This window comes from Monodelphis domestica, chromosome 3 (genome assembly GCF_027887165.1).
Source record: "Monodelphis domestica isolate mMonDom1 chromosome 3, mMonDom1.pri, whole genome shotgun sequence".
Taxonomy (NCBI): domain Eukaryota; kingdom Metazoa; phylum Chordata; class Mammalia; order Didelphimorphia; family Didelphidae; genus Monodelphis; species Monodelphis domestica.
In genome coordinates, this window is record NC_077229.1 from 15,709,711 (window position 1) to 15,770,658 (window position 60,948).

At 43.7% G+C, this 60,948-nt stretch overlaps 1 protein-coding gene and 1 non-coding gene across 3 annotated transcripts; both read right to left on the minus strand.

Annotated features, from left to right (window-relative positions):
* Nucleotides 1-19,535: 19,535 nt before the first annotated feature.
* Nucleotides 19,536-58,785, minus strand: DGCR8 (DGCR8 microprocessor complex subunit). Of its 2 annotated transcripts, XM_007490378.2 has the most exons (14): nt 58,495-58,785; nt 47,354-48,365; nt 46,673-46,832; nt 44,473-44,615; nt 43,959-44,241; nt 35,217-35,414; nt 34,611-34,712; nt 33,778-33,876; nt 31,636-31,718; nt 25,978-26,078; nt 25,763-25,869; nt 25,503-25,630; nt 23,382-23,495; nt 19,536-21,955 (listed from the first exon to the last, which is right to left on the minus strand). In XM_007490378.2, exons 2-14 carry the CDS (start codon nt 48,074-48,076, stop codon nt 21,872-21,874), a joined length of 2,325 nt encoding a protein of 774 aa, XP_007490440.1. In that variant the 5' UTR covers nt 48,077-48,365; nt 58,495-58,785; the 3' UTR covers nt 19,536-21,871. The 2 variants fall into 2 exon arrangements, with proteins under 2 accessions (XP_007490440.1, XP_007490441.1); XM_007490379.2 differs by lacking the exon at nt 33,778-33,876 and having other exon boundaries at nt 58,495-58,708.
* Nucleotides 47,908-47,968, minus strand: MIR1306 (microRNA mir-1306). The gene has a single exon (NR_162895.1). It is a non-coding gene; the product is annotated as a microRNA mir-1306 (primary transcript).
* Nucleotides 58,786-60,948: the final 2,163 nt, after the last annotated feature.

Here is a 60,948-nt window from a genome sequence, read left to right on the forward strand (position 1 = left end):
TGTTAAAGTAGAATGGAATTTATGATAGTTTGTTTACAATAGAGGGAATATTTTAAGGAAGAGAGAAAAGGGGAAGAGAGGTCTTCGGTACAAGCTCCTCCAGGCGTCCAATTCCACAGCCAAGTGTCTTCACTCCAAGTCTGAGTGTCTGTCTTCCTGTCCAACTCCGAGTGACTGATTCTTCTTCCAGTCTCTCCTCCAAGTGACTCTAAGCCCGAGTGACTTCTATCCAGTCCATCTCCGAGTAACTGAAGACCTATCTCCTCTTTTTGTGCCTCTGTTTCTTCTATTTAGAGATCGTTTTCTCTTGTGTCACCTCCCCTAAATTTCACATCTACCAATCACAGTAGAAGCTCCTCTCTAGGGCTCAATGTATGAAATGGGTGTTCACACCTTTTGTGGTTAGATCACATCTTTTGTAGTTAGTTTGTACCTTTAATAGTTTGCACCTTTTTGTAGTTAAAATGGGTAGAGCTGCTTTAAATACTGAGTTAACACTTTGGGGGATTAGACTGGGGATTACAATTCAATCTTCCCAATAAAGGAAGAGTAAAGTACCTTCATTGTTACAATCTGGAGATAGCCAAGTCCAATCTTCACAAAATTTTCCCCATGCATTAAGTTTAGAACAGAAGTTTAGAACTTTATGGCTTGAAGGAGATCTTCCCTGCATTTCCTCAAATAAGCCATGCTAGCAGGATTAGCAAAATCAAAATCTTCTCTCTGCTCTTCAGTGGGCCAACTCTGTCAGGGTGCTGTCATTTCTAGTCTTTTCAATAAATTGCCTATGCTCATGGGGGCTAAATAAATAGTTCCAGAGGAACTCTGCATCCTGAAAATCAAGCTCAGAATTTTTAAACACCTTTTTAAATTCCTTAAGCGCATGGTAAGGATCACAGAGAAATTTTGGAAATCTGTGCCGGATAGAATCGAGTTTCTGGGTGGAAAACTGGACTTTGGAATGAATCACCCCCTGCAGTATCTGATATCTTTGCAATGTCCTTGAGTGGTAGTATTTTCTCAGCATCATTTTTTTATTTTCTTGCCATTTTCCTGGGCCCCTTTCTTGTTCTTTCCCTTTGCTTTCTTATCCTTCTCCTTATTATCTTTATCCTTAAGCCCAGTATTTTCTTGCCCACTTCCATCCTTAGCCTGATCTGATCCTTGTCTTTGCAGAAACTCCTCACACATTTTCGTAACTAGCTGTTCCAGATTTGTGTCTACAACCAGGATTTGTGCTGCTTTACTTAACAATGTTCTTAAGATAGGAAAAGGTCTGTATGGCAGCCATGGTAAACACATACAGTTGGATGAGGATTTGCCATAGTATAGTGTCAGTAGTGAAGTGTATAGCCATTAGAAAAGCAGTCGAATTAGAAATCAGGCCTATAGTGTCCATCAGAATATTAGTCACTGCACTATTACATTAAATTATAAATCCAATAGCATGCAAAGACTGAGAGTACCACCAGTCCACGGATTATCTGGAGAAACATCTTCATTTTCCCTATTATTTTTCACCATTTAGGGAAGGGCAAGACCTTTTCTGGGGTGCCAAGTTGTGTTTGAGGCTCAGTTACTAAGGTATTTAAGGGAAAGGGAAAGGCTGGAACAATGAATCTAAGAAATAAGGTTAAAGGAGAGACTGAATTCTCTTCTCCCATCCACTTCCTGCTTCCTTCTGTTGGTTTCAACAGTGATTTAGAGTTGGTAAGTTGACTACAGCTTTTAACAGACTATGCTACTGAAAACGGATTTATTTTAAAGGAAGGAGGGTAAAGGAGTTGGGATAGGAGAGAGGGAATTTATGATTTCCCTAATCTATTATAAATTCAATATAAGTAAATAAGGTTGAACAGTCCTTAAGGGATATTGTTAGTAACTTGAAGAGATCTTCAAAGCTGTGCCACAAATCTTTCAAGGAGAAGCCAATAGCCAGAAAGGTAGAGTAAATCTCTCTGATATCTCCTTCCTCAGAGTCCAAGGAAGAAGAAGTGAGTAAAACAGTTTGTGCCAGCTTATTCAAACTGCCTTCCTCCTGGCCACGTTCTCCTTTGGAATCTTCCTGGTTTATAGATCTTCAAGCTTCCATTTCTTGTACTTGCTTGCAAGTCTTTCTGTAGTTGTAATCAGTTCTTCACACTAGCATGATGCCTGGTATCTCATAAGCATATATAAATGTTATTATGATGATGATCATTGTACCCTATAGGGTTAACAGAAGGAAAGAATATTCTATTTCATCTCTACTTAAAAAAGCAGAGGTGGTAGGCACCATCACAACATTAGGATATATGTGATGGAGAGAGATCAGCCATGAAAGCTCATCACAAAAAAACCAACACCATAAATGATAAAAAAGAAAAAGTATAATATTTAAAATACTGAATAACTTCGTGCTTAAAGCAGAACTGAAAGAACAGTGATTTTGGGGTCAGAGATTCTGGTTTCAAATCCTACCTTGGAAGTCATTTAATTTTCTTGAGACCCAGTTTTATCAGAATAAGGGGTTAGACTAGATGGTTTCTAAGATCTCTTTCAGATCTAAATAAATCCAAAAGAAATATAGAAGAGAGTAGCTAAGTGTCCCTGTGGATTAAGAGCCAGACCTAGAGACAAGAGAATCTGGGTTCAAATCTATCCTCAGACACTTCCTAGTTGTGTGTGCCTGGGCAAGTCATTTAATACACACCCCTCCCCTTGCCTAGCCCTTATTGTTCTTCTGCCTTGGAACCAATATTTAGTATCAATTCTAAAATTGAAGTTGAGGTTTTTTTTAAAAAAAGAAATATATGCCTGCAAGAAGGATCCAAATGGAATAAAAAATTAGGATAGACTTTCCACAGTTACTCATTGGGAATTTCAATTTGCAAACATACTTTTCATTTTCCTTTGGCACATTTTTCTTATGCTTGGGCAATGTGAAGATTGGATTTGGCTATCTCCTGATCGTAAAAATGAAGGTACTTAGCTCTTCCTTTATTGGGAAGATTGAATTGTGATCCCCAGTCTATTTTTAGATTTTAATCTCTCCCCCCCCCCTTTCTCTCTTTCCTTAATATCTTCCCTCTATTGTAAACTACCATAAATACCATTTACTTTAGTAATTCATGTTGGGATTTAGAAATTAAATCCCCGGCGACTACCAATTTAAATATTCAAGTCCAACCAATAAATTTAACAATTTGATAAATTGATTCAAGAAAGTACATCCTGCCACTTTTATTGATCGCTTAGGCAAGACAGCTGAGTCTATTGTGGGTATAGATAAGGATTCAGAAGAGGCTGTGACTCATGTGAGGAGGCAGTTCCTTTGGGTTGCAACTCACATCTGAAAAACTTCTTCAGAAACTATTTCCCCAAGTATGACAATGTCACTCTTTCTGAACTTTGAGAGGCATCATCATACTTATGGGACAGTCACAATGAACAGCAGTCTGAAATGAATGAATTAAAATAAAAATTGAAAAGCACAGAAGAATCATTGAAGAAAAAGAAATAGAGCAAATTAAGAGATTACAGAACATAAAGACATACTCTAGACCCTTATACCAACAGAGCAGAGGACAGAGAGAAACCAGAAAGTGTTTCCTGTGTCACAAGGTTGGACACCTTATTAAGGACTGTTATCTGAAGAAGAAATATGAGGCAAATAATAAAAGCACACAGGGAAAGACATATTATAGAACAAAGACAAACACTGGCTGTCAGAATTGCAGACTAAGAACTGATCAGGAAGCATCAGACATTGAAGCCATGAGGGTAGCCATAAAATCAGGAACTAAACCAAAGTATTCAGATGTAGTATCAAATGGAAGAAAAAATTTATGAAGCCAGGACTTTAAGATACTTAGTAATGAACAAGGGGACAGGAAAAAGGTATTGCAGGATGTGACAAGCAATGAGGGACTTGCAGGAGTGAAACAAAAGCACATACAGAAAAAAAGAAAATACATGTGTAGAACATGAAACTGAATTTATTGAGTCTGTGAGAAGTTATGGTGACAAATCAAACTAAGTATTGAGTGAAAAGCAGAGACAAGTACAGGAATTAGATAAAAAGATTAAAGATCTAATTGCACAGATACAAGCAGATATTGGAGTAGGGGCATAGTAACCAGTCAGGGAAAAAAGCAGAGAACAGATAAAAAACATATTTGGAAAATTTTTTCAGTGCAAATTGGGCACAGGGATTGAATTAGGACAAAAAGGATTCATGAAAACTCACATAAAACATGATATGGAGCTATTGAAAGAAACAGAGAGGGGGGCAGCTGGGTGGCTCAGTGAATTAAGAGTCAAACCTAGAAACAGGAGGTTCTGGGTTCAAAATCTGGCCTCAGACACTTCCCAGCTATGTGACCCTGGGCAAGTCACTTAACCCCCATTCCCCTAGCCCTTATCACTCTTCTGCCTTGGAGCCAATACATAGTATTCAAGATGGAAGGTAAGGGTTTAAAAACAAACAAACAGTGAAACAAAATTTCAATTCCCTACAACAAAATGACTATAGGAAAGCACAGACTAAGGTTACTATTGCAGAAACTTGCAGGAGCTATAAATAAGATAGAGATGCTCACAGACAAATATAAGACTCCACTTGAACCTATTAAAACTTCAAAAAGTTATATGGTACAATCTTCCTTAGAAAAAATATCTAGCTTGAACCCAAAAGCTGAAATTTTTCATCCTACATTAAATAACTTGGAAATTATAAATCTAAAAGAAGATAGAACTGAAAATACAGTTGATATAATTGATCATATTCAAAGTATTGGAAGTGAAACAGCATATGATTTGAAAATACAGATGGAATGGAGGGCATAACAACTGTCAGGATAGCCAAGGGTTCAAGAGAGTTCCATGAAGCCAACATTCTAAATGTAGGGGGGAGGTCTGGCCAAGTAAAATTATGTATATAGATAGCTATGGTTTAAATTCATATTCCAGTGTAGTAGAAAACAAGCTATAGTCAAATTTAAATGAAGATCAACTAGGAAATGATTTAAACCAAGAAGATTTAACTAGTTCAACCATACAAATGGCAGAAGAGAAGAGTGCAGTGCAAAATGAATCATTAGCAATTAACTCAATAGCTACACAAAGACCAGAACCATATGTATGGAGTACAATGGGGAAGAATGAATATACACATCCCAGTGACAGGGGGAAATGCAGCTGTACTAAAGCTATTCCCAGAAGATAACATCACAGAGGGAATGATTTCTACCTCCACACAGTCAAAAGAGAGGTCATCTGAACAAAAACTTGAGGCTGAAGAAAATGTAGAACCTGTGAATTTTAGTAACAGCATTGCATATCTGCAAGAAGCAGTTAACTCCATAACATTAAGTTTATCACCACAAAATACAAATCTAGAGCTTGTTAATGAGAAACAACTAGAAACAGATTTGGGAAAGATAAAAGCCAGTGACATAGGGTTAGATCAACACATAAAATCTGAGTTAACATCTGGTGCAAGTTTATATGGCACTGAACAAAATCTAATGAAAAACATAAGGATTACAGAATTCAGTGAGTCAGACTCAGACCAAGATGATTCGATATCAAATGGTGTAATAATGGACCAAAATACTGATGGCGAACAAGAACCATGTGAATTTGTCAAACTTTTTGATTGGGGTGTGTGGAACACAAATGAGCAAAGTGAATTCATAGATTCAGAATAAACAAATCTTATGAATATAATGAAATCATGGAGAACAGAAGAAGCTTTGCGTCAATACAGAAAATGTTTGCCATTGCTGGAGTTAATAGTTATGAAAAATTGCTAGATAAATTAGTCCTTGAGAATAAGTGATGACGATGAAGTATCTCTCTATATAGACAGTGATTATGATCAAGAAGAAACATTGAAGAACAAATTGAAGGAGAGATAGATATACAATTACACATCTATTATCTTACTTCAATGACATAACAAGACAAATACCATCTGTAGAAGGATTGTAACTAGGATTTGTTTGAGTTCCATAGGGAAACATACAACACAAAACCTTGAGAACAAAGACTAGTCCTAGGTATGAAATCTGACAAAAGAACAATTAAGGAATTTAATCACATCAAAAAAAACTCCTAAGCTTTCATTGACAAACTCTAACTTCATGATTATGACAAGTACAAATACCCAGTAATGGAAGGTGGAAAACACCTAGGATGCTATTGAAGCACTTGCCCACATTGGATGAATCTGTTATCAAATACTTTCATACCAATTTATAGATGAGAACTGAAACAGGTTACCCACATCTCTCAACCTTCACCTAAAAACAAATCTCTACCAGGGGGAGGAAGAGAGAAGATATTGCTTCATAATTTCAGACATCTCACAAGAAACAACAATGTGGTCACGATGATGTAAAAGTATATTATACACATAACATTACCAGCAATGAAGATGAATAAAATAGTAACAACAACAACAATGGCCCTAGCAATATTTCACAACAGTCCTTAAAAAATGGAACACTATAAATGAAAAGACTAGAAGAACAAATATGGAAGCATCGCATATAATAACATAAAGAAAAGATACGAGAGTACAAATTACAACAGAAACAAGCACTGCAAAAGCAATGATGAAATAGCCCCATACATACACATTAGGATTATAGTTCAGATGAAAAATGGTCTCTGCTTGCAACAACAATGAAAAGGAAACAGTTATTTAAATAAGAAGACACAACTTGCGAAATACATTATATCACGTACCATTCTATCTATACCAACAAGAACACAGAAATCCATAGACTAAAAGCAAAATTCTATCTTCAAGAAAAATTCAAAAGTCAAGAGAATCTCTTAATATTGTTAGGGTCCAGGTTTTTGCCCATCACCATGGAAGACCAATAGACAATGCAATTAAGCAAAAGGGTCGTTTATTGATCTGGTGCACACCAGGGGAGCTCAGCTTAGGAGTTCCAATTGTAGCTCATGGATGCCGAGATTTATATACCCATTCCCAAGTCCTTATCTGGTACATACTATTGTTGGAACTTTGACATGTTAATGTTTTCTGCTGGGGATCTGCTTGGCCCCCAAGTTCGTATCTGGTACATACTGCTGCTGGGACCTTGACATGTTTTTGTTTTCCATCGGGGGGTCTGCTTACAGATGTTCTGAACTTCCAAGGCCGGGCAGTTTCCTCCTCAGTCCTCCCTCAATATGAATATCTTAAAGAAGCAATCTACACAAAATGATACCTCCTTGTGATATGAAACATCAAATAATATAAGACAATATCATATTTCAAAATCATAACATATATCCTGAAAAATTTTTATACAGTTCAACATACTACATACACCCACACATGAAGATTATCATACAGAAAAACATACTTCCACACAGGAAGAATCAACTCATGAACACTGACAGGCACACATGAAGAACTCAAACCGTACTTCCATGCACAAGCAAACAAATGTCAATCTTACATACATGCATATGAAATGCTTACATGCATTCATTTTCCTGTATATTAAAGAACACAGGACTTCAATCAAGGTGAGACAATAGACAACATGTGTATGCTGCACAGAGGAAACACCCAAGACATGTATGTTCCTACAATCAATTCCAAAGACATGGCAAGACTTTGAAATCTTGAACTGATGGTGATGAGGTCACATAAGAATGTTTCATACATGTTGACTTCACATATAGGTACATACACACATAAACAATTACACAAAAACACAATGTAGAAAGGAATCTCATGGACTGGGTAAGTATACAAAACATTGCATAGTTACACATACATAAAATTCATACTGATATACTTGTGAGTTTCTGTGGAAAATTCAAACAGAATTTTCTTATCTGCATAATTTTACACAGAAATCACATACCAAATTGTATTATAACTGTACATAGGTAAAATCTATATAGATAAAAACTGTGTACATTTGTAAATACTAATGAACTAACAGGCTAACAACATTAAGGTAATTTACTGACATTCTAATTACTAACAGAAATAGAGAAAGCTTAGGGAAGTTGGTCAGAATCCTAGATGATTTAGGGACAGATGTATAGCATTACTAATATAAGTTAATAATAATGTTAGTTATAATTGCTCATAGAAATTTTTACTTAGAACAAATTATAGTCATTAGGATATAAGAAAGTTACATTGTCAAAATATTGTTTAAATTTTTGCATTGTTTACTATTGTGTTCAAAACTGATTACAACTACAGAAAGACTTGAAAACAAGTGCAAGAAATGGAAGCTTGAAGATCTATAAACCAGGAAGATTCCAAAGGAGAATGTGGCCAGGAGGAAGGCAGTTTGAATAAGCTGGCACAAACTGTTTTACTCACTTCTTCTTCCTTGGACTCTCTGAGGAAGGAGATATCAGAGAGATTTACTCTACCTTTCTGGCTATTGGCTTCTCCTTGAAAGATTTGTGGCACAGCTTTGAAGATCTCTTCAAGTTACTAACAATATCCCTTAAGGACTGTTCAACCTTATTTACTTATATTGAATTTATAATAGATTAGGGAAATCATAAATTCCCTCTCTCCTATCCCAACTCCTTTACCCTCCTTCCTTTAAAATAAATCCCTGTTTTCAGTATTATAGGGTGAGATTAGTCTGTTAACTGTAGTCAATTTACCAACTCTGAATCACTGTTGAAACCAACAGGAGGAAGCAGGAAGTGGGTGGGGGGAGGAGAAGTGAGAATTCAGTCTCTCCTTTAACCTTATTTCTTAGATTCATTGTTCTAGCCTTTCCCTTTACCTTAAATACCTGAGTAAATTAGCCTTGACCACACTAGGTGCTTTACAACTTATAATTGTTATCTCATTTGATCTTCACAACAACCTTGGAAAGTGTCATTGTCGTCAGTTATTTCAGTCATGTCCCATTCTTTGTATTCATGAGGTTTTCTTGGCAAAGAAACTAGAGTGGTTTGCCATTTCCTTATCCAGTGGCCAATAGGGATTAAGTGACTTGTCTAGGATCACACAGCTAGTAAGAGTCCAAGGTTGGTTTTGAACTCAGATCTTCCAGATTCCAGGTCCAGCACTCTATTCACTGCTCTACAGAGATGTGTATGTGTGTTTTCTGAACAACATATTGTTAAGTTTTGCTTTTGATCTATTATGGAACCTCCTTCATTTTATGGGCAAGTTTGTCCCATTTATATTCATTGTATAAACTAAGTTTGTTCCCCTCCATTATATGTATATCTACCCCCTTAATCCCTCTTGAAGAGTAAAAATGTGTCTGTGAGAGAAGGAATTGGAATGAAGTAATACAGAATCTTTTCCCCTTTCACTCTGGGTTAAGCCCAGGCATCGATTGTTGGGTTTTGCCTCCCTCTCTCTTGCTCTTGAATTTAAGTCCTTTTTGTAAGTAGATCAGACTAGTTGAAGTTTTCTTTGATTTTTTTATGTCTCTTCTCACTGTCCTCCCTCTCTTAAACCACCATCTCCTCTCATTCCCAACTTTTACCTGATACAGATAAAGATAAGGTTCATGAGAACCTCCCCCCCTCCCATGCTTCTTTTATGGTGGATCCATTGCTTTAGACACAGTGATTTCTAGTGTGTTCCTCTATTCTCCTTTCCCTCCCGCCCTCCTTTCATCCTCTATCCTCTGCCCCCTGTTTCCTTCCCTTTCTTCCCTCCCTTAGACCCCCTCTTCTGCCTTTACTCCCTCCCTGACTTGGAGATAGGGGGTTTCTAGCACCCATTCCCACCTCCTACAGTTTATCATGAGAAAAGAGGTGTGGGTCCTTGTCTGAGCTACACCTCCCATCGCACACACTTCTGGCACCGTCTCAGACAGTGACAACTCTATCAGCCTTGCTGTCTCCTCACTGCCCACTCTCCATTGGCCTCTCCCACTTGGGATGATGATGGCCTAGTGGGCCTCATTCCTTCATGATGCACTTAACCCCTCACTATTTTCTTTTAACTCCTTAGAATTAATATTGTGTATTGGTTCTCAGGCAGAAGAGCAGTAAGGGCTAGGCCATGGGGGTGAAGTGGCTTGTCCAGGGTCACATAGTGTATAATTGAAAATGTTACCCTAAAAAAGAACTACATATCCCAAGAGCCCACTGACTTCCTGTCATTACACACTTCCTATAGACAGGATAAAAGGGAGTGGACTTTGAGGCTCCTCCTCTCTGATGTAGAATCAGCAGTGGGAATGGCGAGTGAGAGATTTTGAAAATGGCTAACCAGCCATGGGCACGTGGTCTTTATTTTGTATCTTCTTTATTCCTTGATTTCTAATGATCTTTCATAAACCTCCAAAACTATAATATTTTTGTTAAAATATAATTGTACTTTTTTACAGCAGCTAAGATGTATCTGAGGCCAGTTTGAACCCAGAACCTTCCATCTCCATGCTTGACTCTTTAACCACTGACCCACCTCGCTGCTCCCTCTATGGCTATTATTTTCAAAATACTATTCCCGTCCCCTATTACTCCCTCCCTCGTTGCCTGCCCCACTCCCAACTCGTCCCCCATCCTCAGTGTCCCACGTTTTTACTGTCTTCTTCTCGGTGACCTCTGGAAAGCCTGACAAACTTGCTTTCTTCTTCGACAGTCCATCAATAAGCATTAAGTGCCTACTGTGTGCCACAGTGCTGGGGATAAAAAAGAGGCCCAAGACAGCCCCTGCCGAGGGAAACATGCAAAGGAATAGCCATGAAGCAAGCTCTACACAGGATCAATAGGAAAGAATTAGCAGAGGGAAGACTAGAGCTAAAAGGGATTGGGGATTGCACCTGGGAAATCTAGATCACGTTGCTTCCCATCTCAAGGAGGGAAGAATTTGAGACAAAATTTTTACAATGTTGGAAACTTGGTTCCAATCTGCTCTCAGACACTTCCCAGCTGTGTGACCCTGGGCAAGTCACTTAACCTCCATGGCCTAGCCCTTCCCACTCTTCTGCCTTGGAGCCAATAAAGTGTTGGAAATGACATGTAATTTGGAGGGAGGGGATAAACTAATTTTTAAAAGGTATTGGGGAAGAAGTAAAAAGAAAGATGAGTTGGGACTTAAAGGAAGGCAGGGAGGGCGTGCAGGCATGGGGAGCAGCCAAAGAGGGGGAGGTGAGACGGTCTTGTCTGTAGAACAGTCAGTGTGCTGGGTACAGATGTGTGAAGAGACTGGAGATGTAGAGGGGGCACATCGGGAGGGACCTTGAATGTCAATCAGTGCATTTTGTGTTCCATCTGGAGGCCCTGGGGAACCACTGGAGTTTAGGGGATTGGGGGGAGAGACATGCACTTCGGGACAATGGAGGATGGGTCGGGGTTGGGAGAGACTGGTCGCAGGCAGTCCCCCTGGCCCAAGCTATGGCACTCGTCCAGGAGGGAGGCGAGGAGGACAGTATTGGAGAGATGTTGCAAAGTTGGCAGAGCTTGGATAAGGGGAGTGGGAGAGTGAGAGGAGTCCAGGACGACTCCTAGGTGGTGCCCCGGACAGGATGGAAGGGAGGTTTGGGTGGGGGGAGATGGAAAGGCGATGACTCCGGTTTGGGATGGAGGGAGTTGATCTGGCCAGCCCACGATGTCTGCGAGAATAGGAAGTTGGGCGGCAGGACAGAGGCAGATGTGAAAATCATTCCCACAGAAGGAGTCCACGAGACAGCACATGAAGGGTCTAGACTCTTGATCTGGAGGAGGATCCAACAAAGGAGACAGAGAAGGAGGAGGAGAACCTGGAGGGTGCGTTGTCCTGATCCCCATGGCCACCTCCCTGTCCCCCCTTTCCAGCACTGGGGGCACCTTCACCCCCACCAAACATGCCCACACAGTCAGTGGTTGGTTGAGAAGAGGGAATTGGAGTCTTTCCCGTTCCCCATCCACGAGAGCCACTTCCAGGCTGTCCCTCTCTGATTTCTTCCCCCTTTCACCATACACAGTGATGCTCCTCCATAACCAGAATCCTAAATTCTCCAATTCCTTGATCTGACCAGAATCTATTCTTATTCTATTTCTTGGTCTGGGAGGCAAGCACAACTCCTCTTCCTCCTCACTCCGGCCTTTAGCGCCTTGAACTCGGGCCTTCACCCCAGCCCTGGCTGCAGTCTTTTCTCTCCCCTGTCTTGAAAAGGTTCAAGCCCACCCCATTCTCTTCTCTGGAGCCCTTCATCCTATAGAAGACCTTGTCCTTCCAAAGTCCAACCTTGGATCACTCCCACTGTTCATGTATGTAAGTGGGCGTCGACAGCAGCAGATGGAGTGGAGCAAAACTAGCTGTGGGTAGAACATCTGTCGTGCACTTGGGTCCTCACTTAGCTCTGTGATCAAGTTCCCTCTTCTGTAAAATGCAGATCAGAAAAGCACCAGCTACCTCCCAAGGTTGTTGGGAAGATAACGAGTTCTTGGTGAATCTTAAAATACCCTATAAATGGCAGCTGGTTAAAAGCTGGGACTTGAGGGGAGTTTTGCAAGAAGCCAGGGATTGGCAGACTATACAAAGGCTTGGAGATGGGAAATGAAACGGGACATCCCATTTGAAGAATAGCAAGAAGGCATTTTCTCTGGAGGGTATGAGGAAAAGGAGAGCCCAAAAGAGAGCAAAAGAGGTGGCTTTGGAGGGGAAATTCTGGTCAGAACACCATTTTGGACATATTTTGTGTCAATAAGCATTTGCTGTATGCCAGGGACTGTGCAAAGTACAGGGAACGCAAATTGAAGATGGTTCTTGCCCTCAAAGAGCCTCCAGTTGAATGGGGAAAAGAAATGAAGAGTGGGCCGAGCTGGACTGTTACAACATGGGATGGTTGGGCTGAGCTGGTCGGGGAAAGAAGAGAAACAAGAGGGAGGGGCTGGGGCTGGTTTTCATTTAAGCGCAAAGGTCAGCATCCCGGGGCTCTGTTCTAAAAGAACAACATTTTGAATAGAAATGAAGAAGAAAAACACGTCCTTGATCACATGGGTGGATGGGGATAGGACTGAGGATGTAGACTCTAAGAGATCACCCTAGTGCAAATACTAGTAATATGGAACTAGGCCTTGATCAATGACACATGTAAAAGCCAGTGCAATTGCTCAATGGCTATAGGGGGGTGGGTGGGTGGAGGGAAGGGAAAGAACATGAATCATGGCACCATGAGAAAATATTCTTAAAATTAAAAAATAAAATAACCCCCTTTCTTAGCTACAAGGCAGGGAGGAAGTATATTCTTATTTATTTGTTCTCTGTTTTTTTACTGGCTATTCAGTTACTCAGAGTTCAACTTCCCTTTATATGTATATGTACACACACACACACACTCTCACCTTCCATCATAGAATGAATTCTGTGTATGGGTTCCAAGGCAGAAGAGTGGTAAAGGCTAGACAAAATGGTTAAATGACTTGCCCAAGGTCACACAGCTAGAAAGTGTCTGAGGACAGATTTGAACCCAGGACCTTCTATCTCTGCCACGGGCAAGGTCCATCCTCACTCACAACTCCAGGGGTTCCCTACAAGTAATGAATGATCAGTCAAAAAAAATAACAAACAGAAGACAGCTATAGCATTATGGCCATGGGAATGCTTTGCATCTGATAGCTGCTCCGCCATCCCCAAGCTTGTTTATTTTATACCCATTTTCTTGGCACACAGATACATTACCTAACATACATGTCTAAAAAGAGATAATTGGAAAAGTGATACATTAACTTTTAACAAATCACTTGATTAACATTCTATATTCTTGTATTGTGATTACAGACAGCATACAAGATAAATGATTTTTTCACAGGTGGCTTAATTTTCTTATTACCCTGTGAGGAGTTTTGAGCTTACAATCAAGGAAAATTACTTATTGCCTTTAATAAAAGGGAATAATCAATCAAGAGTTCTTAAAAGACAATTCAACAATCACATCATTGAGGTTTAGGGGTACTGGGAACACAATTCAGATTTAATATTAGATTGGTCATTTCTCAGGGTTTACTAGGGAGTATTGATTCTAAGACGTAAGGTAAGGTTTTAAAAAAAAAAGTTTATTTCAATGATCACTCAATGCACCTCTTCTGATGTTTCTCTGACCCCCTCCTTCCATCTGTTATTTCCTTAGAGCTCCATAAAATTCTGTTATGTTTTGGTCCAGATTTGTGACTTTGTTGGTGTGGTGCAGAGATTCTGAATCAGGAACTCAGTTCATCAACTCAGCCAAATGAATAGTTGGAGGAAGTTATGTGGGGTTGTTCAACATGCCCAAACTCACAGTTAGAGGCGCACCTTGAAGTCAGGTCTTCTGGACAAAGAAGTTGCCTTTCTCTTCACTCAACAGAATCTTCATACAGTAAACACAGTGCCCAGGAGACAGCAGGCATTGAATGTTTGTGCCCTCCCCACTTGATGTCATGCTGGATGGTCATCCTCTTTATTGCTATTGTTATTCAGCCACATCTGACTCTCTGTGGCCCCATGGACCATTTCATGCCCAGACTTTCTATCGTCCACTATCTCTCAAAGTCTGGCCAAACTCCCGTTCTTTGCTTCCATGGCATGCCCACTCCATTTCATCATCTGCTTCCCCTTTTCCTTTTGCCTTCAATCTTTCCCAATGTCAAAGCCTTTTCTGATGAGTTGTGTCTCCTCATTTTCTGACCGAAGGATTTCAGTTTCAGCTTCAGTACTTGACCTTCCAGTGAAGAGTTGGAATTTCATTTCTTTTAAGTGTTGGCTAATTTGAATTTTCAGTTCAAGGGACTCTCAAAAATCTTCTCTAACACCACAATCAAAAAGTGTTAGTGAAATACATGAAAAAATGTTCTAAATCTCTTATAATCAGAGAAATGCAGATCCAAAATAACTCTGAGATACCACCTCACACCTAGCAGATCAGTTAACATGACAGTAAAGTGATAGATGTTGGAGGGGATGTGGCAAGATTGCGGCACATGCATTGTTGGTGGAGTTGTGAACTGATCCAACCATTCTGGAGGGCAATTTGGGACTATGCCCAAAGGGTGCTAAAAGACTGCCTTGTCCTTCAATCCAGCCATACCATTGGCTGGGCTTATACTCCAAAGAGATAAGGAAAAATATGTGTACAAAAATATTTATGCCTCAAAGTTGCATATTTCTCCAGTCAATGTCTCATTTGTAAGATACCGAGGGAACTGAGTCAACTTTATAAGAAAAAGAGCCATTCCCCAACTGATAGTCAAAGGGGGGTAATTAGCAGTTTTTGGAGGAAGAAATCCAAGCTGTCAATAACCATATAAAAAAAACGTACCACTTAATGGCAGAAAAAATGACAAATGCTGGAAGATTGTGGGAAAACAGGTGCATTAATGCACTGGAGAAGCAAAGCTGAACTGGTGCGACTAGTGGTGAAAGCAATTTGGAACCACATCCAAAAAGCAATATGGATAACGGGTCCATACTTCAGAGATAAAAAAAAATGGGGGGGGGGAAGGACCCATGTATAACAGCATTTATAGCAGCTTCTTGTGGGGGGGTGTAATAAAGGAGGAAAAGGCTTGCAATTTGCAAAACTGAAAAATGCAAACTCAGGAATGATTATCCGTGGCACGTGACCAGGGGCCCCATGGGAGCCCGAGGCTAAAGGATCTAGTGAAGATCCCATCTGCCCGCCTGACTTGCTTCTCTCCTGAAAAGCTGAGATGAAGGCGTGAAGTTTCCTTCTGACCAAACTGAGGAAGGAGCTTCCCCTGGATCTGGCTGCTGCAGCATCAGTCTTACTGGGACATCTAAGAACAAGATCCGGGCTCCATTTGATTTTGGACTCCTGCTGTGACGTGGGGTGTTTGGAGTAACATAGTTACTATAGTTTAGTTTTTAAGTATATCCTTAACCTTTATTCCTTTCCCTTCCCAAACAATAAAGCAGATTTATTTGTTTTCCTCTTGTTTCCCTTACCCCAAATCCTACCCTAACAGAGAGAGGAACAGCTCAGTGCCTCAGTGCCAGACCTATTCAAGGGAGGTCCTGGGTTCAAATCTGGCCTCAGACTCTTCCGAGCTGGGTGACCCTGGGCAAGTCACTTCACGCTCATTGTAGCCCTCGCCACTCACACCTTGGAACCAAACACAAGATCGATTCTAAGATGGAAGGTGAGGATTTGATATAAATCGGATATTGAGGATGCCCATCGAGAGTGGAATGGCTGAACTTGGGGTAAGCAAACGCAAGGCTTCGGAGAAGCCTAGAAGGACTCGAATGAACTGATGCCAAGTAGAGTGAGCAGAATCAGGAGAACCATTTATATAAGCACACGAAAGACTTGGTAACCCTGATGATCCCCACCCACAGCCCAAAGGACTCGTGACGCGAAGTGCGGATGGGCTCGATGCACGCCCAAGTCTAGTTCTCGTTTGCTTCTCTCTCCCCCTTCCTTGCCCACCCATCAGCATGCACACTGCAACTTCTGTTTATATGGGTTATATCTGGCGACATTTGTTGTACCAGAAAAGAAAGTGTCTTAATATTATGAAAAACTTTTACCTGAAAGGCCTCCCGAGAAGTTCTTGGGAGTCACCAGCGGTCCCTAGAACACTCAATGGTGATCAACAAAAGATATTTTAAAAAAACCCTTTCAAAAACACAATTATTTATTTTTAAGTCTTCCCTTGCATCTTGGAACCAATACTATGTACTGGTTACAAGGCAGAAGAGTGGTAAGGGCTAGGCAATGGGAGTCAAGTGACTTGCCCAGGGTCACACACCTGGTGTGTGTTCAGATTTGAACTCAGGACTTGCCATCTCTCGTCCTGGCTCTCAATCCACTGAGCTCTTCTTCCAATTATGGAGTGCTTAAGTCATAGATGAACTGAGTTAAAACCCCAATCCCTTTCCTCAAGAAACCTATATAATGGAATAGAAATCGATCCCCAGAAATATGCAGGGTGGAAGGAAGGGACCCGAGAGGGAGACCTCCTGCAGAAGCTGGGCTAGGGGAGTGAGGAGGGAGCTGGTGAAGGGACCCAGGCAGGTCAGCCGGATGTGCTGGAGTCAACCGAATTCCTACTGGATTCTGGGGGGAATCACTGTAGTGAGCGGAGGAGGACGTGGTCAGGGAAATCCCTTTGGCAGCCGTGTGGATGGCATTTGTGAGCTCTCGATGTCCTGAGTTCTTAGTTTTTTTTTCTAATATGGAATGTCAGGTTTTAAACAATGAGTGACCCTAATAAGTAAACGCCTTTTCTGTGATAGGGTTTGAGGTTTTTTGTAAAAGAAGTGAATAAACTTTGTTGATTACTATCCTATTTTTTTAACCCTCACCTTCCATCTTGGAATCAATACTGTATATTGGTTCTAAGGTAGGAGTAGTAAGGACTAGGTGACGGAAGTTGTGACTTGCCCAGGGTCACACAGCCAAGAAGTACCGGAAGCCACACTTGAACCCAGAAGCCCTCATCTCTAGCTGCCCCTTTCGGTCTCCCACTTTCACGTCCTGAAGCCGCGCTGGCCGGCCGGCTGCCTGGAGAAACGGCGCCCACACACGGGGCATTGGGAAATAGAGAAGTTGACCAGTGGGAGGGAAGAACGTTTTGTGTTTCGATGCGAGGTCAAACCTACGCAGCAGTTGGAGACTCGGGAATCGTAGCCAAGGAGAGTCTAAGGCTCGAGACTCTCCTGCACAAAGCTGACCATGATCCATGGGAATGCATTGGGAGAGCCGAAACCCAAACAGGGCACTGGTGGGCACCCAACAACAGGCCGTCCAAGAGAAAAGCTCAGTCAAGGAGAGCCAAGCCCAGTCACTGAGTCACCGAGGACTGACCGGGTCTGAAGGCAGGCCCCATCGCTGGCTGGCACTGGGTATTAGCAGCTGCCAGCAGGGCTCCTGAAGGTCCAAAACTCTTCACAAACAGCATCTCCCATGACCTTCACTGACACAAGAAAATGGAGGAAGGCAGAGATGAAGTGACTTGCTCAGGGTCAGTCAGTGTGTCAGAGGCCGACTACACCACTGCACCAGACATGCCAATTAACCTTTGTGGGTCTGCTTCCTCTTAGGTAGGAGGAGAACCAATGAATTCTGCAGCCCCATCTCAATCTAGACCCTCGTGCAGGTGTCAGGACATAGTTTCCCAAGTGTATTGTGGGTTTAATAGAAGATGCTTTCCAAATAGGAAGTCAGGATTCAAACCCAGCTCTGGCACTGGGCCCCACAAGGTTCTCAAGTTACAGAAAGCCTCGCCATCCTCCACAAGGCTCAGATCCCACTGCTCCATAGGCAGGGTTCTGTACCAAGTTAACTTAGAAAATCTGGGCTGGATCACAACTCTGGCAATTGCTGGGTGAACCCTGGGGTCCCTGACTAAAGCTGACCACAGTACCCAGAGCTGGGAATTCCATCTAAAGAACATCAGTCTTTGGGGGACAGCTGGATGGTTCAGTGGATGGAGAGCCAGGCCCAGAGACAGAAGGTCCTGGGTTCAAATCTGACCTCAGAAGTCTAAGTGGCTGACTTTAGACAAGTCACTTGGCCCCCATTGCCTAGCCCTGACCACTCTTCTGCCTTGGAGCCAATACACAGTACTGATTCTGAGATGGGAGGTGAGGGTTTAAAAACAAGACATCAGTCTTTGCTGCTGGTTGAGGGGAGCCCCATCACCTCCGGAAGCAGCCCATTCCCGTGTTTCAAACACCCTAGGAGTTCACAGGATAAGCACCGCCAACCCCTCTGGTCTGTCTCTCGGCATTTGAGCCTGGCCAGTGAGCTCCTGCTGAAAAGGTGAATCCCGGTGCAGGCGGCTCTAACCCGCAGCCAGAACTGACATTTCCTACATTCTGGCCGGAAGCAACCTGAAATAGCTCACGTAGGGCACGAGCGCATCCTGCCTGCTTATGCATCTGGAGTGCCTACCTTTATAGCTATGGGGATCCCCTCATTTGAGTCAATAAGCTCGGCTGGGGAGGTCCAAGCGGGGCTCCCAGAAGTCCTCTCCCTTCCATGCTCCCCACACCTAGTCCAACCCACATTAGGAAGCCCACTGTGAGTCCATTCTTCAGGGTTCCTCAGAGGCCCAAATTGGTCTCATCTCTATTTAATCCTGGATCCTCCAGAGAAAGATGCTACAGGAAGCCATAGACAGAACTCGAATTTGCACTCGGGCTTCCTTTGATGGCCAGGAGCTTGAAGCATGTGGCACTTGGGGATCCCAAGACAGTGGGTCTTCCATGTTTACCCAATGCCAATCACACCCATGGGTGCTCAAAAGATATTTCCCAAACCGTCAGTCTGACCGGACTGCTGTTTTTATATAGGCCCAAGCTTTCCAGACAGAAATGAGCTGCCTTATAAGCAAGCCGCCCTTCTCAAAGTATTAAATTTTCAAGCAAGAAATGTCGAGAGGGCCCCGGGATGGGTGCTCACAGCCCAAAGAAGCCAACAGAAGGCAGAGGCATCCCAAGCCCGCTGATGAGGAGAAACTAGAGTCCAAAAGGATCCCGGCGATGGTGCAGGACTTCTCTATTCCTCACCAGCTTTCCATGCCCTGCCCCTGTCACCGCCTGCGAGCCCCAGGAGGAAGGGACATTGTTCAGAGCTGAAGAGTACAAAGGCAAACAGACAGAGAGGATGGTCCCACTTTATTGACACAGTACCTTGAGAAGCCCACCGTCCCAGGACGTACACACACATACACACCTGTCTCTTTAGAGAACACAACCAAGAGCGAGGACAAGCGGAGGTGGCAGCTTCCTCTGGACAATTCCGCTGCTTGGAGCAAGAACTAGTCTCAACATTAGGTGCCCAGCACAGCCGGCACATGGTGGGCACCTACGTCCACCTCCTGGACGCCCATGGCCAAGTGCTCATCGTGCAGACCAGACCCATCTTGCTAATAATTAGCCCCCAGCCCAGCAGCTCTTGCTCCCGCCTAAAGGAGCCATCCCCCAACAGCAGTCTGCAGAGGGGGGGTGTTCCAGTGGTCTGAGGCTCCGGGCACCAAGGCTGGGTCATGACTCTGCCACCTTCACAATTTGGATCAACGGGCCTCCGACTACAGCGACATTCTAGCTACAGGAACATGGTGGTGCCTGTGGTTTTTACTTGTTCCAAGGCAACATCAGATCTGTAAGAGTCTGCTCTAGACCCTGGCAACAAAGGGGGACAAATCTTCTAAAAGGGGCGCTTGGCCCAGGAGGGCTGCAGTGGACAGTACTGCCTGGAGACACAGAAGGTCGCCAGGATCTTTGCAAAGAGCTCTGGCTGCTGGATACATCGACAGGCAATTCTCTCGCAAAGACCGTTGCCATCCCCTGCATTAAAGCTCTATTAAAAGGAGGTCTTAAATTTAAGGACTGAGAAATCTAATCTTCCATTCTTTTTCTACACAAAAAACTGACCACAATTCTTAAAATTTCAAACACTGACCATAATGCAACTTCAACTGAATGTGCAGGTTTTTCTTCTCAGACTTGGTGGGATACATTTAACCCGCAGCCAAGAAGGCCTATTCCCTCTCCAAACAGGGGCTCCGTGGAGCCCAGGGCTGCAGCTATGCAAGGGAGATAACCCCATTCCATGATATTGGGGCTTCGGGAGCTAGAGCCAAACAATCTTTCCCAGCTGGAGGGGCAGGCTGCTCAGAGGGAGTCTGGCTCAGACAAGCCCAGCCAATGACTTTGGAGGGTACATGTGGAAGGTGTGAAACACGCCAATGGACCCCCCAAAGGCTACGGCAGGCTGCTGGCCAAAAAGCCCAACTGCTTGTGGAGGGGCAGTGTTCCTTGGGCCCCAAACCAGTTCTTGGCTGGATGTTAAAAGCAGATCGGACTCGTCTTAACCAGTCCGACTCCTCAAATGCCTTAATTCATTGTCATCAACACACTTCGACATCGAAGCCAAAGCTGCTTTTCAGAACACTACAAAAAGCTCACCAAAGCATTGCACAGAGCAGCTCCACAACCAGCCACATGGAGAAAAATCAACTCCCTAAAAACTGATGCAGGGTGCCAACAGAAGGATTAAGGGAGACGGCAAGGATTTAAAAAAGTCTGTTTTGAAGGGTTTTAAGACTCAGATAGAAAAACAAAGAACAACGCCATTAAAATCAGCCAATCACGGCTCCAGAATGTAACTGCTATGCACTGGCAGAGGATTTCGGTGAATGAATAATGATTTTCAATTCATGTTTATCCTCCAAGATCCACAAAGTGGCTTTGATGCCCAAAGGGCCCAAGAATCTCACTGGTACAATTCATTACTCATCACTACTTTGCCCCATTTTTAAAAAAGGGTAAGGGTGGGGGGATGGGGGTAGGGATGGAGAAGAGTCACGTCTCCCTCCGATTATGAGTCATTTTGGTTTGGGATTTAAAATGCTAGGAGCTCTTCCTGCTCTCTAAGCCAGGCCTGGATCCAGCAGGGATGGGGCTCTCCAGTGGGCTCCGGCTGCATTGGGAACATGGCTCCTTGCCTCTTATTAGTCCTCTTTTCTGGCATGAAAGGGCCACCAGTGTCTCCCACCAGTGCATACTGTTACAAGCTGAAATGCAACAAAACCTTCCAGAAAACTAGTTTGAGGCACATACACAGAAGCCTGTCTCTCTTCATATCTCTAATAAATCTGCTCCGAGCTGTACATTCTCTGAATCTGATCCGGAAACACCCATCCAATGCAGACACTATGGATGACTGTCAAGGACAAAGTGCTTGCTTTTAAAAGGTCTGTAGTGAAGTGTGGTTGGTTAGCACAGCTGCTTAGTGGCCCCCCAGAGCCCCTTTTTTCCCTTTTGATCAATCAATCATTTAAACATGACTCCTAAGAGGTAACAAGTTGGGGTGAATGACAAGGGCCCGATGGGGCAGAAACAGAAGGACGTGTCTCTGAAGAGCAGCCTGCCGCGCATGGCTCCCAGGGGCCACAGGCCGCTTGTTTCACTGCTCCCCGCCAGGGCTGCTGGTTACACATCCACAGTGCACAGAGGCTCACTGCCAGGCTGAGCCGACTCCACTATGGTCATCTTGGGCTTCTTCCGAGTTTCCTCCTACAAACAGAAGGTCAAGGATAGAAGCATTTCAACCCAAAGATGGCCAATTCACCGACAGTTCCAAGCTGCCCACAACCACCTTCAGAAGGCAGACTTCATAGGAGTCCCCCAAGCTTTGTCTCACAGAAGCCACAGCCTCAAAGCTGACAAGGAGACAATCTGCCTGTGAATGTGGCTGCAGAGCACAGACTGCATTAAGAAAATGCAGGGAGAAAACCACCCCAAAGCTAGAAAAATCAAATAGGAAAGTAAAGACTGGGCAGCAGCGTCCGTCCTGGCACTTGGAATCCAGAAAGGGCCCGCCAGGCTCCCACCCATCATCTGCACCAGCTCATCCCAAACCTTTCTAAAGCTCTTCCCCGAGAATGAGGAGACACCAAGGCCCGAGAAGACTGCAGAGATCTAGCCAACTTCTACACCCTTCTGATTGGCACTCGATCCCCTTTTCTGGGTACGTAATCACTTTGCTCTCATAACAATCAAGCAAGAAAGGGAGGGACCACATTTGGCTAATGAACAGGCTGCTGAGATTTGGAGGAAGGAAGGCAAAGGGGTGGTCATGACCATACTCGCTGCGTGTGCAGACTGGCCGGAGGGCCCCCAAAGTCTCCGGGCAGCCTTAGCTTATAGGAGGCGCAGGCCGCACTAATGCTTTGGGGTCCCGCTGTAGATGCTGCTTGGCCTGGAATGAATGGTTCTGGGGAGAGGGGGGAGGCTAAAGGCTAGCTCCTGCGGGCTTCACTTTTCCCCCATTTAAAAGCTCCTGGGAGGACCTCTGAAAGGGGCTGTTGAGGGGGTTGGGTGTGTGTAGGGGCAGAGCACGCTTGTTAACCCCTTTGCTGCTGTGAGATGAAGGGGATCAAAGTCCAGCCGGGGAGGCCCCCAACTATGAGGTGACTCCGGCCCACCCCCCATGTGCCCTAGACGACCCCCTCCAACACTGGAGGAATGTGGGAAGGACATAGGGAGCATGTGCCCAGCCTCACCACTGGGGCAGGTCTCCAATGATGCACAAGAGCCACGGAACCCAAGGCAGCTCCCAAATGCAACTCTTCTAGGGATGCTTCTATTGTAGGGTGCAAGTTTGCACCAGGGCTGATATTTTTAAAAGTCCAGCCTGATGTGTTTCCAAGAAGCCCAAGAACAGCCTAGGTCAGTTAGGTCAGGCCTTTACAGCCACCCCACTGTCAGAATCACCAATCTGGGGGTGAGAAGGAGGTGTGATGTCAAGAAGCATCTATTAAGACGCACAACCAGGTGGTCCAATGCCCATTACCATTAAGTGCTGCTGTTGCTTTTTGAGGCAGGCCAGGTAAAGTGACTTACCCAGGGTCACACAACTAGGAACTACATGAGGCCAAACTTGAACTTAGTAAGATGAGTCTCTGACTCCAGTGCTGATAATATAGGCATTGTCACTCACCCTCTCCTGTGCCAGCTTCTTCATCTCTTCCTGCAGCTTGTTCAGAATGTGTAGGTTTGGCTTGTTCTTCTTGGCATATTGCTGAAGTTCAATGACGCTCTTATCGGACATTTCCTGCCGAAAACAGGACAAAGGCACGGACTGTCAAATGGCAAGCCTGACGGACATTTCAGAAAAGTCCGATGTTCAACGGAGGTGGGAGATGCTGTGGGTGCCCTCAGTAGACAACCAAACGAATGCAGGGCTAGCAGTGAATAACTACTGGATTCTTCCCAATGTGCCAACAGGTTCAGCAAAGTGAACTGATTTCTGCAGCAAAAGACGTGAAATGGGGGGCCTGGGCAGCCTCCCCTTTACCTAGGTCAGTGGCCAATGCCTCATTTGGCCGTTTCTTCCCTGTTTAGCATCTCTTAATCCCCAAAGTTAGGTCCCAGGTGGCCTTTGCCATGCAAGATCAATGCTAGGAGCAAAGCTGGACTAAGGGGCCACACAGGCCACCTGTTAAAGCAAACAGAAGGGCGTTTTAAATGCTGCTCCCACCAAGCTTGAGGCTGTTGGGACAAAAAGTCCACACCTTCCAGAAGTGGGAGGGAGCAACGGTCAAGGAGTCAAATTCAGATGAGGAGGTGCCAGGAAGACAATAAAGGAGGTGACGGGCAGTGAATGGTAAAGTACTCATTAAGAACACCTTGGGCTGTAGAGGGCCTACTCCTCATTAGCTGTTCCAAGTCTGACTGGTCTTATCTGTAAATCAAGCCTTGTATGTCTATACTTCCCTCAGGGATCGGGAGGGGGCAAGGATTCTCTCTTAACTAAATTAAGTATGCCAGCACAAAGGGACTCTACCAGATCTGCGTTGAAAAGGAACACTTTCGTCATGAATCCAGACCCTTTTGGAATTGAAGAAGGAATCCTCCCCACAACATCCCCCTGACAAGTGGGCAGAGAGCCCCCTCCCTGCTCCCCAGGTCCAAGTCATATCTTAAAATGAGAAAATACAAGCCAACTTATCCCATGGCAGATCAAGCCTGCAAAAAGGAAAGAAGGAAGTCCACAACTGACAAGCTGTGGTCCTAGGGACACAAGGAGGCATAGCCTTGTCTTTGTCCTCGAGCAGTAGCAGCGGAGGTTAACAGGAAGACAGCAGAGAGGAAAAGCCTACAAGGTAAGGCAGCAAAGATGAACATACCAAAGGGGCCCATTTCATATAACAGGGATGGAATCAACTTCAATGGATCTGTCCTTAAATTAAATTTGTTCCAATTATACCTTCAGCAGAGATGAAGAAACCTCTTTATTTACTTGCAAACTCATAAAAACCTTCAACCTTTAGCTCAAATGAATCAACCTGGTCATGCCAAACCTTTCTGAGCGCTTTCCTTTACTGTCCAGAGTGATCTTCTCTGCCTGACTTCACATCCAGCCAATTATTCTACTTGGTGTCTCTCCAGGAGGAAGGCAGTCAAGCAAAAACCCATATGCACCAGAGGAGAAGGTTATGAGGCTTCTAAGTATCAAAGTCAATTGTGTTTTCATGCCTTTAGCGGAGCACTGCAACACCGGATTTGACAGAGAAAGCCTGCCCAGGCAGAGTCAGGCTCCCCAATTCCATTCACCAAGCTTCCTTGCAGGAGCTCACTGATTGTCTGACCTGGTGTCAAGTATGAGATTTACCAAACTTCAAAGATTGCTCAATTGCAAAAGGCCAGACAAATCTCAGTTGTAGGAATCATCATTCCAGAAACACTTTATGGTTTGGCTCATCAAGTAGGAGGCTGGGGGATGAAAAAGGTGGTAAACCCAGAAAGGGCCTCCTGAGGTTGGAAAGAATGTGGTGGGGGGGGGTATGAGAAGGATTCCTGTTGCCAGATGGTGCTGGATTGAACCACTGAGATCCTTTCTTTTCAACAAGGAGACTGTTATGGGTCCATTTATGCTGAGATACTCAACTATTTCCCAAATTTCAACCTCTCAGAGAGGAACCCTTCCCCTGTGGAACAGGCACAGGAAAGGCTGTGGGCAGAAGAATATGCTTCCAAAAAGAAGAGGAGCACAAGCTTGCAGCTGGGGAGATGAAAACGAAGCCTGGTTGCCCACAAGTGAATGGAGAGCTCCCATTACCTGTTTTACCATCTTGTTGCTCTCCCGACCATACATGCGCAACAAAGAGCCCCAATTTTTGACATGTGGGTGCAGAAGTTGAAGGATTTTCTGAGAGGCTAGTTGTTTCCCTACTCTCTTGTTTTTACCTATATGGGAAAGAGAAAATGGGAAGGAACATTAGCAGGCACAAGCACCATCAACCTCCAGCAGAGGTCAATTGATTCAAGAGTGGAAAGAGGGCAAACAAAAGCCAGCCCAAGAGATGCAGGAACTCTTACACCAGCCTCGGACAGTGTGCTTCCCACAAGTCATCACGTATTCACTCTTCTGGTTTTTCCCAGGGATCACTTCAAACTTGATGGTTGTGTCGCCCATTCCATGGTTTCTTTAAGAGAAAAACAAATTTCTGTCACCCAAGGACAGGATCGAGAGATGAAGACAACATTAATCCTGGAAGCTCCCCAGCAAGCAGCTGCCTAGATCCTCCCCTTACCTTTTAAGGCACTCGTGGAGAATCTGATATGGTGACAGAAGTCCCGCCTTACTGGTCAATTCATACACCCGGGAGTCTTCAATACTGATATGGTTAAAATACTACCAAAAAAAATTAAAAACCCTTCTTAAATGTGCAGTCAGGCATCCATGCACACATCACATAAGTCATCACACTTTAGGACAATGAAATAATGGAAATGCTACACTCCAGGCTTTAATAAATGCTCAACAGAGTTGGACATCACAAGCACTGCTTTGGGGTTTCCTAGAGTTTCAAATCAAAAGTCCTTTTGACCACTGTGAATCATTTGTGCTAAGACACTAACACAAAGAGGCAAATTTGGCTTCTAGGAGTCACTGAGACTTATGGGATGAAACCCATCAAACGGATTCTGGGGAAGTACCTTATTTAAAAGAAATAGGCTAAGGCCTTTAGGTGGGTGGGGGTATCACAGGAGCACCGTAGCTTAGGAAGATATACTCCTTAGAATTCAGACAACCATTCTACCTACCATCTACCAAAATAGGCAATCACTATTGGCCCCCAATCACCACCCTCCTAATAAAACAGAAATCTGTTTGACCCTGAATCCCAAATTGGTCTTTCCTGCTCCACACTCTTTGCTATCCCTCTGTATTTGCCATAGTTCTCATATTTCTGGAAAGCATTCCTCCATTTCCTTCAAGCACCACATGAAGCCCTTGGCCGGTGGAACCAGGGTGGGAACAAAGGAAATGAGTGTCTTTGGTTTGGACTCAAGGAGGGAACCAAGAGCTGCATCCAACTAGCTAAAGGGTTATAGCCAGATTTGCTCTGCTTGAGCCCAGAGCAGAGAACCAGGGGCAATGGATGCCAATTACTATTAAGTGGCATGGAGTAGGTGATGTCTTTAGGGGTGTATGTGGTCTAGTGAAGCCTGGGTCAATGGGCATGGGTCAGGGAGAAGAGCACCAGCCACAGGACCTGGGCTAAAACCTGCCCCATTACTGTGGTCTGGACGCTGGCTCACAGTCATTTCTCCATCTATACAACAGTATGGTTATACTTGGCAACTTCTGCTAATACACCAGTGATCCTAGGATTCCTTTGGTGTATGGGTGGAATTAGATGGGTTCCCTTCAAACCCTCAAATTTAGTGATTCTGAAAAGACCAGAAAGGCTGGGAAAACTTCCAGATCAGAAATCTCCAAATCTGTCAACTTTTCTTGGTGGAAGATTTTGTATTGGCCAGGCAAAAAGCCATCTAGCAAGTCATGAAGTGCTGGACTACCAAAGAGTAAAAAGGAGGATGAAGAGGAACTAACTTAGTCACCTTTGTTTTACAAAGGGAGAAACTGAGGCCCAGACTAAAATAATAGTAAAAGCTACAACATGTGAGCTCAATCCTTTGATGCCAAATTCTGCAGAAAGCAGAGGAATATAGAGTGGAACTCTCTCTGGGAGTTCTCCATCAAATGATCTCTCTCCTGTGGAGGGAAGAAGAGATGACAACTCTGGAGAAAGCACTCACAGGATGATCCCGTTGGACCTGAAGGCCCTACAGGAGGGCACTTTCATTCTCATCATCAAGAAGATGGGTGAGGCTACAGAAGTAAATAGACATTCAGCAAGACCACCATGAGAGGTACAAGAATGGGCCCTGTTTGGCAGGAATTCACTGGGGGAGAGGCACATGCTGTTTCAGAGCCCTCACCAATGGGGCAGGTCTTCAAGGATGCAAAAGAGCCACGAAAACCAAGAACAAGTTACAGGCAGCTCCCAACGATTCAAATGGCAGGCCAAAATCTGCGACTCTTCTAGGGATACTTCTATTGTAGGGTGCAAGTTTGAACCAGGGCTGATTTTTTAAAAAGTCCAACCTGATGTGTTTCCAAGAAGCCCAAGGTCAGTTAGGTCAGGCCCTTACAGCCACCCCACTGTCAGAATCACCAATCTGGGGGTGAGGAGGTGTGATGTCAAGAAGCATCTATTAAGACACACAACCAGGTGGTCCAATGCCCATATTATTAGCACTAGAGTCAGAGAGACTCATCTTACTAAGTTCGAATTTGGCCTCATATAATTCCTAGTTGTGTGACCCTGGGTAAGTCACTTTACCTTGCCTGCCTCAAAAAAGCAACAGCAGCATTTATTACTTACATTTAGCACTTATATTTGCCAGATTCTGTGGTAGGTGCTGGGAATACAAATACAAGCAAGAAGAAAAGATGGTGGCAACAGAAGACGCCACCATACAAACCGGGGAGCTGAGCCTCAAGTTGGCTCCTCCTCCTCTGGAAACAAAGGGAAGCCATAGGTGGAAGAGAAGGAGATGGGCAAGGGGAGATAGCTCTAACTTAACAAAAGCACAAGGATGACACCTTGGTCTTTCCAAAGACTATCAATACTAGGGAGGGTCGCATCAACACTGAGGAGATACCAGCCAAGAGAAAACCCAGGAACCTGGTGAAGAAATCAGGTTGTGTCAGGCCCACTTGGAGGTCACTCTGAGGAAGAGATGGCAAGCACACATTCATTTCAGTATTTATTAAGTCCCTCCTAGTACTGAGGGAAAGAAAACAAGCCAGGCCCTCTCATGGGAAAAGGGAAGTGCCAGAAACCTGAGGCCACAGGGCAGAAACAGGGCAGCCTGCAGCACCCCCTGCAGCCAATGACCAAGTCTCACTGGAGAGATCCCAACGAGGTTCACTGAGGGGCCATCTGTAAGGCCAGGGGTCGGGATGGCCACAGCAGCAAGGGTAGGAAGAGAGGAGGAACAAAGATCACGCAAGGCCTTCAGGCTTAGAGGCAGGAACATGGGGTCAGGAAGATTCAACTGAACAATGAAGGGCATGGTGAATATGGCCATCCCAAGCATACACACACACTGTAGGGAGGCAGCCACTCCAGGCACCCCCTCCCCCTGCAGGGCCTTTCCTGCAGCCTTAGGGGTAGGCCAGGGTCACCCAACAGCAAGTGGCAGAGGTGGGAGGCCTCCCAGTCTGCTCAGGCACCGCTATTTACATGCTATTGTGGATAACAAATTCCCCTAGTCAGACTACTTCCTACTCGAGAGGCATTCTCCATCTTCCCTGCCACCGGATACAAGGCAGGCCAACTTGAGCTAAGGAGAAAACCAAAACCAAAAAAAAAAAAAAAAGGACCCAAACAAAGGGGGTTTGGAAACTACAAGCCAATCTGCAGAAAGACTGGTGGCCATGCTGTGAGCTGAAGGTGTCATGCACCCAACGGGATGACTCCAAAGGGCAGTCTAGAAGGGGGACCCCACCCCTCCAAGTGGGAAGGGTCTCTTGCTGACTCACCTAAGAGCAAGGCTTGCTTGGCCACTCACCCCACATTTTGGTGCTATCCCTCAAACCCAGGGCACCCAACGAACCCCCTCTTCCATGGACAATGCCAAGAGCCCTGAGCCCAAGAAGCCCTGCTAACAACAGTACGCCTAAGGCAACAGCCTTGTTCCTAGCCTGGCCCAAAGCCACGGCTGAAGGAACTCTCCCCCCATTCTTGGTCCTCTAAACAGCAAACACTCAATTCTCATCTCTAGGCCAAGGGTCTCAGATCCAGTTATCTGGTCTCATCCCTCCAAATGCCTATCAGACACCTGTAGCCAGTGCCTCAAGACATTTGACACTGGCCATGTCCCAAGCCAAACCCCACAAACCCCGTATGTTCCCAGGTACTGTGAGGGGGCCTCCATTTTCCTTGTAAAAAGGCTTCCGTAGCACAGGCCTGGCCATCACCCCACTATTCAATTACATTGCCGTGGCTTGCTATGCCTTCTAAGATCACAGAACACTTATAGGATACGCAAAGTGCCAGTATCTGTCATCTTGTTCAATCTTCACAAAACATCTGAGAGAAGTGCTATTATTTCTTAATTCTAAGATGAGGAAACTGAGGCACAGAAAGGTTAAAGTTAGGTCCAACAGGATTTGAACTCAAGTGCTCCTGACTCCATGCAATGTTCCCATATTTGGCTCTGAAAGTTCTTCACAGCCTGGTCCTGTCTTTTTTCTTCTCTATACCCTCGTGGGCTCCAGAGCCACCTGCCTCCTTGCTCTCCTTATAGGATGTTCCCATCTCCCCACACTGAGCCTCTCACTCATTGGTCAGTGCCCTCCTGCTCCATCTTCCTTTTAGCAATTAGATGACTCCCAGAACCTGCCAGATGCCTCTCCTGCCCCCTCCACCCCCCATATCCCTGAAGAGATTTCCTGGCATACACCATGCTTTCCCACCTTGACCTCATGGGTGCTTTCCCTCAAAGTAGGACCTGGTTTTGTCTTTCCTGGTGATTACCAGATTCAGCACCGGCCTGGCACACAGAGAGCACTTCATTAATGCCTGCCGATGTGACTTCTCACCCTCACTAGCACCACCAAACGAATCCCTCGATGGAAAGAGAAGTGCCAACCAAAGCCCTAGAAATGGCAGCACTTCTGCAAGCCAGAGTCCACCTCCTCCCCTTTCCCTCCCAGTCCCTGAGGGCTGTAAAACTCAGGGAAATGTGGCTCTGCAACAGGCACAGCCCATGCACATCCAGAAGACATTTCTGGACATTCCCCATTCCCCAAAGGTTCAAAATCAGCTGTGACTTTATCATTGAATGGGAGTTTATTGAGAGCAGGGGTGGCTCGTTTCCCTGGTCGCTTTCCATCCCTAGCCCTTGGCTCAGTGCTCTCTGCACCATATAGTCAATCACCTAAGGAATTGGCCAAGACTCCTCAAAATTCCATTATCTCCCCCCCAAAATAGCCTGGCTCATTCTTCCTGCTTTCTCCAATTTCACCAAAGGCCACCTTTCTTGCCAGGCAAACCCTGGCTCTTTCTGTGGGACTTCTTAAAAATAAATAAATAAATAAATAAATAAAAAACAAAAGCTTTACTTTCCATCTTAAAGAACCAATATTTTGCATCAGTTCTAAGGCAGAAGAATGGTAAGAATTAGGCAATGGGGGTTCAGTGACGTGCCCAGGATTGCACAGCTCTAAAGTGTTTGAGGTAACATTTGAACCCATGATCTCCTGTATCCAGGCCTGGCTCTCGCACTGTGCTACTTAGTGGCCTCTTTTTTTTTTTAACCCTTACCTTCTGTCTTGGAATCAATAGAATTGTGGTAAGGGCTAGGCAATGGGGGTTAAGTGACTTGCCCAGGGTCACACAGCCGGGAAGTGTCTTGAGGTCAGATTTGAACCTAGGTAGGACCTCTAGGTCCTAGGCCTGGCTCTCAATCCACTGAGCTACACAGTTGCCCCCTTAGTGGCCTCTTTCTGGGGGATTTTAGTACCTCTAAGGGGAAAGAGAAAGAAGAGTATCCTGGTTAGACCCTGGAGAAGATGGCTCTAGGGCCCACGGAAGAGTGTGTTCCCCCTTTGATAAAAGGCTAAGGAAAAGATCCAGGAATCTCAACTGCTAGAGAAGGGAAGTGGGATCATGAGGAATCAGGAAGAACCCAGGGTCCAGAAACAGCATCCCTTGCCCTCGACGCCAAGGATAGGACTCTTAAAATTCCAATGCTCCATATTAAGGCAGGGCTTTTGAGAGTCTTAGGATCTCCAATCTTCATGCTGTAAAGCACTAACTCATTCACACCAAGGGGCCTAGGACCGGGCATCATGGCATATTTCTGGACAAGGCCAACCCAATGGTGCTTACCTCAAGTTCCTCGCTGTCTTTGGGTTTCTCGTCAGAGGTCTGCTTAACAAAGTCAGGAATGAGAATTTCCAATGTGGCTCGGGCTAAAAGAGTAATCATTTTAGTTTATGTTCACTCTTAATTACCATAAGATGAAAAGAAATCTAGAAATCCATCAGCTTGTAGTATTGAGGCAGCCACCACCTCAAAGCTGGGACACGTGTTCTTCTATCACTAATCCATCAACAAGTCAACAAAAACATGGGAAATTCTTCTGTGCACATGTGTCGGTCTAGGGAAAAAGTTTTAATCCTTGACGTACCATCCATTGGTGCCACATGTACTCATGGACCCATTCCCTTCCTCTCTACATTTCTAATGTTCATTCATCATGTGGTCTGGGTCTGGCCTTCACCATCATCTCAGAATTTGGGAAGTGGATGGGACCTTAGAGATCATCTAGGTCACTGCCCAACTTTACAGAGAAGAAAGAAAGCTAATGCCTAGAGGTGGGAAGTGAGTTGCCCAAGGTCATACAAGGAAATCAAGTGAGTGGCAGAGAAAGGGTTCAAACTAAGGTCTAATATTTCTTCCACTACACCAGCCTACTCTTACTTTAATTGTTTAATGCTAAAATTTAAGAGTAACAAAAACTGCCACTGTAAAGCATTCAAAAATGAAAAAACAAAAAACAAAAAAACCAGATGAGCTCCCAGAGGCTCCAGTGGGCTCCCATAATCCTCCTGATGAAGAAAAACAAAGTTGTGACCCAGGAGAAAGTCACCTGTATCTCTCCTTGCAACATTGAGATAGACACTATAACTCTGAATAACTCATCCCATTCCCAAGTAGGGAAACTGCAACTATTCTAGAACGAAGTCTTCTTCAGCTGGATCACACACACTTCTGGTTTGGTGATCCACTATAAAGTCTGTGGGGTCAGGGACCACAGCAGTTTCCATCTTCTGCCTCAAGTGCCTACTCAGCACAGTGTGTGGTACATAGTAGGCACTTAAATGTTTGTTGAATTGATCCTGAGCCCGATTCAGCCCTTCTGTGATGAAGACAACACCAGAGTCTCATGAAAATTCAAATGATTTCTGCACACAAGGCTGTTGGTGCCTACACAAAATGGCTTTTGTCTACCGTATTTTTAAAACGCTTGTTTTTCTGTCTCCATCTTCCACCAGGCTGTCTGTCACCTCCCCTTCTGTCCCTGTTTCAGATGTCCTTGACCCCATTTTCCCCCTCTCTCAAGGTCCTGCCGTTTCAGTTCTGTGGCCTGGGAAAACTCCCCTGACTCAAAGACAGAAGGCTGCAGGGCACCTAAAGGTTCGAGCACACTTAGCTGACACCAAAGGGGGGGGGGGGGTAGGGGGGTTCAGAAGCTTTTTTTGCTCCCCTCCTGGGCAGTGGCCAGTGAAGTAATGAGTGACAATATGGTGGACTCACTGCAAAATGCCATATACTCATTCTTAATTACCACAAGAGGAAAAGAGATATAAAAATTCATTAGCTTGGGAGAGGGGCAGAGTTAAATGTTAGGAGTCAGTCTTCTTCCTCCTCCAATTGCTTTACAGTCAAGAAGGGATTTAATACAATTGAAGGGTGATAAGATTCTGCTCTGGAAACCTGGCATTGTCATGAAAAGGTAAGAGAAATAGACTTGAACACAATATCACGAGACCAGAGATTCCTGGATAAGGAAACTCCCCTATAAAGGCAGCCCAGCACATTTTGAGCAGTCAAAGAGCCTTAAGGATTGGGCTTAGAGCTGAGTGGGGAGGTGATTTTGGCTGGGATGGGGGCCCTGGGAACTTGGGACTTCAGGGGCTCAAGCCTGGCTCTTTAAACAGTAGGCCAAGCTGCCTCTATCATGATGAAAAAAGCACAACGATGCAAAACCATTCTTAAAACATATCAAAAACCCACGGTGAAGTGTGAAAATATGCTCTGAAGATGTCCAGTTCTAAGGCTTAGACAAGGTGTACTGGCATTTTACCACTCTTAAGCTCTCCAATAGCATCAGCATTCTCTCTCCACACCCAGACTGCTGCTGCTATGCACTTGTGCCTTCCTTAACCCAGACAGAGAGAGGCGGGACAGTAAAACAGACGGGCAGCGGGGCAGCAGGGCAGTGGGAGGTACAAACGCGCACGTTACCAGCTTTGTTCTTTGCAAGCTTTTTGCTGCTTGCAGTTCCAGCCCCATAGGTCACTCCATCAATAGTCACTGAGGCTCCAAAAGGCTCACTTGGGTTCTCTAAAAAATGGAAAACATTCTCTTTAAAATATTTAGCCTGAATGAAAACACCACTCCAAAAATCCCCTAACACAATGCAGGATTTAAATTCACTAAGTTCTAAATCAAACATTTATGAGTGCCTACTATGTGTAGTGTTTTATAAGGTACTTTAGGAAAAAAAAAGAAAAAGCACTGGAAAGAAGCATTCTTCTTCCTGAAAGAATTGAGAATCCAGCAAAGGAGGACAGACATAAGGAAAAAATTTTCTAAAACCCACCAAATGCAAATCAATACAAACTGGGTTTGTACTGATAAGAGGCTGACCAGAGATGACTGAGGAGACAGCATGGCCAAATGGAAAAAAAAAAATTCTATTTGGAATCAGAGGACGTGGGTTCAAATATCACCTCTACTACTGACTCTGTGTGTGTGTGTGTGTGTGTGTGTGTGTGTGTGTGTGTGTGTGTGTGTGTGTGTGTGTGTGTGACCTTGGGCATGTCACTGCCCACCCTACCCCCAGCTTGAACATATCTCAGGTGTTTGGAGGAGACATCTCTAAGGTCCAGTCTAGTATTACAGGATCTTTAACTTCTAGGATCTTATCTAGGGGCAGCGAGTACAGGACAGGTTAGAGCAGAGTCAGCACTAAGGTCAGCTCCCTTTGATCCCACAGCTCAGGCAAACTTTGTGTCTACCAAGTTAACCAAGAAGAGGCTGCAAATACAGTCCCTAAATGAAGGAACAAGACTTACCACATTCAAAGAAAGTGTAAACAGGGCGAACCTTGAGGACTCGCTGCATGTACTCGTGTAGTATGCAGACCTCTGACTTCCCATTGGGATTAATAACAAATTCTGTGACAAAGAAAAAGCATTGACAACATGGGAACTTTTAAACTCCCTCACCCCCACAAAAGGACCTGTGGCCATCATTAAAGCACTAGAAATCTCCATTTGGGAACCTGCCAGAGGCAGAGAATAACGGGGAGGGCCTTGGACTCTCAGGAGACCCAGGCTTCAAAAGCCACTTCTTCTGCTTCTTAACCAAATGACTTCGGCCAAATTCCTGGGTCTCGCTTTCTTCATTGGTCAAACAAGGATTACACTATTTGTACTCTATAAGGCTCAAAGGAAACTATGTAATAGTCTTGTAGAAATAAACTAACATTTGAATTTAAAGCTTCAGTAATCTAAGTGTTGTTACTAGCCTGTAAATATTTCTTGCACAAATTATTTCTTTCACCCGTGGACTATTTAAAAAGGCTGCAGAGGCATATTTTACAACACAAAATTGACAAACCCTAGTCAGCCTGGCTAGATTCTGTGAACTTTAGATTTTAAAAACATTTTAAGACTCACCTTTCTTTGTAGGCGCATCGTGCACAGACAGAGTAATGAGTTTCTGGTTGGCAGGCAGGATGGGCCTCTCGGATTCAGCCTGCTTACGCTTCATCTCACGATTGAACTGGCGTCTTTCTGCCCAAGTCCTAAACTTTTTCACAGTAACTTGCTCAAAATCAAAACGCTTTTCCAGATAGTTCCGAAAGTCTTCAAGATCTGTGAAGGAATTACCAAAGAAGCATTATTATTTCTAGTCATCAAATTATTAATGACTATTTGGTGAAAGCAAAAAACAATTAAAAGCATAACTATGAGGCAAAGGAGACAAAAGTTTCCACATGCTAATGATATGACAATTATTTAAAAAACCCTGGAGAAACAAGAAAAGGGCTAGAGTAGGCATGGGATTAGTGTAAACAATTAAAGAACTTCAGTAAAGTAGAAGAATACAAAAAACAGACAAAACTTAATAGCATTTCTATACAACAGTAACAAAAATCAAAGAACAAAAGAGAAAAAATCCTATTAAATATACATGTATATATAAATACACATAAAATAACTAAGCCAATATACTAAAGAATAGTGGAAACTTTTACAAAACAAGAATCAAAGAACAAATTCAGTAATGAAAGGATCATCTTCAGGTGCCGATGGCTGGGTCATACCAAAGCAGTAAAAAACAAAGATATCACCCTCAATGGATTTACAGACTGTGCTATAGTAGACTATGAAAGGGATGCCTAAAGGAGTAAATAACAATAAAATTAACTCAGAACAATAAATGGTTTAGAAGAGAGAATAAGAGGAAACTAGTTCTAGAAGTTTTAACAAAATAGTAATAATAAAAAATCTGATACTGGTTAAAAAATAGAAAAAGTAGAACAGACTAGATGAGAAGGAATCAAAAGCAATCGGAACCAATAACACAAATGTCCAAATAATCCAAGAACATAAGGTACTTGAGGAAAAACTATCTATTTGACAAGAACTATTAGAAAAACCTGAAATCAGTTTGACAGAAATTAGAGTTAAATAAATATTTTACATCAAATCAGTTCAAAATAAGACACCGAAGCATGAGATCATGGCAATTTTTAAAAAATTCCCCCCAAAACCAGGTAGGGTATTTCTTGAAGCTGTGGCTGGAGTTCTTCTTTTAAGCCCTTACCTTCCTTCTTAGAATCAATATTGTGTATCAGTTCCAAGGCAGAAGAGTGGTAAGGGCTAGGCAATGGGGGACAAGTGACTTACTGGGGGTGGGGAGTGTCACATAGCTAGAAGTGTTAGCTAAAGTTCTTAATGATAAAAAGTCTTACTAAAAAGGGAAGAAATAAAGTAAGATAATTACAGTTATACATGAAATGAAAAAGTTTTATACAAACAAAACCACTAGCATCAGAAGGAAAGGTATATCCTGGGGGCGGGGTGGGAAATCTTAGCTTAACTCTGATATGCAATATTTATGGAGACTAACACAGGTCTAACACATAGAGTCCAAAGACTATAAACAAAAACAGTTCTTAAAAAGAATATGAATAGGGCAGCTAGATAGTATAGTGGATACAGTACCAGGAGTCAGCAGGTCCTAGGTTCAAATCTGGCCTCAGACATTTCTTCATACTTACGTGATCCAACCATTGAGTCACTTAACCCCAAAAGCTTAACCCTCATTGCTTTTTGTCTTAGACATTATCAATTGTAAGACAGAAGGTATGGGTTTAAAAAAACCTACAAATTATTCACTAGATGCAAAACTGCCAAGTCACTATTAAGAAAATGCAAAAACAACAACAACAAAAAATGTAGAAAACTGATGGAAATATCCTGGGAGCAGGGTGGGATGGAAATAATAAATGTTAGCTATGGAAAGGCAGGAACACTCACATATATTGCTGATGAAGCATGAACAGGTATACCCATTCTGGAAAGCTATTTGTAATTAATGCTAAGAAAGTGACTAAAATGTCTGACTTGTGAAGTGTTTTGTGACAGCCCACTGGCATATATAAGGAAGTATCTCATCCTCTCCCCTCAGAAGTCACCCCCCCCCCCATTTCCCAGTTTTCTAGGACTGGGTTCACAGAGCCAAATTCCCACACCAAAATGCCAATAGGCAAAGGCCCTGTCCAAAGATCCACAGTTCATGTCTGAAGAAAGGCCCCTGGGAAAGAAGAGACATTGAGGAAAATAATGAGCTCAGATGCCAAGAATAATGTTTAATAACATGGCCATCAGTTTGATATAGTTTTATTGGCAAATGATAGGGAAGAGTAGGAAAGGGAAAATGGTAATGGGAGACTGAGATCAGAGAAGACTCTATGTGTGTTTGTGTGTTTATATGTCTATGTATACACATACAAATAAGCTCCCCTAAGGATGGTGCTGTGGTGGGGAGCATAGACACACAGGCCCTTTAGACTGGGAAGACTTCCACACAGGGTCATGTGTGCTCATGGGTAGGGGAAGATGTACTCTTAGGGAAGGGCGACATGCTCCAAAGTGCCCTTCTGAGAGTGGCATATTTAAACCCTAATTTTGTTGGCCACCTCAAGCTGGCTGATTTGCACACAAGTGATTTTGAGATACACAAGTGCAAGGAGAAAAGGCAAACCAGTGGTTGGCAACATATTACTCCTGGACACCGCTATATTAAAAATATAATTATCAGTATTTTTCCATGACTAATTTTTATAAACGTATAATCTCTCTTTAAAGGGGGATTTTCAGGATGGCCTCAAGACCATCAGGCCCAACCTTATAACAATGGTTCCCATGCACATATTCTATGAACTACAACATCCCCTAAGGGAGACTGTCAGGATGGTCTACCAGGCTACCAGGCCTGACCTTATAACACAAAGATCCCACTACTTTACAAAAATAGCTAAGTCTTATTTACACTAAAATGCTGGTAGAAATATTTGTGGCAGCAACAAAACAAAGGAGATGAGATGCCTGCCGAATGAGGATGACAATTGGCACTTGAATCACTTATCACTGTGCTGTAAGAAGTGAAAATATGAAGAATTCAGAGAAGCAGGAGACTTCTATGAACTGATGCAAAGTGAACCAGGAATCAGGAACACTGTAATTATGACAACCAGGGCAAATTGTCCATTTTAATTTATATGGATCAATTTATAAGATCAGTTTTGTAATAAAGGATGTCTCTCTAGGAAATGAAAAAGGACAGAAATAATCTAGAAATGAAAATTACATAGATTAAGAATCAATGAAAATTTAAATTAAGAAAATAGTTATTTTTATGGGTCAAAATTGACACACACACATCCAGAATGGATCCGGTAAACCACTTTTCCCTCATTACCATCTTAAACAGTGAATGAAAAAAGTCTGCCAAACCTAATCTGTCAGGGGCCAAACCTACACTGTGAGGCTTCCAGGAACCAAAATGGCAGAGGAAGGAATACTCTGAGCTCCCCAAACCCACCTTTAAACAATTACCAAAAATGCCTCAAAACAAATTCTGAAATAGCAGAACCAATAGAAAATGGGGTGCAAAGTTTTCCAGTCCAAAAAATCCAAAGGTAGAGACAACTGGGCAAAATAGCTGTAAGGCTTTGTCAAAGTGGGCCAGCCAGGCTGCCACAGCCAGTGCATATTACAAGCCCAAGAAGCTTGGGACAATACTCCTTCCACCCAGGGACAGAACTGAACTTAAAAATATAGGCAAAGATCAAGAAATATGCTAGAAAAATAAGCAAAAAACAAAAAACCTAACCTTAGAAAGCTACTTTAGTGACAAGAATGATCAAAGCACAAACTGGGGGAGTAAGAATACCAAAGCAGAAGCATGTGAAGCCTCAAAGTTAAGTGTGAAAGGGTATCAGGCTCAAAAAGAATTACTGGAAAAGCTCAAAGGATTTCAAAAATCAAATATTTAGAGAAGAAAACTTGGGGAAAAGAAGAGCTGATAATTTGGCAAGAGAAACAAAAAAATTCACTGAAGAATGAAATTCTCTAAACACTAGAATGGGCCAAATGGAAAAGGAGGTACACTGGAAAAAAAATTCTTAAGTAGAATTGTGGGGGGCAGCTAAGTAGCTCCATGGATGGAGAGCCAGGCCCAAGAATGGGAAATCCTAGGTTCAAATTTGGCCTCGACATTTCCCAGCTGTGTGACCCTGGGCAAGTCACTTGACCCCCTTGCCTAGCCCTTACCACTCTTCTGTCTTGGAGCAGATACACAGTATTGATTCCAAGAAGGAAGGTGAGGGTTTTTAAAAAAAAAAGTAGAATTGTGGCCTCAAGACACTTCCTAGCTGAGTGACCCTGGGCAAATCATTTAACCTACATTCCCTAACCGGTACCACTCTTCTGCCTTGGAACCAATACATAGTATTGATTCTAAGAGAGAAGGTATGGGTTTAAAAAAATCGCACTAGAATTAGACAAATGAAAAACCAAGTACAAAAGCTTAATGAAGAAAATGACTAAAAATTAGAATTGGGCAAATGGAAGCTAATGACCCATACGCTTATCAAGAACAATGAAGCAAAATCAAAAGAATGAAAATGTGAAATATCTCAATTGGAAAAACTGACCTACAAAATAGCTTGAGGTGAGATAAACTGCCCCGATATTCTTGAACAAGGAGAAATAGAAATGGAAAGATTACACAGTAAACATATAGCACACAACTACCTCATTTATGGATATAAAGAGGCACACATACAAGCAAACTGTATTAATAAAGACACAAAAATGAATCTGGTCTCTTGCTCTAGACTTTCTCCTTTGATAGTGGCAAACCACCTTCGGCAAGTACACATCTCTTAAGTTTTGCCTTCATCAAGGATGTATCCAACTGCTGGTGTTTTTGTTGAATAATGTCTGTGGTGACCTTGTTAGGAGTTTTTTTTTTGCCAAAGATACTGGAGTGGTTTTCCATTTCCTTCTCCAGATCATTTGACAAATGAGGAAATGGAGGCAAACAGGGTGAAGTGGCTTGTCTAGGGTCATGCAGTTATAAGTGTCTGAGGTCAGATTTGAACTCAGGAAGATGAAATCTTTGTGACATCTGGCCCTGGACTCAATGTGCCACCTAGCTATAGCTACATATATATCACATTTTTGCATTTGATACTTGAAGACTATATTCAAGAAGTTTGTAGGGATGAAAAAGCTGGCATCCCATTTTCTTTTTTGGTTCATAATCTTTCCCAAGCATTACATATGATATTCCTTTTCTTCTTTCAGATATACTAAAAAAAAAATCCCATTATGACTATTTCTTTTGTATTTGGTCTAATCAGTTCAACTGCTCTTCCTATACTTCCTTTCTTTAGTGTCATTTCTACTTTTTTTTTAAACCCTTACTTTCCATCTTAGAAAGAATACTGGGTATTGGGTCTAAGGCAGAAGAGTGGTAAGGGCTAGGTAATGGGGGATAAGTGACTTGCCCATGGTCACCCAGCTGGGAAGTGTCTGAGGTCTAATTTGAACCCAGGACCTCTGTTTCTAGGCCTGATTCTGCTTGATTCTTAATCCACCCAGCTGCCCATTTCTACTTCTATTCATAAATTGTGAGTCTACTGCTGTTGATAAAAAGGAAATAATTTTTATATTGTCTTCACAGATCTTTTCCAGGTTTTTTTCCTCTCCCTGTTTTTGTTTATACACTGTCCTTATCTTTTGGATCAGATTATCTGGCACACTGGATGGATCACCAGGCCTGGAATCAGGAGGTCTTGGGTTCCATTCTGACCCTGGGCATGTCACCTAACCCTCATTGCCATACCATTACTAGTTTTCTGTCTTAGAGCTGAACTAAGATAGAAGGTGAAGGTTTAAAAAAATAAAGTTAGAAAAGAAAATGGCAAATGACTCTAGTATCTTTGCCAAGAAAACCGCAAATGAGATCACAGAGAGTGGTATAATAACTGAAAATGATACAAAATTTAACTAGATCTTCTGACAAGCTTCCTACAGACTTGCTTTCCCTATCACTGCTTCTAGCTGAGCCATTTTATGAAGGGACACTTCCCACAATCTTCCAATGTCTTCTTCAATTCATATTAAGCTTTTGTTGCCCATGGCTGCCTTTCCTCTACTTGGAGAGAAGAGCAAGTATTTGCTAGCAAGCTTCCACATTCTTTTGGCCTTGCTGAGGAGACTGGATCAACTTACCTTCATTAAACTTCTTAGGAAATGATTATTTTGTCAGTGACTGTTCTTTTGTCCATTTCCTATTTCAGCATCAATATTTTCTTTAAATAGGTCAAGTTGGTGTCATCCAACTGCATATCTCAACTGATCCTTTCATTTCTTCTAGTTTGATACTTGCTTTGATTTTAGCAAGTTATTCATTTAATCTCCCCAGCTCAACAGCCTCTCTACAACTGACATTGGCACATATCATGCAATTTTCTTCAGGGTGGTATCCTGGGAAATATTTATCAATATTACAACACAACAAGATTTTTAGGTGTCCCATGAAGTCATGCTTCTTGTTGCCTTTAGATTCATGAACAAACAATTCTGATTACTCTTCTTTGCAACTCCAAAAAGAAACTAGAAAGTCACCTTTCTGGTTTGCAGCAACTCTCTCCTCTCTTCTGGTTTCATAGTTAGTGACAAAATGGTTCATTGTCTCCAGAAAAGGTCAATTAGAATATCAAAAGCTTAATCACATTTACAGCAATTCTCAAAATGGCCTCGGTTGCAACAAGGGGTTGAACACTAGGCATCTTGTGTTTTTCCTGTTTCATGGCTTACCACAACCAGTAGGCTGATCCTCAAAAAGCTTAGCCATGACCTATTTGTTGCCAGGACCATACTTGATGTCTTTCTAGCAGAGTAGAGAGCTATCCTCTGCTGGCAATATCTGAGAATCCCAAATCACTCCTATATCTCCCCCCCTAGAGGGCCAGTGATCTTATTCCAATCAATATTCTAATACTTCCAAGTGATAGGTGAATTGGCAGATAAGAGTACAAAGACAGAAGAACAGGGTTTAAATCCTATTTTCTGACATTTCTTTGTAATCTTGGCCTATACAAAACAAATACACCCCCTATTTAACAAAAAAGCTTTTTGTACACTCCACAGCACTAGAGCAATGTGACCTATAACAACCACATCATCTCTTAATGGTTAACAGACTGCTTTAAATCTCTCATGTGGAAAACCTTTCTTGGTTTTCATCTGCAAGATCACCATTTGGGCCCCATTTCCTAACCATGGTTGTATATATCTCAAGGCATTCTTGGAGGGCCTCTCTCTCTTATGGATATGTCAACTAGAAAAAACACAGAACTACTAAATAGTCAAAATCACTCTTTACTAATAAAGACAACAGAGCTGCTTCCCAAGAGTGCAGAGTCTAGACTCCCGGGTCACTGACCCCTGAGAGTGCCACTCAGGATGGAACAAAAGAATTTGGGGAACCTATATACCACTCTAGATGGCCTTGGGGCTTGGAGTGAGAGGGACAGTTGATTGACTTTACAATGGTAAGAAAGGAAAATGAGGAGTTCCAGACAGGAATAACAGTGAGGGGCTGATGCCCTACAATGGACACAAAAGGGAAAGACCAAATCCAGGGCTGGGCCACCTTGGTGATGGACCTTAGCCTAGGGGGGAAACCATTGGGACAAAAGGGATGCTTAATATTGGATGGGATTAGCTGTTCCCACCCAAACTACCAGGAAGTTCACTGTCTGGTGAAGAGGGACCTTCCCTCAAGGGGAAACCTCCTGTGACAAGGTCAAAACCTGGGGTTTCTACACTCAAACTAAATAAACTGGGGATCTCTAGATTTCCACGTTGACAGATATATGGATATTACTACATGTATGAGTACAATGGTTTTATCTAGTCCAAATCTCTATTGAGCTCTAGCCCTGTAGAGTAGGTATTTTCAACTGTCTGTTGGAAACCGCCCACCTGGAGATTCAGTAGATATCTCAAGCGCACCATGATCCAAAAGAGGACTCTTTTCCCCCATCATACAACATACCCCCCCATCCCCAATTTCTTCAAAGGTATCAACATCCTTCTGAGTTACTTCCCAGGTTTATAACTTTAAAGGGAAGCTTTCTTCAACCCTCCTAATCCCCTCATTGTAGGAAAAAAAAAATTGGACATAAAAACAGAAGAGAATGTCTTCATTTCTAAATATATCATATCATTCCTGCCCATCCAGCAGGAAGAAAAAACAATCTGACAAAACTATTCTAGTTGCCAGACCTTTTGATCCTTACCCCCCCCCCCCATCTCTTATCTATACTTCCTATCAACAGACAATCCCTCATTACTTCTCCTGGACTGGAAAGTGTTCCTTTTCTCTAGTCTTTGCCCTTTCCACCCTGTTCTCTATATGGTTGACTTCTTTTCCTAAAAGTACAAGTCAGACCATCTTACTCCACTGTTCAAAAAGTCCAGTGCTATTAGACCTAGGATCAAAAACTCCTCTGGTATTTATGCCCAGTCCACCTTTCTGGGATTATTCCACATTATTCTCCTCCCAGCCCAACCAATCTGTATATTCTTCCCCACATGGGGAATTCTCTGCTCTGTGCCTTTGCTTCTCCTAGTTGGCTGGGCTCACTCTGATCTCTCAGAATCCTCATACTTCAATGAAGGGCCACCACCTCCTACAAGGCCATCCCTGAAATCCTTATGTATTGCATCTGTGCTTCCCCTTAAAGAGCAGAAGAGGCTCTTTCCCTTTCTCTTTATAACCCCAGCACAAAGCACACTGCCTTGCAGGGAGTAGGCCTTCTTAATGCTTACCAACAGATTCATCTTTACACACTTCCACTTTGGCCTTAACTTGTCCTAAGGCTCCTTGGGCTGTGTCTCCTCCGAGAGGTTCTTTCTCATCAAGGGATCCAGAGTCCACAGCTGTAGAGTCTGGCTCCTCAGTCTGGCTGTCCAACTCTGAAGCTTTCTCCATGGACTTGATGGGAGAAGCATCCCCAATCGGGGTGATGTCATTGCTGAGTTCTCTTTCCTCATTGTCCTTCATTTTCTTATAATGTAGGCAAGGAATGCTGCTCAGGGGAGGATCATGTTTCTGGATAGACAGTAAAACAGCAATGCTTTGTGAATTTCAGTACACAATTTTGAATAATCTGATTTTTCTTATTGCACTCTGGTTAGCTACAAACAAAAATCTTCCAAGACATGCAATTCTAAGTTTAAGCATTTACAGAACTCTTATAAAAACTAATCAAAGTGATTTCAGTCTTTCTAAACATGGTTAAAATTTAATTCTTACATTACCAATGACCAACAAACCCCCTACCCTTATGCTTCCTGTTCCTAAGAAGTATGGTCTGGACCAGGTAACAACTCTAGATTCTCTATGCAGATAGACAGGAATTCCAGAGTTATGGAATGTCATGATCCATCCATCAGGTAATGGTTCTGTAGGCGGACGGCCACGGCCTTTATAAAAAGACAAGAAAATCCTGAAATTACTTGAAGCTTTTGCTGCCTTAAGAAAATGTTCATTCAATAAATTCCAATAATTTCTGGTAAAAAGAAATTTAAAATTTTTGTATAGATTCAACAATGCCCCCCCCCCCGTCTTAACCAACTACAAACATATGCTTATTTATTACAACAATGGCTCTTCATGTTCCAAGTGCTCTTATTTTCAACAACCTGGTAACCCAGTTAAATGATCCAAACATTTTTTCACTGATGAGGAATCCAAGGCTCAGAGAGGGAGGGAAGGTCTCAGGGTTCCTGACCAGTAAGTATAAAACTGGCCCTCAAATCTTCTGACTACAATCTTAGCATTTTTTTGGTTTACTCCCCAGCTCCTTGCTTCAGTGCAAACTCCCCCAACCAGATTTATATAGCTGGGAAATGCTAAATGCTATTGTTCTAAATCATAATGGTTTTCATTCAAATGCTTCTTCTGGTGACACACACTATTTCCTTACTCTTAAAGGGTAAAATGAAATCAATAATTTACTGTTACTATTTTCCCTCATTTTACAATTTACAAAATTTTAGTTCAAATGACTGATTTATAAAGACCAAGAAGAACAAAAAATTTAGTATGTTTCTTTGCCAACAATTTTTTGGGCAATCAAAAATAAGGTGGTATTCAAGATCCTCCCAGCTGCTTTCTGCCTAAGAACCACTGGTAGATGAGGTTCCTAGATAAAGCATCAATGAGGTCAAGCTTTCCCTAAAACTTGCTTTAAGGGGATCCTTTACTACTCTTAAGGATCAGTGATTTCATTAGTGAAGACATCCCTCTTACTTACTACCCAGATGACAACCCTCCGAAGCCTTGTTAAAGAGTTGAAGGAGTAGTAGTAACCACTCAACTTCATCACTTGGATCCTCCTTAGGACAACAAAATCTAGACCTGAAATCTAAGCTTTTCCAGTTTGGCCAGACCTGATGGAATCTATGTTCCACTAGCAGAGCCAAGTATATGACTAGAAGCACAAAAAATATTTCAAACCTCCAAAGAAAACTAACTTCAGCTTAAGTGTCGTTCTGATGATCTTCAGAACTAAGACTATAGTAACTTAGTGGGGAGCAAAGCCCTTAGAAACAAAAAGAATAGAAGCTGCCTTTTCGGCATTTTATGTCTCATGTGCCAAGATACCGATGTGTTTAAGAAATAAGGTCAGAAAGCCTAGGATTGGGTAGGCAAGACACTGAGGGTCATCTGCCTCTCTATATGGCTAATGAGGGAAAGGGTCTTGCTTTCTAGTACCATCCCCTAACTGGGGCCAAAAGATGAGAGAATGGTTATGTGGATGGGGCAGCTGGCATTGAGGTCACAGGCTAAATTGGAGGCAGTTAGAACCAGAACCCCAAGGCCCACAGGCTGGATTCATCTCTCCCCATACCTGTCAGCTGACAACCCCACATTACTGCATCCTCCTCAACCTTTACCTCCTTTTAGGGGATGTGAGGAACCTTTTTTCTGGATCCATTTGCCATCCCCAGGCTGTAACCCATACTTTGACAGCTGCTCTCAAGACCTCGTAAAAGCAAGGAAAGGGTATTTAATGAAGTCTCCTTGCTGAGTCAGCATCCCAGTTAGAGGGGAAAAAAACCATGCTTCTTCCAAGGCCTTTGTAGAAGGAGCTTCCAGCAGCTCCTCAAAGGTGGAGTTTACTCTCTCGAGTTAAGGTGGTAGATCACTTCAGGTCTATCTCTGCATTGTGGGACTTGACAGAAAAAGCAGTTGCAATGATACAATCTTGCTTTTCTGCCACAAGCCCTAAATAACAGGGCTCCTCTTGGCCTTGGATTTCCTCGTCTGCAAAGTGAGTTGGACTAGATGGGCGTAGAGGTTTCAGAATCTGTGATGGTCATTCCAACCTAGCTGGAACTTCATTTTAGAAATAAAAATATTCTTGGCCTATACATAATATAGTAAAAGCACACTAAAATCACAATCCCATCAGTATGTCTAATTATGGCCACTTGTGTATTCAGAAGACGTATTTGAAACTTCAGAAGCATCTTACTTTTAAGGACGGTCTTTATTTTGGTCATCATTGGCTGCACAGTTGTTTCTCCATCAGAGAGATGATCACTCTCTCCTCCATATTTTTCCTCAATTTTTCTCTTTTTGGGAGCACAAAGGCCCTCTTCTAGGAGTGCATCCACATCATTGTCAAAATCATCCTGAAAAACACTCTTATCAATCAGACACTCTATCCCAGAGCTACTGTGTCCTCAAGAACAGATACTATTGACTATTCCATTGGCGAATGTAACATCATTGATAAAAAGACCATGGGAAAATAAGAGGAAAAAAAGATGGATAGAGCTTTCAAATGTGGTTGCTGCATCTCCATTTAATAGTTCAAGATCATCTGAAAGACAAATTCAATGTAATCTTTCACTTCACACTCAAGCCCCAGGTCAATTAAACACACCACAAATGCAGAGTCCACAGGAGCACCTTCGGAAATGGTTATTTGTTTCAACTGGTCCAAAAAAGGAAAAATGATTAGTGACAATTTTTTTTCTGAGAGTTGAGAAAACTTAATCCTTCCTAATTCTCTCTTTACCAAAACAAAATCATTCCACCATGCAAGGTAGGAAAAGCTGACTTCTTTTGAAGTATTGGCTTCTAAGACACTGCAAGACTAAGAAGATTTTTTTCAGATTTCTCTAAGAGCCCAAAAAGTCATTGGACATACCTCATAGGAGAAATTCAAGGTGTCTTCATCCACTTTATCTCGTTGAGAAATTGCTTTAGCTGTGAACCCTCCTGTTTCTTCCTCTATTTCCATATTGTCAGTAAAATCTTCTAACTCATCCAGTACTGCATACTCCACTCTCTTTTCCTGATCAATCTCGTTTTCTTCATCCCTCTTGTCTACACTTTCACCCACTACTCCTACTATGTTCCCATGACTACCATCAAAAGGACACACATGGAAATCTCCTTTGACATCATTTATACTAAAAGCTGCCTCAGCCTTATCGTCTAGTTCAGCTCCAGTATAAAGAACCTTTCTGTCTTTGCTTTTGCAGCTTTCAGTGAAGCTGACACTAATCTTAACATCCTTAAGCAACCTAAGATCAGGGATGAATTTTCGAACTAACGGGGCATGGCGAGCTGTTCTTGGGCTTAGGTCACAGTTGTCTGGGTCTATGCAGAGGCGGCTTTTGTAGGGAGCAGATCCTTTGGTGAGGAGCTGGGGTCCGAAGTGGGCGTACATGTCCCCAGCAGGAGGGGTATCTGACTGTCCAGCACCACCAGAGCCAACGTCCATTACGTCTGCGTCACTGGACGTTTGCAGGGGAGGTGGTGGAGGCTCTTCGCTAGGAGGCAGTGGCGGGAGATAAAGGTGGTTCTCCACAATCAATTCTCTTGTCAACTCTTGTTGAAGAGGACCTATGCTTTCCAATGTCTCCATTATCTTAAATACTATTAAAACAACCACTTTAAAAGACCAAAAACTTAAGTTATATCAATCTATTCTCCTAACATGCAAAAATCCATCAAGTTAAATGTCTCGGGTTTTAGTCAATAGGCAACACCGATGACTTAGCTAAGCTGACTACATTGTTCTTTTCATTAATGTAGACAGCTTTTAGAATCACTGTCTCAATTATTGGAAATCACAATGCATTCAGCTTAAACAGCTGAAGACTTAAGTGGAGGGAGCAGCTCTTCAATCCATAAGTTCCTTTTCTTCTTTCAACCTGCAAAGAAATTGTTAAAAAAAAGAGGTCACATATTTGCTGAAATCTCTTTTTACTTAACAAAAGGATTCCATACAATCAACAACTGAAATGGGAACAATGTGGGTTTGCTGGTAACAATTACTTGTATTTTAACTTCTTCACCATCCAAGTCATTTTTAAAGGAACCAACAAAACAGCTTCATGTACACGGTTCTTTTCTGGGTATATGGACATGACATGCTCATAGCATTTGGTGCTAGTTTTAAGTTCAGAATTTTTTAAAAAACCATCCCCTTTTCTTTCTCCAGAACAAAGACTACAGCAAAGGTCAAAAGTTACAATTACTTTTTTTCTTACTCACAAGGCACAGAATTGATTTATACTAGGCTGGTTCTAGGACATCTTAGAATACTTTAGAGAAGGAAAGAGAAAACAAATCATTAAAACACTCCAGTAGTATAATGCAAATATTAGCAGAACAGTTTAAAAGTCATAATTCACATTTCCCTGAGATAACACAACAAAATAATTTGAGGTAAAATTCATTCTTTCCCGGTTAAGACAAATGTGGGGTTCGCTTTATTGACAAGCCCTCAGTTTTAAGTAATGCACACTGATAGGCTTATTAAGTCTTTCTTGACTCATCAAGATGCTAGTTACTAATCATATTCGAGGACTTAAAAATTTATACATGATAACTATTTTGCTCCTGAATATATAATGCCCAACCTGGCATTTAAACCAAATTACTTGTATTGCTATCTTAAACTATAACTCAATTGATCATTGTCTCTGGTACCAGACTGAAAGCTTCTTGAAGGAAGGAGACACATTGACCAAGTTGATTTTAATATAGGTCTCAAAATGAGCTCTCCTACAGAGGAAAATAGTCATACAGAAAAATAACCCCAGACCCACACCAAAAGGGCTCACTGGTTCCCAAATGATGGCCCTAGGGGATGGCCAGACATTCCCAGGGCTTTTGGGCCCAGGATCCCAAACTATCTCCAGCAGGGTATCCTCTACAGAAATAAGTTCAGAAGAGAAGTGAGTTTGAATTGTTTTGTTAATGCTGAGTAGGAGATGGCTACTGTCACTGTGAATTTTAAAATCTCCATCTTGGTCTAGCACCCAAAATTGTGCACACCTACACTACATGGGCATGTGCTAGTCAATGACAAATCAGAAATAACTAACTGCCCACCTGGGCTGTCCTAAGCCAAGCTTGAGCCACCATTGGCACGTGTGAGGCACAGGAAGTGACAGAGAGCAGCCTCTGGAATTCGCTCACTTCCTGTAGATAGGGCTAGACGGCAGTTTGTGTTAGAAGCTTGAAGAGAGAGGAGGCCCACAGACAGCTTCCCTTCAGATTGGTCATGTGAGTGAAGGACTGATTCCTTCCACGTTGGCCCTTTGGGCCTAAACTCCCTCTGCCTTGGTCAGAGGTTGAGTAGCCCCTTTCCCTTTTCTCCTCTCTCCTTCTCTCCCTCTCCTTTTCCCTACTCCCATTGTGATTAAACCTCCATAAACTCCATTCTGACTTGAGCATTTCATTTTAGGAATTTCATAAGTAAATTCCTTGGCGGCCATTGTTCAATATTATAATAATCTTAAAAGGTGAAATTTTCACCACAACATCACCCAGAAGGAAATATCCAATAGGCAAATGGGGATTTGGGACAGGAGATGAACTGGGGATGGGTATCCAAATCTAGGCCATTTGCAAAGAGATGACTGAACCATGCACAGGAGCTGCAGAGACCACCAAGCCAGAAATTATAAAAAGAAATAATCTAGGAGAGAGCTTTAAGGGACACTGGAGGTATGACAAGGATGCAGACTGAACAAAATGACAGGTGCCCTGTCTCATGAACACCTAGCAGGAACCAGAAAGAGTAGGCAGTCAAGAGAAGAATGTAGATGCAGAGGAAAAAAGCCAACCTATGTAAATCACAGGTTTTTCCAAGTTATAGATGGTCAAAAGATAAAACAAGAAATTCTCATGTGAAGAAATGCTCCAAATCATTACTGATTAAGAGAAAAACAAATTAAAACAATCCTAAGGTACCACCTCACACCTATCAGGTTAATAAGGAAGGAAAATGAAAATTATAAATGTTGGAGGGGATATGGAAAAATTTGGGGACATGAAAGCACTGTCAGTGAAACTGAACTGATACAACTATTCCAGAGAACAACATGGAACTATGCCCAAAGGACTGAAAACCGTTGACCCAGCAACAGCACTACTGGGGATGTATTCCAAAAAAGAGCAGAGTTAAAGGAAAAGGATCCAATTGTACAAAAATTCTAGAAGCTTTCTGTAATGGCAAAGAATTAGAAACTGGAGGGTGGGGTGTCCATCAGTTGTAGAATGGCCAAAAGTTGTAGTATATGTTTGTAATGGAATGCTATTGTGTCTCAGGACGAGTTCAGAATAACCTGGAAAAGACTTCTATGAACTGATGCAAAGTTAACAGAACCAGGAAACCAGGGTATGAAATAACAGAAATGATGGTCAACTATAAGAGCCTTAAAACTATTATCAGCGAAAACAAGGCCCCAAGGTAACCCAAGGAACTCATAAAAAAATACTCTCCCCACTGCTGAAGGAACTGTTGGAGTCTGCTGATCAAAGAATGCCAATCCTTCACTTTATTTCCTTCGTAAGATTTTCGTGGCATAAGCAATATGGAAATATGTATATTATACTACTTGTAGCCAGGGAAGGGGTGGAGATATGGATCATAAAATATCAGTAAACCACTGTCAAAAATTTCTTCTACATACAATTGAAAAGAAATAGAAAAGACATTACAGGTAACTTGTGGAAAAAGTAGTTACACTTAAGTGATAAGGTGGGAAGCCACAACACAGCAAAATGTTGGAAAGAGTGGAGGGAGTTTAGATAAAATGGATAGAACAGGAGATGTCAGGATAACTACAGTCTCATTAGCACCATATCTAATGAGCCAGAATAAACCATTCACAGAATGAGAACAGAGAAGCTGTAACACAATTGTGTGTACACAACTCAGCTCTACACTGATTATAGTGGCTGGGCCAGGCCAGGCTCCTAAAAAAAGAGGAACACAAGAACAATAGATTTCTCTTCACACAAGTGGAATTAGGGAATACAGGGTTTAGAGTCAGAGCATCTATAAAATTTAGAACTAAGAGACTTCAGAAATGGTCTAGCCTTTTATAACTTGGGAAACTGAGGTCCAAGAAGACTTGTTTAAAATCATGCAGGTTGGGGGCAGCTGGGTACATCAGTGGATTGAGAGCCAGAGGCAGGCCTAGAGATGGGAGGTCTGGGGTTCAAATCTGACCTCAGACACTTCCCAGCTGTGTGACCCTGGGCGAGTCACTTAACCCCCATTGCCTAGCCCTTACCACTCTTCTGCCTTGGAATATCAATACACATCAATACACAGTATTGATTCCAAGAGGGAAGGGAAGGGCTTAAATAAACAAATAAATGAATGAATAAAATCATGCAGGTTGTTCTAAGAACTAGGATTTAAAATTGGCCCTCTGACTCCAAAGCCAACAAATCCATTCCAACACACATTCTCAGTTCAGAAGCAACAATTCAGATTTAAAGAGCTCTCTCATCTTCCCCATTTTGGTCCCACTGCACTTGAAATCACCCTGGGACAGCCCTTCTTCCAATAACTTTAGGTCTCCATTCAGACTCTTCCTCTTCCAGGTCTTTATGTGTCATCCTCCCTCAGAAGACTAGAAGATTAAGAGACTGACCACTGCACTTAGCAAAGTGCATGGCATATAGGAAGTGCTCAATAAATGCTTTATTCATAAAAAAAAAAAAAATCTTGACTTCTTTAGGACTTTCCTCTGACACTGACAGGTCCTACCAACCTGGAGAGGGTTCAGATATAGACCAGAAAATAGCTGTTCTGCCTTATAAACTTTGTGGTTTTCATTTCAACAAAAATGTAATATTCAACAGACTCCTTATGCTGTGATCTGCAATCTGTGTGTGAGAAATTGAATGATTCTAAGCATTCTCAAGGTGCCTAGTGGAACTGTCCAAGTGGATGGATATCCCATAATCTTAAACTCCACACTCCTTGAAAAAGCCAACTAACTGGAATGACCTCTAGGAATTGGAGAGTGAAAGGAACAGAACCCAGAGAACAAGGTACACTGATACACTGTGGTACAATCAAATGTAATGGACTTCTCTATTAGCAGCAATACTATGAGCCAGGACAATTCTGAGGGACTCATAAAAACACTATCCACATTCAGAGGAAGAACTGTGGGAGCAGAAATGCAGAAGAAAAACATGATGACATGAGTCAATGGGGATATGATTGGGGATATACACTAAACAATCATACCAGTACAAATATTAATATGGAAATAGGTCTTGATCAAGGAAACGTGTAAAACCCAGTGGAACTACCAGTTGGCTACCATTTGGAAGGGGAGTGAGGAGGGGAGGGAAAGAACATGATCCATCTACATTAGATGTCTCCTTTTTTTTTCTCATCAATTCTCTATTCAATTCAACCCAAACTGTTCTCCAAAGTTGCTACACTGTCTCTAGGGTTTCCATGACACTATACTCTCCTGGTTCTCTTCTCACCTCTCTGGACTATTCTTCTGGTTTCCTTTGCTAATCTAGTCTCATCCTTAGAGCTGTGGGTATCCCTCCAAGACTCTGCCCTGGGCCCTATTTGTTTCTTTCTAGATTATCACTAGGGGACCTTATCAGGTTCTATGGATTGAATTATCATTTCTATTCTGGAAATTCTCAAATTGATTTGTTCAGCCCTAATCTACCTAACATCCAGATTGCTGCCTCTTGTATATTTCAAATCGGAAGTTCTACAAGACTCAAATGCAACAAGTCCTAAACTGAATTCATTCATCTTTCTTCTCAAAGTCTCCTCTCTTCCTACTTTCCCCACTCCTCAGAATAATGGTGCTTATAATCTAGGAGTCAGGTGTCACCCCTAATCTCTATTCCCTTCTTTCCTGATAGCACCACCATCCTGGTGCAGAACCTCATGGGGGTGGGGTGGAGGGAGTTTGGTCCTGCCTCCTACCAAGTCTCTTAACTATCTGATCCATCTTCTTCATTGGCTCCCTAACACCTCCACAATATCCCTATTTGGCTTTCAAAGTCCTTCATACAACCTTTCTGCCATTCCAGTCTTACAGTGTTTCTAGATCAAAGTCTAGTGACACTGGACTCCTTGCTGTTCTTCCCCATAAGATATCCCATCTCCAGCCTCGGCACATTTTCACTGATGGTCCTTCAAGCCTGATTTCCCCCCTCCTCACCTTCACCTCCTGGCTTCAAGTCCAACTAAAATCTCTTCTTCCTTGAGAAGTCTTTCCCAATTCCCTTTAACATACACAGTGGCTTCCCTATGGTGATTTTCTCCAATTTTTTCCTGTCTGTAGCTTGTCTCCAAATTTGTTTGCATCTTCTTTCCTCCATTAGATTGCTAGCTCCCTGAAGGAGAACAGAAACTGTCTTTGTACCTCCAGAACTTAGCAGTTTTGGGAAGGTTATAGGCATTTGATAAATCCTTACTGACCAACCACTTGTTTTACATGTCATTAAGCCAAAGTACCTAAAAAATGTAACCTTGATTACAGCCCATGTATTTAATGGGATTCAAAACAGGTGAGTTTCCAGGACAACTACTATTACCTCTATCTCCTGGATAAATTTCTTAACTAGGTGGCACAGGATATACCAGTGGGCCTGGAATCAGGAAGACCAAGAGTTCAAATCCAGCCACATTAGCTATGTGATTCAAGGCAATTCATTTAATCTATATGCCTCAGTCTCCTCCTTCTGTAAAATGGGGATTATAATACCACCTGAGAATCAAATGAAATCATATTTTTAAAAATTCAATAGGTGCTTTAAGAATGTTAGCTAATTGTTTTGTTTTCTTTTATGTGGCTTAGCTCAGTCACACTGAAGTCATTCCATTCTGTAATATGTCGCATATATTCTGCTTCTCAGGAAGTTTATTGATCTATGAATCTAGATTATTATTCTTTCCATGGGGACAAGATCTCTAGGTTCCCTGGGAGCAAAAAAAAAAACACATCAGTGAATGTAATAAATTTGATGAACATGACTAGATGTCTCACCTGGATTTCTTTGGACAATGATTTTGGCATAACCCTAAATGAAAAAGTGAGTTTAATCACAGTGAAAATTACACTTTTCCAGGCATTGGTCAAAATTACCTTTTTTCTAGCCATCAGTACTCCACTCTTTGTATTGTCTTTTCCACGAAAAACATTTTTCCCTTTGTAGCAATAGTTAGCAGTTATTAATACTGGTCTTCTTGCTGTTCTTCCAACCTATGCCATGGCTACATGGCAGAAGCATCAAAGCATAGCCCTCCTGGGTACCCAGACCCTAAGAAAGTTCTTTGTTGGTTTTCTGGGAATCGGGTTGTTTTGCAACAATGTCAGTTTTTAGCATTGCTTTTCATTTTTAACTGTGCTGAATGAACTATTCTGTTTCATTGTGGCTTTGAATGATTCTTGAAAAGCTTGCCTTTCCCATACTGTTACAATATCCCCTACAGTCATAAAAGCCATTGCTTAAAGGCTACAATTGGTGTTGTTTCCAGAGTAAAAGCCGCAGAATTAAAAGAGCAGGAGTGAAATGAAAAACATGTGTATGGCATGAATACTGATGGGGAACTAACTCAAAGTGGGAAACCAGCTCAATCTAGTTCCATCAGATCAAGCCCAGCCTTTCAGAGTCAATCTGGTGTCAGGAGAAGCATTGACAAGTTCAATGCAGACACAAACCGAAGCCATCAAAATGATTGCTTGTACTGAGTAATTAATTCCCAACCCACCTGAAGTATGCCCCCCCCCAACTTATCACCAGTTGAGCTATCAGGCAATGATTGCTTGCTTCCTCCCCCCAAATTCTGACTCTTTTAGAGTCTGCAATCTGCCAGCACACAGGGCTTTTCCAAGGGAGATGGGAATAAAGCAGGTGGGCTCTGAACTACCCGAATCCTCCTGCCTGGGCCACATGATAGATCTGTGAAAGCCCTGTCATCAGAACCAAAGTAAGATACTACAAAGCCCCTCCACAAAACATCCCACATTCACTTGCAAACATTCTTAGGTTGGTCTAAGAGAAACCCTTCCAAAGATTTTCCCATAGAGGAACAGATCACAGACTATCATCTCTAAGCTCAAACCTTTTACAAACCCAGTTTATTATGGCTGGGTTTCATCACTATAGATTTAGGAAAGACTAATATATCCTAAGCTCCACTACCTCCCAATGAGTAGGTATCTTTGTGGGAATGGCCAGAAAGGTCCTGGCTCATTCAGCCTTTCAGGGCCAATCCAAACCAAGCAGCAGCTTTAACACAGGTACCAAGAGACACAAGCTTCAAACCTATGGTCCTCTACCTAGGAGACTCTGAGAACTGCTTTGATGACTTTAAAATCAAGTTTAACTAGAGGCAGTCTTTTTTCCTGCCAGGCCAAATATTTCTAATTCTTTTGAATTGTCCTAAATGGTCTCTGCAGCAAGTCTTTCCCACAAACAGCTTTCATTCAAGGAGCTCAGACAAAAGGCTTAAGAGCTAGAATGATAAAAGATTAAGTGCTAAAACTAAAACTATTTCCTCATCTTATGTGCACATAGCAGAACCATACTGGAACTCTTATTAGACAAACCCAATATTATAAGCATTGGCCCTACGATTTAAGACATCAATACCTAAATATAATAGAAAGAACAGTGGATTTAACAATCAGGAGAGCTGGGTTCTAGTCCTAGATCTCTCCTGTCCTTTGTGGCCAAATTCCTCCAAAAGTAACAAGGCTCTCCACTTTTCTTTCCTCTCCCTCCCTCCTTAAGCTCCTACAACCCAGCTCCTGACTTTATCATTCCACTGAAACTCCTCTCTCCAAAGTTTCAAATAATCCTTTATTTGCCAAATCCCATAGGCAAACCTCATTCTCTTTGATCTCCCAGCAGCCTTTGGCACTATTCACCACATTCTCCTCTTTGATCCCTTTTCTCAGGTTTTTACAACACTCCTCTCTCCTGGTTTGCCTCCTCCCTCCCTTTCGGCCAGCTCCTTCTTGGTCCCCTTTTAGGGCTCTTCCTCCAGTTCATGCCCTCTGACTGTAGGTTTCCCCAAGGGCTCTGTCCTGGGCATTCTTGTTCGTCTCTGAATGGCTCACATTGATCTCTACCTACAGACTATTCTCAAACCCACCTCTCCTGCCCCAACCTCTCCAATCTCATCTCCAACTGAGGAGGGCAACACCATGTTCCCAGGTACTCAGGCTTCCAAACCTAGCCATCATCCCGGATTCCTCACTGTCTCTACTCCCATATATCCAATATGATGCCAAGGCCTGTAGGATTTCACCTCAGAACCATCTCTCCGACTCACTCCCTTCCCTCCTCTCACAATGATCCCAGCTGGGTGGACAGGCCTTCATCTCCTTACACCTGACCTGTCATAGCCTGCTGAGGGTCTGCCCACTCCCCACTCCAGTCCATCCTCCAAGCAGTTCTGACCACATCACTCCCTACTCAGTACACACCAGGGGCTCCAAATTGCCTCCAGAAGCAAACTCAAAATGCTCTATTTGGCATTCCAAGTCCCCAGTAAGCCAGCCCCTTCTACTTCTCAGTCTTCTTACCTGTTCCTCCCAATCCTACTCTTCCTGGCTGCCCCACAAAAAAAGCCCAGCATCTCTTGGCTCCAGACATTCTCTGGCCCTCCCCCAAGGCTCCCTTGGCCTCCTTTAAGTGCCACCAAACAACATCCCACCTTCCCTGGGAAAAGCCCATGAGAATCCCAGTGCTTTCCTCTGCTGTTTCCTGCCGGTGGCTTTTGTCTGTCCCTTCCGGTACCCCCAGTGCCTAGCACAGTGCCAGGTACAAGGCAGGAGTTTGTTCACTGTAGGACTGAATGACAGTCGAAGCTCTACCATCTCTACTGGCTAGAGAATCCTGGCAAGTCCATTTACATATACCTCAGGCTTTCTCCTCTCCAGTCTGGAGCTGATCTGGCACAACGGATTTCACAGGGCTGTTCTGGGGAAAGTGGGGAAATGTCTGCTACTTTTATTATCCAATCCACCATTTTACAGCTGAGGGCACTGAGGCCTGAGGGAGAGCCAAACAGAGGGCGCCAGGGCTGGGCTTCTGGGCAAGGGGGGAGAGCAGACCCGGGATTTCAAACCCTGCCCCAGGAGCAGGAGCAGGTTCCTGAGCTGGGGACAGAAACTGCGGAAAGGCCAATGGCAGCCCCGGACCTGGAGGAGCCACCAGGTGCGGAACAAAAGAGTGACAAGGACACAAGCACAAAGAGGGGTTAGGCTGGGTGGGAAGGGCCGGCCTCTCGGGGGCTCCCCGCGCCCCAAGAAAGTTAGACCTGGGAGAACTTCTCCATCTGCAGAACCAGAGTGGGAGGTGGGGGGCAAGGGGGGGGGTCGCTAAAGCCAGCTTGGGCTCCGATTCCGTTAGAGCTGAAGAAAGAGCAAGGCGGTTTCTGCTCCCCTCGCCTGTAAAGACACCCCCCCCCCCGGCAAATCCAGCCACCGAGGAGGGAGAGGGTCGGGGGGGGGGGGCGGCGCACAGCCCCCACCGAGATGAATGACACGGGGCCAGGGTGGGGCGAATTCGGGAAAAAATTTAAATCCGAATCCACTCCGGGGCTTGGATTCCGTCGGTCCTGGCACAGTTGGGGAAGGGATGGAGACTAGGGGGAGGAGGAATGGGACCAGGCGAAGGGGATTCAGAGGGGAAGGGAGGGAAACGGGAGCCGGAAGAGAAATGGGGGCCGAGCGCGAAGGGGTCTGGCCGGGGTGGGGGAAGGGCGGCTCCAAGGAAGGGGTAGGGTGAGAGGTTGGGGGCGCACAAAGGGAGCCCCCGAAGTCGGCGGTGCCTCCAGCGGAGCGCCCATGCATTGGCCCCGGCTCCGCAGTGGGGGAGGGGCGCAGGCCCGGGGTGCGGTCGCCCCTCCTCCTCGGAGCGCGCAGAACCCCCTCCCCCTCCCCGGCTCGACTCGCGCTCCCGCTCCCGCTCCCGCCCCTCCCCGTCCCGGCCTCTGGCTCGGGCTCCGCTCCGGCTCCCGTGGCTCCCGCCGCCCACCTGGGCATGAGCCGCTCCGTGCCCGCTGACGCCTCCGCCTCGCTCCTTCCGCACGTCAGCCTGTCCGTCAGTCAGCCCGTTCGTCTGTCTGCCCACCCGTCAGGGTGCGGGGGGCACGAGCAGTGCCACCGCCATCTTTAAACCGCCAGCCAGGCTGAGGCGGAGCGCGCTCAAGCCTCCGGGGAGACGCACCGGGCCCTAGAGCCTATCCCGCCAATCATAAGCCGGCGTCCCTCGTTGCCATCCCTCATTGGCTTCTTCGGAGATGTGGCAGGCTGCATAGCCAATGGAGATGTGGGGAAGCCGGGCGCGGGTTTGCTGCAGAGGGGGCGGGGCCGTGAACCGTTGAGGGGACTAGGAGGGAGAGGAGGACGCGTGGAGGAGATGGGGGATGGGAGGAGGAGATGGGAGAAAGGGAGGAAGAGAAGGGGCGGGGGAAAAGAAGGGAGAAAAGGCGAAGACAAAGAAGGCGAAGAATAAGTATGAAAAGAACTGAGAAGCTGCTTAGTAGGGGAGAGGAAGAGAAGACCGGTGGTAGGCATCTCAGGCAAGAGGACTTGAATTCAAATATTGGCTCAACATTTTCGGGGTGACCCTGGGCCTCAGTTTCCTCCACTGTAAAATGAGGGCGTTGGACTAGATGGCCTCTCCAAGGTCCGTTCTATCTCACAGTCGGTGGCTCTACCAATTCTGGTGGCCCCTGTCCGTCTTAGGGGCCAGCAGTGTGACCCTGGACAAGTTATTTAACCTGGCTGCCTCAGTTTCCTTAGCTGTAAAATGGGGATAATAACAACTACTTTGCAGAGTCCCTGCGAAGGAACCATATTTGTAGAACCCTTAGCACAGTGCCTGGTATATAGTAGGTGCCAATAAATGCTCATTCCTTTCCCCTCCTTGTTATCCCACCTGGAGGGGGGGGCGGGGATTGCCTGAGCCCAGAGAGATTTGGGATGCAATGGCTGTGCCTGAACTAAGCCCGGAATCAGGATGAGCACCCTTCCCCCAACTCCCTCCCCCCATTTGGTTACCTGAGAAGCTGGAACCAGATCGGAAACAGGAGTGGGGCCAGCCTGTGGGGAGCCACCTAGGACATGTGGGGAGTTCCCTGGCAGTGACCCAAGGGGTGGAGGGAGGAGAGAGGGAAGGAGCGACAGAAAGAAGGAACTGGAAAGGAGGAGAGACAGGGAGGAACGAAGGGGAGAGGTGTTTGAGAGAGAAGAGCAATCAGGAGAGGGGAGGGGGAAGGCTGGAAGGAAACTGGATGAGCATAGATTTAGGAGGAAAAGGAAGAGCAAGGATGGAAAGAGAGGGAGGAGAGAAAAGGGTGAGAAAGCTTGAGAAAGGGAGCAACTGGGTGGCTCAGTGGATTGAGAACCAAGCCTAGAGAAGGGAGGTCCTGGGATCAAATCTAGCCTCAGATGCTTCTCAGCTGTGTGACCCTGGGTGAGTCACTTAACCCCCATTGCCTAGCCATTACCACTCTGGCTCCAAGAGGGAAGGTGAGGGTTTAAAAAAAGAAAAAAAGCTTGAGAAGGAGGATAAGTGGAAGCAAGGGGGCAAAGGAGGAAGAGTTGCTGATGGCAGGGCTCCATCATAGGGAGAGCAGTTCATTTGTTTCTTTGAAGCCTTTACCTTCTGTCTTAACATCAGTTCTAGAGCGATAAGGGCTGGGCAATGGAGGGGAGAGGAGGACAGTATTAAATGACTTGCCCAGGGTCACACAGCTAGGAAGTATCTAAGGTCAGATTTGAACCCAGGACCTCCCAACTCCAGGCCTGTTGGCTCTTTCCACTGTATTCTCCAGCTGCCCCTAAGACCCCAAGTTCAAGCTTCACCTTTGTCATCTGGTAGCCAAATGCCCTTGGGTAAGTCTCTTGCCTTCCCTGGGCCTCAGTTTTCTAGGGTTCAGTTTCTGTGCCTCTACATGCATGGTGTCTCAGGTAACCCTTGCTTCCTCTCTAAGGATGGGCCTTACAGTGGTTAGCCTCCCTTAGCTAACATCAGTGTACTCTTCATCCCCATTTTGTAGATGGGGAAACTAAGGTCTACTGACACATGTTTTCTCCCCAGAGTACTCTATTTTGAATAGGAAAAGTCCCCTTTTTACGTCCCCTCCCATAGATCTCTCTTCCTCTTCTTCCTTGCATGCCACTTGCCTCTTCTTCCTCCTCCCTCCTCCTCTCTCTTCTACCCACCTTTTCTTCCCCCTCGAAGTTTCTCAAATTTCAAATGAACAAAGGCGCATGGCTAGCCGCAGCGCGGGGTCCCAGGGATCAGGGCAGAGGAGTCTGCCACACTTAGCTGCCCTGGCCTCGTTCTCTCTGGACTCCGGGGTAACCAGGCTCCACCAGCTGGGTTCTGTCCACTGTTAGGTGGACTTTGATAACTGGAGAAAAGAGGGGCAGCCAGGTGACTCAGTAAATAAAGAGCCACCTGGAGTTGGGAGGTCCTGGG

Bases quoted from the DNA above. Each gene is read 5' to 3' on its own strand.
- DGCR8 (XM_007490378.2), bottom strand. From the start codon at position 48,076: ATGGAGACATTGGAAAGCATAGGTCCTCTTCAACAAGAGTTGACAAGA. The intron at 35,415-43,958 runs GTAAGCATTAAG...ATTCCTTCACAG, and splicing joins GTGTAAAGATGAATCTGTTG to ATCTTGAAGACTTTCGGAAC. The intron at 25,870-25,977 runs GTAAGGGGAGGA...TTTCTCTTAAAG, and splicing joins CTCCACGAGTGCCTTAAAAG to AAACCATGGAATGGGCGACA.